Source organism: Microcebus murinus, chromosome 9 (genome assembly GCF_040939455.1).
Source record: "Microcebus murinus isolate Inina chromosome 9, M.murinus_Inina_mat1.0, whole genome shotgun sequence".
Lineage (NCBI taxonomy): Eukaryota > Metazoa > Chordata > Mammalia > Primates > Cheirogaleidae > Microcebus > Microcebus murinus.
The window spans coordinates 5,528,150-5,589,097 of record NC_134112.1 but is presented as its reverse complement, the minus strand read 5'-3'; the positions used below and the strand labels follow the sequence as shown (position 1 = coordinate 5,589,097).

The 60,948-nt window shown below is 39.5% G+C and overlaps 1 protein-coding gene and 1 pseudogene across 1 annotated transcript; both read left to right on the top strand.

Moving 5' to 3' along the window:
• The first annotated feature begins 1,365 nt into the window (after positions 1–1,365).
• On the top strand, positions 1,366–50,112 carry SPMIP7 (sperm microtubule inner protein 7). The gene is made up of 9 exons (XM_012735986.2): positions 1,366–2,115; positions 10,577–10,674; positions 21,177–21,253; positions 28,435–28,573; positions 30,321–30,388; positions 33,640–33,681; positions 34,739–34,846; positions 44,654–44,761; positions 49,949–50,112. The coding sequence occupies exons 1-9, from the start codon at positions 1,557–1,559 to the stop codon at positions 50,061–50,063; spliced, it is 1,314 nt and encodes a 437-aa protein (XP_012591440.1). The 5' UTR covers positions 1,366–1,556; the 3' UTR covers positions 50,064–50,112.
• Positions 50,113–54,073: 3,961 nt separating this feature from the next.
• Positions 54,074–54,831, top strand: LOC105855170 (small ribosomal subunit protein uS5 pseudogene; annotated as a pseudogene).
• The last annotated feature ends 6,117 nt before the right edge of the window (positions 54,832–60,948 follow it).

The window sequence follows — 60,948 nt, the reverse complement described above, 5'->3', positions numbered from 1 at the left end:
TGAGAACTACTCATTCTCTGGGTGTTTCCCATATGTAAGTGAAATATACATAATAAAATTTGTTTGTTTTTTTCTTGTTAATCTGTCTTTTGTAATGAGGGTCCATTCCAATTACGAACCTGTAGAGGTTATTATTTTTTCCCCTACACAGCCTAAGAGACTTTATAACCAGAACTTGTTTTATAGAAATTGAAAGAGAATCATGCCTCTACTTTTCTGCTGCTGGAAGGATTTAATCAATGGGAACAGGCCTGTAGTAGAAATAAATATTACACAGTTGGTGCAAATACATTGAACGAAGTGTGAGTAATGAAAGACACAATGCCCAAGAGTAAATGAATTGTCACCTTTAATATGAAGAAGTGAGTGATCCTGAGTGGACTAAAAAGTGTCACCTGATACACTATGTTCTGGATGAGGGATTTCAAACGGATACCCTAGCCACCTAATTCAGCTTTCCCACCTGTTTAAGAGTATATCTCAAAATTTTAATGACTTTAGTTGGAACATAGGTATTCTGGTTTTAACACAAATATCACCACCTCTTGCTGTTGTACAGTTGGTCTGACTTACATATTATGTGCCTGGCTCTTCAAAGATACAATCTTGCCTGTTTTGCATTTTTGCTGCGCTAAGATGTGATGTTTTATCCCCAAATTCTAATATTTGGAATTCTTACAGTAGCAGTTTTCTTCCATGAAAGAAGAAATTATTTAGTGGAAAAGAATGTTTAAGTGACCTGGTATATTAATGATTTAAATGACATTTTATATGTAGGCTAATAACTAATATTCTATTCACTGTAGTTTTCTAAAATGAGTTTACAAAATTGCTCTGGATATCATAGTAATATTAAAGGATGTAAAGATAATGTATGGCATGTAAAGGATGAACCTGTACTTTTGACTATAATTTGAAAATTTTTTTCCTTAAAAGTTAGATACACCAATTCAAATTTAGTGTAATAAATGTCTATATTTTGCAATGCATTTAAACATAATGTTTATTTAGATAGCAAGTGTTATATCTAGACCATTAATAAATAATTATAGTTACATATATACTTTTAAAAATATATTGTGTTATCACTGGATTAACTTCTTTATATTCTTTCAATATATTTTATACACATAAAGTATCAACTTATGGAAAAATTTAAAAATAAATAAGTGAGCACAGATTTCCTGAGTGTTGGGGAGAAGAGTGTCATAAAAATATCACTATCAAGGCTACTTTGTTTTTTTTAAGAATTAAATTATGAAGTACATAATAAATGGTTCAGTGTGTTAGAGTTCTAGCTGTTACCAAGCAACAAGGATTCCGCTTTTCTTCTTCTTCTGTTCTGTTCCTTTACTGCCCTATCCTTTTGGTGGAGAAAAATAATTTACCTTAAAAAAGAAAGAAAAAAAAACCCTACTCTACCAACATTTAGAAAGCAGAATCAATAACGTTATACTATATTAACCTAATTTTCAGTTATTGGAAATAAGAGTTTATACTGTTGAAAGAATCATCAGAAGTACTTATAGTTATCAAAAATTCTAAAGAGAAACGCTATGGATGTGGAGGTTCAATACACACCTGGAAAGATAAGTATCTCTAAAAGGTCCATCCTTTCTGGAACAAAGGCTGTTGAGAACATAGATTACCCACACTACTGTGGCCTCTTAAGAAAAATGAATATGCCTTTTGTGAAAGGATTTGAGGACAGACATCAGTGTGGCAGATTTGAAAAGAAATGCAACCCTTCTTTTCTTAAATTTCACCCTTACCCACCTTCCGTCCTGCCAGACTATCATGTACATTACCCTTATCCCCCACCATATGGGCCACATTACCCATTATCTCCACTTCGGGATGATGTGCCTTTAGGTGATGCCTGTTCAGGGCTTATGAGTCCTGGTGGTGATGCTGATTTAAAGCCTGGCATTGGCAGAACCATACCAAACTTAGTGAGTTACAGTGATGTGAAACCTCAATATCGAGTTCCCAGACCAGACACAGGTTTTGCAACAACAATAAAAAGGCAAACAATTCTATCAGAAGAACTGCAACAGGACAGAAGATGGAATTCCAGGAAAGTACCAGACATTTCCATCAGGGCAAAACTTGGAGGTAAATAAAGTGACATTTACTTTATATTTTTTAAATATTCAAACAAGGGAGGAGAGTATGGATATAAGATTCAGTATGTTTATGGTTAAATTAACATAAAATTATAAAGAACTGAATAAGATTTTCTTATCCTTACAGATTGTAAGAAAAAAGTAGTAAGAATGAAAAACCATTTATAAGCTTATATACAAAACAAAATTTTGTTTTTTAAGAAAAGACATTGATTAGTTTAAGTGACCAGCACAAAATGTGTAACATTATTTATTGCAGATATATGGATAAATTTATTTTACTAGCAGGGAATTTATCTATCACTTTGATAATTGTATAGTAAGTCTCTTTCTCTGTTTCTCTCCCTCAAGAAAATTAATTTGCTGATGGTTATGAAAGAGTTAGGTTACAGGGGCTGAAATAAAAGGGGTAAGTAGTGGAAAGTAAGTATTTTGTGTCCAGAAAGTACAGGAGCTGAAGAGAAGCAAACTCTGCATAAATAGCTCCACAGACCTGGAGGCAGGATTGATCACCTCTCACTGACATCAGTATCAGGTAGTTTCTCTGTAAGAACTCCCCTAGATGGTCACAGGCCTGGCCCAGAAGTGATGAGCAACACCTCCAAAGGATGAGCACAGGGACTATTTCCTGTGTGGAAGTTGTCTAGCAGGCAGGGCATGAAAAGAGATTAGCATCTTTGAGCTTGTGAAAAGGAGGAAAAGGACAAATGCTGTAGCAAGAGGTGTTAGGCTTGCTCTAGTATCAGAGATTGCACCACCCTTACACAGGTCCTCTTTAGCACCCAGCCATAGACCCGAGGACTAAGGAAAACATGTGTCGTGGAACAGTGAGGCCACCACATATGTTGGGCCAGTGGGGATTCATGGTTTCTGCCACTCTTCCATAGAGAAAAAAGTTAGGAAGAGGGTAAAAGTAAAGGAAAATGTAATACAAATGAAAAAACCAACAATATAACTCTCCCCTGCCCCACTCTCCACATAATCCATTTTTTGAACCAGAAGGAGGAATTTGGAAAGATGTAAGCAGAGGATGAGTTTCCCTTTTAATTTGCAGTTCAGTTGTGGCCTTACCAAGTTGGTATAGGGAAATTCTGAGTTTATAATGGAATTTTCATATAAAGGTGTAAATGAGATTCAATAACCTATCTTGACAATAAATTATTTTATAATCCATTGCAAATATGATCTAGGAAATATGGTATTACTGCCAATCGAATCCACTTGTATCTACAAGTGACAAATACTATCTTACATGCTAAAAATGTTGCCATTGAGGAAACAACTGTTGAGTCTAAATCCTTCCCACAGACACAGAACGTTTAACTGATTCTGAACTGGTGACTATTTTTCTAGTCTGTCCAAAAAGTAGCTTAAGCTCAACCTTCACTAATATGTCGATGTATATTAGCATTCGTTATCAAGAATGTTTTCTTAAAGGAACTGAAGTTATTCTTCCCATTTTAGGCAAGGATGCCACGTACCTTGTAAACAGAAAACCCTGGTCTAGTATAATCTTTAAGAGAATAATTGTTGGTTTATTCTTATAAGTTCTTTTAAGAGTGGACTCTTGAAACATTATTCCAAGAAATTATAGGTTAAAGAATGATTTATCTTAATAAAGCTAACAGGATTAAAATGATGTTAATGGACTTTGGACCAACAATTTATAAGCAAGTTTAGAGTCATCTTGTGTATTTCAATGCCTGAATCAATACAACAGAAGAATTCAGAGGATAGTCAGACTCCCTGGGCTTGAATCCTGGCAAAAGCTTACTTGCTATATGACCCAGGGCTAGTTACTATTCTCATCATGCCTGTATATCCTCATTTATAAAATTCACATAATATTAAAACTTTATAACATAATTTTAAGGGCCATTTGATGTAAAAAATACCTGACATACAGAAAGAAACTAAATAAATGTCAGATTGTGTACAATCCAGAATTTTCAGTTCCTTTACACATAAATTGGGAATAATACTACTTCTCTTATACAGTTGTAAGAATTAAATGAATTAAGACATGTAAAGTGCTTAGCAAATTCCCTTAAACCCAATAAAACATTCAGTTAATAGTGGCTGTTATTATTAGCCCATTAACAGTTTCAAAGAGTAATACCTGCAGTTTGGGGAGTGAATTCAATATAATTTATTCTGGGCTTTCAATATCTTTGTAGATCTTGGGAATAACCGTTAATTATAAATGATAAGTACTTTCAGGTTTTAGAAAACCTAAATATACGAATACATTATTTCTAACATATGTTTTGATAAAGAAGAGCATCTCAGAATTAATTACATCACAAACCAGCACTCTTTTCAGTGGACTTTCACAAATATCATAGAAATATTATAAAATATTATAATTCTGACATATTCTTGCCCCATTCCAACCTTGTCTACATCTTTAACTGGGTTTAGTACTTCCTTTGTTGTTCCAGTTGGCTCTCTCTATCATCTCCCAATCAGCTATTCTAAACCTATACTAATTATATTCAAACCTTTTACTGGATTCTGCCATTTATTGCAGCAGATGATCCAGTCTTCCTTATTACAGAGAAAATACAGTTTGTCTATGGACACCGCCTTGATCTTTCTCCCATTTGGCCTCCTGATATCAATATTTATAACTCTTTGTGTGTCTTCCTTTTTTAACCATTGTTTTAGCTCAAGCTACTATAACAAAAAACCAAACACAGGGTAGCTGAAGCAACAGCCATTCATTTCTCAAAGTTCTAGAGGCTGCAAAATCAAAGATCAAGGAATCAGCAGATTTGGTTCTTGGTGAGGGACTTCTTCCTGGTTTATAGAAGTCTGCCTTCTCCCTGTGTCCTCTATGGCAGAGAGAGAGAGAAAGAGAAAGAGAGAGAGTACACATTCTAGTCTCTCTTCTTCTTCTTCTTAAAAGGACACTAATCCTATCATGGGGATCTTACCCTCTTGAACTCATCTAAACCTAATTACCTCCCAAAGATCTCACCTCCAAGTAACATCACATTGGGGATTAGGGCTTCACCACATGAAGGGACACAAACATTCACCATCCTAATCATTTTTAAGCATATAGTTCATTGGTTCTAAGGGCATTCACATTGTGCAACCATAACCAGTATCCATCTCCAGGACTCACTTCATTTTGTAGCACTGATACTACTCATTAAACAACAATTCCCATTTCCCACTTTTCCATGGCCCCTGGATGCCACCATTATATTTTCTGTATCTATAAATTTGACTACTTTGGTTCATCATGTAAGTGAAAGGATACAGTGTTTGCCTTTTGTGACTGGCTTGTTTTACTTAGTATAATGTCCTTCAAGGTTCATCCATGTTGTAGTATATTTTAAAAATTCATTCTTTTTCAAAGCTGAATAATATTCCATTTTGTGTATACCACATTTTGTTTATCAATTCACCCATTGACAGACACTTGGGAAGCTTCACCTTTTGGTTATAATGAATAAAACTGCTGTGAACATGGGCTTAAAACTTTCTCCTTATGTTCAATTTGGGGGTATATATAACCCAATAGTAGAAATGCTTGATCACGTGGTTATTTTATTTTTAAATGTTTAGGAACTGCCATACTGTTTTCTATAGGGCTACATCATTTTATATTTATATTCCCACCAAGAGTACATAATTCCAATACCTTGCATTCATGGGGTAACTCTGACTTGATCATGATATATAATCATTTTAATGTGCTATTAAATTCTGTGTGGTAGTATTTTATTCAGGATTTTTTGCATCAATAATGAGGAATATTTTCCATCCTCATCAATTTTTTTTTACATGTGAGGAAAATTGGACTTGAAATTCTTTAAATGTTTGGTAGAATTCGCCAGCGAAGCCATCTGGTCCTAGGCTTTTCCTTGGTGGAAGGTTTTTTATTACAACTTCAATCTTCTTTTTTAGTTATAAGTCTGTTCATAGTTTCTATTTCTTCATGACTCAGTCTTGGTAGGTTGTGCATTTCTAGAAATTTGTCTTATTCATCTAGATTATTCAATTTGTTGGTGTAAAATTATTCATTGTACACTCCTATAATCCTTTTTATTTCTATAAAATTAGAAAACTTTCATTTCTTGTTTTATTTGGCCTTCTCCATTTTTTTCTTAGTCAATTTAAATGTTTATCAATTTTGTTGAATTTTTTAAAGAACCAACTCTTGGTTTTAACTCTTTTGGTTTTTAATTTTCAATTTTGTTTATATATGTTCTAATCTTTGTTACTTTCTTCTTTCTGCTGAATTTGGGATTAATTTTTCCTGTCTCTTGTTCCTTGAGGTGTATAATTAGGTTTTTATTTGAAATCTTTCTTCTTTTTTAATGTAGGTGCTTATTACTATGAACTTCCCTTTAAGGCTCTGCTTTTGCTGCATACAAATAAGTTTTGGCACTTTGTGTTTTCATTTTTGTTTGTCTCAAGGTATTTTCTGATTTCCTGTTTTATTTCTTCTTGGATCCAAAGAAGGCTTTTGTTTAATGGTATATTGTGTAATTTCCTCATACTTATGAGTTTTGCATTTTCCTTCTGCTATTGTTTTCTAGTTTTATTCCATTGTGGTCAGAAATGACACTTGGCATGATTTCTGTCATATTAATTGTTCTATGAGTTGTTTTGTGATCTATCCTCAAGAATGATCTGTATGTCCTTGATTAGAATGTTTATTCTGCTCCTGTTGAGTGGAATGTTCTGTGTTTGTTAGGTCCATTTGGTCTATGTTTTATTTAAGTCCTCTATTTCCTTATTGACCTTCTGTCTGGATGTTTTATCCATTATTGAAAATGAGGTATTGAAATTTCCTACTGTTGTTGTATTGCTGTCTATATTTCTCTTCAATTCTGAATCTCTTGATCTGGTTGAGTATCTTTATGACAGTTATTTTGAATTTTCTCTCAGGTAGATCATATGACTCTAAAGTAGATCAAATGATCTACTTTAGCTGTATTGATAAAGAAAATTCAGGGCAGACCACTAACACAGGGTATTTTAGGTGTTATGAAAACCTATCTATAACCAGTACAGAATAGAAAATAAATGAATAAGAACACAAAATACACAGACTATCCCTTGAATCTTTCTCCTATCACACTGTTTTGCATTTCTTAAAGGCAAAAATATTACAGTATTTTTATAGTAAATATATCAGGGGCCTTTGGAAAATAGGATTTATGTAAGGCCCTTTTAAATTCATACAATTTCATGGGTTACACATGAAACCCACTCACAATTAGACTGGTCACAGTTTTAAATGTGTTAAGTAAGAAAATACTATAGTGCTTTTCTTGACAAAGGATTTGCCATTTGCTTTGTGGCATGGAAGTGAAGTGGGACTGTGAGTTAAGAAGAAGAGGCATATGGTGGCTGGTCCTAAAAGTGGCCCTCAATGATTCCTCCTTTCCATGCATGTGTCTACAACTGTTACCAAGAAACTACATCTGTTGACCTCCCAGACTTATTTGGGGCCTGCACATATGAGTGGCTTTGGCCAAGGAGATGTTAGCAAGCATGATACAGGTGGAGGCTTGACAAGTACTTGCACATTGGTCTGGTCCTCTTGGGCTTCTTCTGCTCGGGTCTCAGTCACTATCCTATGAAAGACCCAACTTAGACCCATGGAAAAAACACAAGGCACTTGCCAGAAAACCCACCTGAGCACACAGCTAACAGTCAATACTAACTTGCCAGCCATGAGAGTGAGGCCATTTGGGACCTTTCTAGCCATCCAAACTGACACCACATGAAGTAGAACCACCCCCAAATATCTTCAGAATCCTGGGAGATAGTAAATTAGTATTTAAGCCACTAGAGTTTAGGGCTATTTGTTTTGTAACAGTAGATATTAAAATTGATTGGAAGAAAGGACATCATCATTCTTTGACTAAATTTGTTGACCCTGAGATAATAGCTAGAATTCATTGTCCTATTTCCTTTCTTCTACTATGGCTTTAAATTTATGTTTTCCTACTTTCCTCATTTTTAAAGCAGTTGCTGGAATGACTCCAAGTAAGATAGATACCACAAAGTGCCAACCTGTTGCCCTTGGCATGATAGACTTCTTTCTAGAGAACTTCCTTTGCCCAGCTGTGTCATAGACAGAATTATCCTCGTGGTTCTTAAAACTGAAATGATCATGGACTTTGGCATTCCCTTTCTCCTCAGTGTCTGTGTTAGTTTTTTCTTGCTGCTATAACAGATTACCACAAACTTGAGCAGCTTAAAACAAAACTCATTAATTAATTCACAACTTTGTGGGGACCTCATCTGGATCCTCTGTTTAGGATCTAATAATGTCAAAATCAAGGTATCATCTTGGGCCAGGCATGGTGACTCACCCCTATAATCCTATCACTTTGGGAGGCTGAGGCGGGAGGATCACTTGAGCTTAGAAGTTTGAGACCAGCATGAGCAAAAGCAAGACCCCATCTCTACTAAAAATAGAAAAAAATTAGCTGGGCATGGTGGCACACACCTGCAGTCTCTGCTATTCAGAAGACTGAGGCAGGAGAATGGCCTGAGCCCAGGAATTTGAGAATTTGAGGTTGCAGTGAGCTACAATGACACTACTATACTCTATCCTTGGAGGCAGAGCAAGACTCTATCTCAAAAAAAAAAAAAAAAAAAATACCGTCTTGGTTCTTATCTAAACGATATGGGGAAAAAATCTACTTACAAGCTTATTCTTACAGCTTATTCAGGCATCTGCGATGCCTGTTTCCTTATTCACTGTCATCCAGCAGAGTCTCTCTCCTCCTAGAGGCTATCCACATTCTTCTCATGTGGTCTCCTCTGTCTTTACAGTCAACAGTGGTGCAATGAGGCCTGCTGACACTCTAATCTCTGACTGTCCCTTCTAAAACCACAGACTATCCAGCATCTACTTGTTCCCCATCGCTCCCTTGCCAGTCCCTTTTGCAGATTCTGTCCTGATTTTTTTAGTCAAATATTGACTGAATTATCATCATTATCATCGTGATAAAATGTAGCATTATTATATTAATTCTACAATTACTAATAATATTACAACTACTAATTGGTAATTAATAAACCTGTAATAAATATGTTGAATATTGAAGCTATATGCCACAGTTTGCCTATTCCTTTATATTTATTAATTATAGTTTTCATAACTCTGAAAATAGTCATTAAAGGTGAGGAACATGAAGTTCAGATGTGTCAAATAACTCATGCAGGTCACTAGGCACAAAAGCAAGAAAGCATATACATTATTAAGTCCCGAGGTCTATTGGAGTCTGTAATAGAGCTCCACCTGAGCGAGGTCCACAGATGAGCATGGAATTCTTGTGCTGCGCTAAGCATTTTTCACAATTCATCTCTCCCTTGGGTCAACATCTCTATACTGTCTGGCTAGCTCTCACATTGTAACTTTTACATTCACATTTTGCCAAATTGGAATAATTCATGGAGCAAAGATATGAAGTAGGGGACCAAGTCAGAAGCCCTCATGGGGTAGGAGGAAGGATCTCTATGAAAACTACCAGAGGTACTACAATTATCTTCATCTATACTAGTCACCTATCCAAAGCAGAGTAATCAATATCTCTTATTAAAACTCCCCAAGGGCAATCCAACTGCAGGTTAAGTCAAAGACTTTCATGATCTGATCCTGTCCTACCTCTCTCATTCATCTTTTGCCATTTCCTGTCTACTCTTTTATGATCTAGCTATTCCTAACATTTTGCAATTTTTTGTACATGTTTTCATGCTCTCCCAGGTCAGGCCTACCACTGCACATACGGTTTCCATGCCTGGAACGACTACCCTTTCCCCTCTTCCCCTTTTTATCCAAGTCCTACTCAATTGTCAAGATTAGATCAGATGTCATCTTCAGGAAAACATCCCTAGGTTCCAACAATCTGGTTGGACTAGATATCCTTCCTACGCATCCCCACAGCCCTCTGAGCTCAACTATTATTGTAGTTGCCACATTACTTTCAAAGTATCTACTTTCATGTCTGTATTTGCCATTTGCTCATGGGCACCCCAAAACCACGAACCCTGTTTTTCCTTTTTATGTACTCATCAGCTTCCATTATGGTGGATTAAAATATTTTTGAAGCTTGCTTTTATATTTGCTAGATTTTAGGACTTCTAATCTATCATTAGATGAATTATCTACATAATAACCAGACTCGCTTTGTGTTACCACCATCCCCCACATTTCTATGCGCACATACACAGATTAATAGCACCAATTAATTTTCCTCCAATAATAAGTAATAAATAAAAAGTAATTTATTTGACACTATTTTAATTATGCTAACATGTAAATTTCAGAGCTATTATGTTCTCACTATTGAAGAAAAGTTATTAGATAATCCATTAAAGAATCAATTAACACCACATAATTTACCTTTCTAATAGGAAATATTTCTGGTAAAAGAAAAAAATTTTAACCTAAAACACATGGATTTTTTTTTCAGGTTGGACAAGCCCACTGAAAGTTACTCCTTTAAAACTTCACCATGAAGCAGGCTTAGTAAATCACGCATATACATTTGATGAGGAAGCAACGTATACAGTAAGATTTTCCTACTGGGTGATTTTACACAATAGTTATCATTAGTTCATTTCGCTGTCTGTGCATTTGATATGTCATGCCCTAGCAGAATAGCTATGTGCCAGGCACTGTGCAAACCTCCGTGGTCCCTGTACGTTATACATTATCCTGTGTCATTCCTACAACAATACTAAGGGGGAGGAGTGAGAAGTGCATGCTGCTGGTGCCCAGCCCAGACTTCCTTCCTAGCAAGCGTGCCTGCTCCCAGGAACAGTGAGTGGTGATCGCCCACAGGGTAACAGCCACCAGCCTGTAGGACTGCGCTCGTTCACACTGTCCCCTCAGATTGTGGCAAGTGACTGTCTGACTGACGTCCTTGAGGGAGCAGACCACAGCTGCTGTCCAGCTGAGACAGCATTCTTACCAGCTTCTTCCTCTGGTCCCAGCCACTCTCCTCACTCCACTGCAACTGAGGGTGCGCTCACCCTCTGTTGCTTGAACTACAATCCTGTCTCAATCTCTGCTTCCAAGCAAGAGTGTCTTGTTATTCCCATATTATTTTAGAAAACTGAAGCCCAATGCTATTAAGTAACTGACTTTTGGTCAGACAGAGAGTAAGTACAAAACCAAAATTTAAACCTAGATGTTTTCTGAATTTAAGGATCATGTTCTTAATCATTTTCCTGGGTGAGTTTTTATAGTCTATAAACCCTTGACATTTAAATTAGGATACTTACAGACTGCTAAGAGATACATAGACATGCAAAGATTTTTTAAAACAGCCTTATTGAGATATTTCGCATACCATAAAATTCACCCATTTAAAGTGTGTGATTCAATGTTTTTTTAGGATATTCATAGAGTTGTGCAACATCATCACAATTTAATTTTAGAATATTTTCATTGCCCCCAAAATAAACCCCATATTCATTAGCAATAAAGATATGAATACATGTTAAAGAATCAATTTCCAATTCTGTAATTCCTTAGTATATTCCTTCCAAAATTGATCTCCCTGATAATTCACCTGCAGTAATAGTGTCATGTTGATGTCTCGTTCTCCCACCTCCCACCTCTCCTTTCATGATACCCCTTTCTAATTTTGCCACAAAGGGGGATGGAGCATACCTCTCACATATCAAAAGCTGCACTATGGTACATGGTCATGAAACATAGAACATGGAACAAAAAGGTTATTTAAATTACACATCATCAATGCCTTCTTTGGTCAAGATGCCATACAACCATGGTAGGGCTTCATGGTTGTCCTTGTGTTATGCATTTTCCTTATATAAGGAAGTCATGGAATTAAAGGGGGTAATTGGGTCTGTTTGGGGCTATTCTAAATTCAGACAAAATGTAGAATGTGAAGGCAAGGATAATGAAAATATGTATTTATTAATTTTACTTACATCTTCAAACTCTTATTGAAGGATCCATTGCTCCAATAGGTAAGTTCTGTGAGAGTAAATCAAAGTGAACACTATTAGACACTGAAGGCATTGTTGCTTTTTTTCAGCTAAGCTACAAATTCATGGCAAAGCTCCATGCTTTGTCAAACTACTTTAGAATTAGAATTTTGAAGTAGGTGCTTGTCATGCAAGTGCTTATTAGTATACTTGTTTAATATAAAATAAATTTAGGCTTTTTGTGAGAGAAAACAAATCTTAATATTTTACTTCCAGTAGTGAAAGCCAATAATATGAGCTAATCCTTTGGCAAAACAATTGGATTAATATTTATTTTTCTTTAAATATCAAGGAGCTAATAAGGTACAATGATATTACTGGGCCAACAAGAAGATAGAAACTCTTAAAATTTAAGCCTAGCACTTAGGGCCACTTTGGCCCTGCAGGAATTTGCTGTTCTGGCAGAGGCAACCAAGAGTTTGATTTGGACTTCTATTGGTCTCATAGAGTTTAAACTCAATAGTTAGAGTTAATCCATGAAAAGCACCCACCACTTTGGACTGAATACCTGAAAGCCTGCACCCTATAAGAAGAAATAATATACATATGGTTGGATACACTGAAGAACAAAAACTAAACAGTGGAACAGAATGTGTTAAACCATGGTTTCCCAACCTTGGCATAATCAACATTTTGAGTTTCATAGTTCTTTGCTTAGGGGGACAATCCTAAGTAATGTAGGATGATTATCAATATCCCTGATATCTATCCACTAGATGCCAGTAGCATCCTTCTCAGGTGAATAAAATTTTTTTCTCAAAATGCTAGAAAATGAGTAGCAAAGTAAACCAAAAGAAAGCACAGAAAGATAAATGAAAAGATTAAAAGGTAATTAATAAAGTAGAGGAAATAGATTAATAGGCACTCATGTTACTTTTCCAGAAAACTGGAAAAATTAGAAATAATGGGAAAAGGAGGGGGCCAATATGGTGGGCTAGAAGTAGCTGGCATAACACTGCTCTCGAGAAGAGGATGGAAAGGGGGGAGAGAGAAAGAGAGAGAATGGGGAATCACTGTTTTGAGTTCTCTGAGATTATTTGAGCAATTCATAGACTGGACTGGGTCCAGGTCAGAGTGCATCCAATAATTAACTGGATTGGATCCAGTTAGAGGCCTTAGGTAGGTTTTGTTTTTTGGTTTCTGTTTGTTTGGTTTTGGTTTGGTTTGATTTTTTGATACGAGTTTTTCTCAATTCAAGGAGTCTGGAACTATACCTTCTGAGAATCATGCTAATTTTATAAGAATTAGGGCCCCAGAACATATGCATTTTCAGAAAATGGGTTAACCTTACTCAAGACAATTTAGAATTAAGATAGTTACATAGAGAAGCTTTAATTCAGATAAAATTATTTACTTGTGGTGCATGTTAATAAAAAAGGGATCAAAGACCCTGCAAAAGCAAAGGGATACGTTTTGTTAATTGGTATGTGAAAGCATCTGAAACATTGAATGGGTCAAAAATCACCTCCCTAAAAGGTCTCTTATAAAAGGCAAAGGAAAATCTTAATCAGCAAACTGAGGTCATTACTAAAAATGACTGTACCTTTACTGAATTAACCTCTGACTTCTCCTCACTATCAGTCTTTACCCAAATATGTTGAGTCTACTAACCTTTCTGCTCAATTGCCTTTTAACCCAGACTATAATGAAAAAGGAGGAGTTAAACAAATGATTTACAAAGTGATCAGCTAAGCCTGACTGTCATTACCACTTTTACTCTATGGTCTAAAATTTAACTCAGAGTCATCTTGAAAGACTTACCTAATCCAAGGAGAGATCCTCAAAAATGTACCAAGGGATTTAGAATCTTCATAGATGTTTACAATCCAGAACTCGCTGACGTTCACCATGTATTTGTATTATATTTGGACTTGGTGAGGCTGGAAAGCGGATTTCAGCAGCAGAAGGGAGAGAACCTAAACCTAAGGAAGATATTTCAAGACCCTCCAAAACCTCCTCACGAGGAGGGCCAAAAGGAGCTAGAAAAATTTCTGAAACCCTTTTAAATTCAATCTCTAAGGTTTTTCCACAAAAAAATGGATTGGTTAATCATACAATGTTACAGAATTAAAAAAAAAAAAAAAGAACCAGTTTTAGATTAGAGTTTATTTAGAAGCAGCATTTGTAAAACATTCTAGGCTAGAAATACAAGGAGCATTTCCCGCAGAGATTGAAATGGCATTAACGGCTCTATTTGTAGATGAACTTTCTCCTGAACTTTGTGGCCTAATTTAAAAACCTAAACTAGAATGGAAGTTACAGATATAGTTGAATTGGTGGCCTTAGCTCTTGAGAGAATCCCAGAGCAAGAAAAAACCCCAAAAGACTAACAAGCTCATGTCTCTCCAATTAAAATTACAGGGGCCAAGACCAAAGGGCCCCTCTTATCCTCATGTTAAACCACAGTTGTAGAAAGAGAAACTCTTTACCCCAAGGTGTCTGCCTTCATCACAAACAGCCAGGACCCTGAGCTGGCGTCTTCAGTGGGGACTGTTTCACCACTAGAGGGAGCCCATTGAAGGAGCTCCCAGGGATTCTGGTAGATTGTATCCTTGAATACCTTTAAATAAACATGGGGAAACAAAACGTAAGATAAATGGGAAACCCTGCACAATTATAGTGAATACCAAGGCCACCTTATCTACCATAAACCCCACTTTACTAAACCAACAAATCCCTTGAAGTAAAAATGTCATTTCTGTGGTGAAGGTTTTGAATCAAGTTCAAGAAGTTCTTCTATGTGACCTGTCCAAGTGACACTGGGGCCATTTTCAGGACAACATATCTTTTTACTATGTGCTACTCTGACAGCAAACTTGTCAGAGTGAGGCTTACTTTCCAAGCTAAACGGCTTATGAAATTCTCTTCAAAGGAAGAAATAATCTTAATTTGACTCCTTAATCTGACTCCTCTGAACCAGAACTGTTGTGCTCTCTGCAGGCAGAAATTGGTAAGATCAAAACTCAGGCCTCTAACGTCCCTGACCTTTCTGAAATACCTGAATATTTTTTAGCATCTTCCTCAACTAAAATAGGAAAGGTTGAAAGTGTAGAACCTTTAAAAATCCAATAGATAGTTCTAAACCTTTGCCTAAATTGTCCCAGTATTTAGTAATGCCTGAAGCAATGCAGAGATTTCCTCCAATTGTACAGGATTTAATTAAACAAGGACTTATAATTTCACCAGTTAAATTCTACCAATTAAAACTCAAAATGGATGAGGCAGGAGATTTGTTCAATATTTACAAGCAATTTATAAAATTGTGATACCAAGGTCTCCTGTATTTTCAAACCTTAATACTTTATTGTCCAATGCACCCACTGATTCAGAATGGTTCACAGTAATAGATGTGAAGGAAATTGTTGCCAACAGATGTAAACTGTAAGAAATTCTACATAATACAGAATTACTTTTTCCTTTTAATTTCTTTAAGGTACATATTACCGTTTAAAACAAAAAGTATAACATTGTCCTCTCAAGTGTTTTAGGAATGTATACCTACACATATGACAACTGTAGGGGAAGGGATCACAGAGTGTGGGAAATGGACTTAAGAGCTATAAAGTTTGCACATTTTATGTGAAGTAGTATATTACCTGTAAGTGGACTACAGAAAGTTAAGGATGCATATTGTTATTTCTATTGCAGGTGCTAAAATATAATGTAAAAAAGTATAAAGAACCAATTGATGGTTTAAATTGGAATTCTAAAGAATGGCAAATTTAAATAATCCAAAAGATGTAGAAGAAAGGGAATAGAGAAATATAAATATAAAAGACAAACAAAATGCCAATAATAAAATCTTATACCTAATCTAAATATATCATAGTTACATTAATGGTAATATATTAATATTAAACATTTCAAATGTAAGGCAGACATTGTCAGAATAGATAATAAAGCAAGACACAAATATATGATAGCTACAATAGACACATTTTAAATATAAAGATACAAATATGTTGAAAGTAAATCAATGGAAAATATATGCATGATAAATAAAACAAATAGACTGTAGTGGCTATTTTAAGGTCAGATTAAATAGACTTCAAGACAAAGGGTACTATTACAAGATATAAAAAGAGGTATGTCTTAGTTATAAAAGGGTCAATTTGCCAAGAAAATCTAATGATCATAAATGTATATGTATCTAGTAACAAAGGTTTAAGTTACATAAAGCAAAATTAACAGACTAAAAAATCTAATGATCATAAATACATATGTACCTAGTAACAAAGGTTTGAAATACATAAAACCAAAATTAACAGAGCCAAATAGACAATTCCATTGATCATATTAGGAGGTTTTAACATCTTTGTCTAATTAGTAAAGCAATTAGCAAATACATAAATCTGAACAATAAATCAATCACCTTCAGTTAATTGATATTTATAGAAGATGACAGCAAATGTTGAATACATATTAATTTCAAATGCACATGATATGTTCACTACTACAGATGATATGCAGGACCATAAAACACATCTTAATACATTTAAATGTACTGAAAGAATTCCACATGTGTTCTCAAAACACCACAGAGTTAAATCAAAGATCAATGATCATAATATATCTTGGAAAACATAAAATATTTTAACATAAAATGCACTTCTAAATAATACATGGATTAAAGAAGAAATCACAAGAGAAATTAGAAAATATTTCAACTGAATGATAATAAAAATACAACATATCAAATTTTGTATAGTGCAGTTAAAATTCTATTAAAAAAAAAAACTAGCCCTATGTGCTTACATTAGAAAACAAGAAAGGTTCTAAAATTAATGATGTAAGTTTTAATCTTAAGAAACTAAAAAAGAATTGAACCAAAATTAGTATGGCATAACATTTAAAAAGATAAGGGTACAAGTCAATAAAATAGAGAATAGGTACATTAGAGAGAAAATTTTAAAAGCCAAAAATTGTTTCCTACCCAAATGTCCAGTGACAGATGAATTTTTAAAAAGTAGTACATATACATATATTAGAATATTATTCAGTGATTAAAAGGGTGGAGATCCTTCCATCTGCAACAACGTGGATGAACCTGGATGACATTGTGCTAAGTGAAATAAGCCAGGCATAGAAACAGAAATACTATATGATTTCACTTATATGTACAATCTAAAAAAGTCAAACTTGTAGAAATAGAAAGCAGAACTATGGTTACCAGGAGACAGAGGTTGGAGTAAATGGAGAGATGTTGGCCAAAGGTTACAAACTTTCAGTTTTAAGATGAATTAATTCTGGGGATATAATATACAGCATTGTGACTATAGTTAATGATACTGTATTATTTACTTGAAATGTGATAAGAGAGCAGATTTTAAATATCCTTACCCCCCCACACACACATAACTAGGAATGATAATGGATGTGTTAATTAACTTGACTGTGATAATCATTACATAATGTATATGTATATCAAACCATTATGTTGTATGACTTGAATATATATAATTTTTACTTGTCAAATATTTTCAAAAAGCCAGAAGTTCTTTCTTTAAAAAGATCAACAAAAGTGATATACCTCTTTTTAGTCTGATCAAGAAAATAAGAGAGAATACATATTACCAATATAAGAAATTAAATAAGGATTATTACTACAGATCCTAAAAGAAAAATAAAGGAATATTACAAACTTCTGTATGCCAATTAATTTGGCATCTTAGATGAACAAAATCCTTTAGAAATACAACTTCGCCAAATTAACGCTAGATGAAATAGAATATATAAATGATTATATATATTAAAGAAATTTATTTTTTTAAATCAAAAGCCTTTTCACACGGAAAACTCCTTGTGAAAAGGCTCCTAGATGATTTCACTGATGAATTTTATCAAACATTCTAGGAAGACATCACGCTAATTTTATATGGGTCATTTCAGAAAATAAAAGAAGGAACATTTCTCAAATAATTTCAGGAGTTTAACATCACCTGATAAAACAAAACCAGACAAAGATATTACAAAAAAAGAGAGAAAATTACAGACTAACATTTCTCATGGACAGAGACACAAAAATCCTTACAAAGTATTAACAAATAAAACCCAGTAATTTATAAAAGATGATACCTCATAATCAAGTGAAGTTTATCTCAGGAATGCAAACATACACTTAATATTCAAATACCAATCAATGTAATTTAACATACTAACATAATAAAGAAGAAAACTTTAATTATTTTACTAGATGTAGCTTTGATGAAATTTTATAAAGGATAACTAACAAATTTAAATACAGATTAGAAATGAGTGAAAAAGGAAATAATAAATAGAAAAGTTGATTCTTCAGAAATAGAAAAAACAATCCTGAAATTTATATTAAATGATAAGAGATCCCAAATATCCAAAGAAATCCTGAGTAAAAAGAACAAAGCTAGAGGCATCATACTACCTGACTTCAAAATAAACTACAATCAACATGGTGGTAGGATACAAATAGATACATAGATCAATGGAACAGATTTGGGAACTCAAATATAAATCCACATATTTACAGGAAACTCATTTTTGACAAAGGCACAAAGAACATACAATGAGGAAATGACAATCTCTTTAATAAATGGTGCTGGGAAAACTGGATGACCATAGGCAGAAGAATGAAACTAGACCCCCTATTTCTTGCCATATTTAAAAAAATCAAATAAAAAAATTATTAAAGACTTAAATCTAAGACATGAAACTATTAAAGTACCAGCAGTAAACATTGGGAAAATGCTCTATATCTTTTGTCTGGACAAAGATTTTTTTGTGTGTAAAACCTCAAAAGAAAAAATAGGTAAATAGGGTTATATCAAGCTAAAAAGCTCTTGTCCAGCAAAGGGAGAAAAAAAAAATCAATAAAGCAAAGAGCCAACACACAGAATGAAAGAAAATATTTGCAAACTATCCATCTGACAAGGGATTAATAACCAGAATATGTAAGGAGTTTAAACAACTAAACAGCAAAATGCAGGTAATCTGATTAGCAAATGGGCAAAAGATTTGAAAAGACATTTCTCAAAAGAAGACATACAAAAGGCCAATAGTTATGTGAAAAAATGCTCAACATCGCTAGCCATCAGAAAATGCAAATCAAAACCACAATGAAATATCATCTCACCCCAGTTAAAATGGCTTTTATTAAAAAGATGGGGAAAAACGAATGCTGGAGGGATATAGAGAAAGGGGAACACTGTTGGTGGGAATGTAAATTAGTATAGACACTATGGAAAACAGTGTGGAGGTTCTTCAAAAATATGAAAATAGAACTACCATATGTTCCAGCAACTCCACTACTGGGTATATATTTAAAAGAAAGGAAACCAATATATGGGAGAGATATGTGCACTCCCATGTTTATTGTAGCAGTATTCACAATAACCAAGGTATGGAATCAACCTAAGTGCCCATCAATGGATGAATGACTAAAGAAAATGTGATATTTTCACATTTCACACAACAGAATATTATTCAGCTTAAAAGAGAATGAAATTCTGTCATTTGCAGAAACATGGATGGAACTGAAGATCATTTTGTGAGGTGAAATAAACCAAGCACAGAAAAACAAATATTGTGTGCTCTCACTCATATGTGGGAGCTAAAAAATGGATCTCATGAAGGTAGAGAATAGATTGCTGGCCAGGAAGGTTGGGGTGGGGGTGGGGGGTGATAAGAGGTTAATTAATGGGTACAAATATACAGTTAGGTAGACAAAAGAAGACCTAATATTCAATAGATCAGTAAAGTGGGTATAGTTAATTGTTAGCTATTGTACATTTCAAAATAGCTAGAAGAGAATAATTCAAATGTTCTTATCACAAATAAAAAGATAAATATTTAAGGTGATGAATATCCATTTACCCTGATTTTATCTTTACACATTATATGAACTTACTAAATTATCACATGTACCTCCAAAATATGTACATGTATTATGTATCAATAAAAATTTAAAAAATAGTAAAGTTGATAATGGTAGAATGGAAGATATATATGAATGTTAGAGATGAAGCAATGCATATATTAAGAGACATGCAGGATGGAATGAGAAAATCTGGTATTTATCTGATAGGAATTCAAAAAAAAACAAAAACAAAACAGAATAAAGAGAATTCATTGACAATTAAGAGATAAATATGGAGAACTATCCATTTGATGAAAGGCATGAATTCTCAGATTGAAGAAGCGTAAGAAGTCCTAAACCAGATGAACAAAAATATATCCTCTTCTTAAATTATATTGAAATTACAGAAAAACCAAGACAAACTTAATATCCTAAATACAACCCAGGGGGTGGGGGAGGGAACCAGAATACCTGCAAACAATTAAACTCATGCTTTTAAAAGCAACAATACAGTCTAGAAGTCAATGAGATATGTTTGTTACTAAAGAACTACAACTATTGAACTGGAATTCTACACCCAGTTAGAACTGTATTCAAAAGTGAGGGTGAGTTAAAAACTAGAACTAGAAAAATTCATAATCTTGAAAGAATTACTGAAAATTGAAATTCTCCAAAAAGAAAATGAAACCAAGAACCCAGGGGACAGAAAACAAGCACGATAAAAGAAACAAAAGTAGGAAAAGATTGGTAAAATATCATGGAACATCTAAATGAATTGTTACCATTAAAGATAGTAAAGATGATTATTATAATAACAACTAATTTTGATAAACTAAAATGGAAGATAGGGAGATGGAAGCATTTCAGAACTAATCTCCTTATGTCATTAGAAGGTAAGACAAACAAGATGTTTTAATTATATCATGCTAAAACTAATTATTTGTCAATGTTTAAAATTCAAGAGCTTCTCATAAAAATATTACTTTCCGTTAACTTTAACATATATTTTATACATTTTAGTTTAATGATTATGACAACATAAATAGAATGTAAACTTCTGAAACAAAAGAAGAAAAGTAGGGAAGCATTAAACCTGGTTAAAAAAAAAAAAAGAGGTGCTTGAAAGCAGAAAAATGAAGAGCAAAAAAGAAAACATGGTGAATAGAAAACAATAGCAATTCCCATTTATACTCGGTCTCTTTTAACTTATTTTTCATGCCTTCTAGGAGGATGGTGAGGCACATGTTCAGCCAAACAAGACGTATAATGCAAAGAAGTCATTTTACAAGTCCTCTACACAAAAGTAAGCATTTTCCCAGTAGAATCCTGACTTTAAAATATATCCTGGGTCCTTTGAGTAATTCAGAGGACATCAAACACATTTACTTAGTCATGTTTGATTGCCAAAATAAAAATGTCAAGGAAGAGTATTAAAGAACACCTATGCTTAATAGAATAAAACCAAAACAGAAAAGAAATGGTCAGAGAGTGACAGGACATAAGAGCACAGTGTTTTAGAAAGCAATGACAGAGAAGACTTAAGAGAAAAGAGTTCCTTGACTCGGTTAGCAAATGTATTGAGTACCTATTATGTATTGAGTACCTAATATGAGTCTATGTCCTCGGCTGTGAGATCCATTCAGCGAATAAGGGTGACAAAGATCTCTTCTCTCCGGATCTCTCATTCTAAAGGAAAACCAACAATAGGCAAGAAATATAAAAAGAAAGTATATAGAGACCATATCTTAAAAGGCCATAGAGAAGTCTGTGAAAAAAAGATAAAAATAAAAGGTAGAACAGGAGAAGATCAGGAGTGCCACGTGCATGGGGTAGTAGATTCAGTGATAAATGGGAGAGTGGGAGCCCTCCTTGAGTGATGAGATGTGAGCAGACACTGGGAGGAGGTGAGGGAGTAGCTGCGCAGATATTTAGAGTGACTATATTTTGGGCAGAAGGAATATAGAGCAAAGGCCCCATGTCAGAAAGTGTGCTTAAAGTGTTGAGGAAGAACAGGAGGCAGGGTTCCTGGGTAAGAGGAGGAAGGAGTAGCAGAAGAATTTAGAGAACTGCTAGGAAACAGATCTTGCAGGGCACTTTAAGCAGTTGTAGCTAGCAGGACTGTCACTCCAAGTGACATGAGGCTTTAGCAGAGAAGCAGCAAGATCAGACTCATGTATGGAAGTTACTATGGTGGCTGCTGTGTAGACTGTGTGTTGGGGAGAAGATGGAAGACCTGTTAGGAGTCTGTTGCTGTCATCTAGGACAGAGATTGATGGTAGCTTGGAGGAAGGCTGTAGGAGGGAAAGTAGTAAGCAATGGTTGACTTCTGGATACATGTTGGATGTAGAGCCAACACAATTTCCTGGTTTGAGGTAATGAATCTGAAAGAAAGAGGTGTCAGAAATGATTCTAAGGCTTTGGCCTGTGCAGCTAGATGGACTGAAGCTGCCATTACTTAACAAGATGAAGGCAAGGAGAAGTCAATTGTGGATATGTGGAAGATAAAGATGTTCATTAGACATTCAAGTGGATATGAATGTGTCAAACAGGCAATGGGATATATGGATTTGAAGTTTGGGACAGAGGTCTGGACTAGAGAAATAAATCTGTGTGTGGTGGCCCCTAGAAATGTACATAAAGCCACAACACTGGATGGGGACACTGAGGGAGGAGTGCAGTAAGAGTGCAGAAAGCACCGGGTCCTGACATCCATACATTCAAAAAGAACAGAGACTGAGAAGGAGCAACCACTAATGTAGGAGGAAAAGGAAGAGAGCCTAGTGCCTGCAAGGAAAATTAAGAAAATGTTTCAGGACAAGGGAATGATGAACTGTTTCACATCATGCCAATAGGTCAAGTAAGATGAGGCCTGAGCATGGGTGGCTGGGTTGACCAGTGGATTTAGTATTCAGCACAGAGACTGAGTGGAAACCAAAACACATGGCATGAAATGGAGAAATGGATAGACAGGAAGAGAGAAGCAGGAGAAAGAAACAGCAATACCTGTGGCCCATAAAGCACTCCATGTCTGCTCACACCCCTTCCTCTCATGCTCTGAATGCTGCCAACAGGCTTCCCTTGGCAACTTCATTTTTTTCAATCCAATTGAAGGTATACCCTTTACCAAATACAGTTTCACAAAATACACGTATGAATACCTACTATCCCAAAGGTTGATGAAAATACAAAAAAAAAATATGATATGAAGTTGGATTTCAGAGTCTTAGACAATATGAGAAAAAAGAAGGATCCAGTCATGTCCACTTGCTGAATAAGAGACTTTGGCATCTTCCAATCTTTTTGGTCTCATGGTTTTTTTCATCTTAAAAACGAAGGATTATAACTAAACAGCCCCTAAATACCTCTCTGGCTTTTGGGTTTGTTTCCTACTGTATTCTTTTTTTTTTATTTCAGCATATTATGGGGGTACAGATTTTAAGGTTTCAATAAATACCCATTTCTCCCCTCCCCCCACAAGTCTGAGTCTCCAGCATGACCATCCTCCAGATGGTGCACATCTCATTCATTATGTATGTATATACCCGCCCCCCTCCCCCTGCCCAATACCCTATTACTGCAGTACCTATGTGACCACTTAGGTGCTGTTCAGTTAATACCAATTTGCTGGTGAGTATATGTGGTGCTTGTTTTTCCATTCTTGGGAAACTTCACTTAATAGTACGGGTTTCAGCTCTAACCAGGAAAATATAAGATGTACTATATCACCATTGTTTCTTAGAGCTGAATAGTACTCCATGGTATACATATACCACATTTTATTAATCCATTCTTGGATTGATGGGCATTTGGGCTGTTTCCACAGCCTTGCAATTATGAATTGTGCTGCTATAAATATTCGAGAGCAGGTGTCTTTTTTATAGAGTGTCATTGGATCTTTTGGGTAGATGCCCAGCAATAGGATTGCTGGATCAAATGGTAGATTCACTTGTATCGCTTTAAGGTATCTCCATATTGCTTTCCACAGAGGTTGAACTAATTTGCAGTCCCACAAGCAGTGTAGGAGTATAGAATTTTTTTATTTCCATCTTGATTTCTTCATTTATGAAGTAATCATTTAGTAGGGGGTTGTTTAATTTCCATGTTTTTGTGTAGAAATGTGTTTCTGTTAGGGTTGATTTCTACTTTTATTCCACTGTGATCTGAGAAGGTACATGGTATGATTTCTATTTTTTAAAATTTCTTGAGATTTACTTTGTGTCCTAGGATATGGTCAATCTTAGAGAATGTCCTGTGAGCTGATGAGAAGAACGTATATTCAGTGGATTGTGGGTAGAATGTCCTGTAGATGTCAGTCAGACCCAGTTGTTCCAAGGTTTTGTTTAAGTCCATTATTTCTTTATTAATTTTCTGTTTGGAGGATCTGTCTTGTGCCGTCAGTGGGGTGTTGAAATCTCCGGTGATTATGGAGTTGCTATTAATCCATTTGCTTAGATCCAGTAAGGTTTGCTTTATGAAACTGGGTGCACCTAAGTTGGGTGCATATATATTTAAAATTGTTATCTCTTCTTGTTGAAGTGTGCCCTTCACCATTATATAATGACCCTCTTTGTCTTTCACTACTTTTGTTGCTTTAAAAACTAAATCGTCTGAAATTAGAACTGCCATGCCAGGCTTCTTTTGGCTTCCACTTGCCTGGAATACTGATCTCCACCCTTTTACTTTTAGTCTATATGCATCCTTGCAGGTTAGATGTGTTTCCTGAAGACAGCATATACTTGGCCTGTATTTTCTTATCCATTCAGCCAGCCTATGTCTCTTGAGTGGAGAGTTTAAGCCATTCACATTTATTGAGAGAATTGATAGGTAAGGTAGATTACTGTTCATTCTGTTGGGTTGGATGTTGTTGCTTTAATTTCTCTCTTGAGCCATTGTATTATCTGGCCTTTAATCTTTGGGTTTTGGTTGTTTTTATATTTGTGAGTTTTTATTATGGTGTTCTGTGCATAACACTGTTTTGAGTACTTCTTGTAGGGCTGGTCTTGTCTTGGTGAATTCTCTGAGACTTTGCTTGTCTGAGAATGTCTTTATTTCTCCTTCATATATGAAGCTTAGTTTTGCAGGGAATAAAATTCTAGGCTGGGCATTGTTTTGTTTCAGAAGATGAGAATGGGGCCCCAGTCTCTCCTTGCTTGTAAAGTCTCATTAGAGAAGTCTGGTGTTATTCGAATTGGCTTTCCCTTGTATGTCACTTGCTTCTTTTGTCTTACAGCTCTTAGAAGGGCCTCTTTAGTTGATATTTTGGTCAGTCTGATGACTGCATGTCGTGACGTCTTCCTGTTTGCATTGAATCTCCCAGGGGTCCTCTGAGCTTCTTGAACTTGTATATCGAGATTTTGAGCAAGGCCTGGGAAATTTTCCTCTATTATATCTTCAAATAGCTTGTCCAACCCTTGGGTGTTGTCCTCCTCTCCTTCTGGTAACCCTATGACCCTCACATTAGGTTTCTTCACATAATCCCACAGCTCTTGTAGGCTTTGGTCTTTTCTCTTGTTTCTCTGCTGTATTTCTGTGACTGATTTTTTAAATTGGAGGGTGTTATCTTCAAGCTCTGAGATTCTTTCTTCTGTTTGATCTACCCTGTTCTTGAGACTTTCCACTGTATTTTGTAGTTCCTTGAATTGATTCTTCATTTCCAGGAGTTCGGTTACACTTTTCTTCATTGTGTCTATTTCTTTTTCCATATCCTGGAGTCTTTTTGTGGTTTCTTTGTGTTGGTTATTGAGTTGTTGTTTCAGCTCAGTGAGTGTTCTTATGATCTACATACGAAATTCCTCTTCTGTCATGTTGGTTGCCTGATTTTGGTTGGTGTCCGTTTCTAGGGGGCTGGTGCTCCTCTTTGGGGGTGTGTTTTCCGTTTGGTTCTTCATATTTCCTGAGTTCTTTTGCTGATTTCTTCCCATGTCGATCAGTTGTTGTTTCTTTCCTTAAGTTATTGTTTGGGTATTCACACACCTTGTTTAGTTTCTGAGGTGTTAGTTGGTGTCTGTGGGTGAAATTGGACCACTCCGTGTATATTGAGTGAGTGGGTGCCCTGGAAAGGCTGTGCAAGATGCCGTCCCTGTCAGTAGGTGGCGTTTGCTTGGAGGAACAGGCTATGCTGTTGATTTTGTGTCCTGTTATCAGCTCTTGTTCTGGGCGGAGCTGGGTTGGGTAAGCCTGCCCTCAGGCACCACCAATGTCGTTAGCAGGGATCAAAGTTCTGTTCTCTGCTTCCAGGAAAAGCTGTCAGGGCGGGGCTGGAATGGTACCGCTCAGCCAGAAAGTCTGCTTGTGGGGGTGGGGCTGTCTGAGACCGGCAGTCTGGAGCAGGCCTTGCTTCTTTCCACCCTCCCCAACTCAGCAGCTACTCCTGGGCCTCTGCCAGCAGGCCAAACCACACGCCACCAGGCCTCCTCGGACTGTGATGCCGGTGGGGAGGTTCCCTGCGCAGGAACGCTACCTGGGCTGGGTGCACGGCCTCCCTTTGGGGGAAGGGTTGCCCTCTAGGACACTGATCTGCCCCTGGAGGCACACACACCTCAGTAGGCTGTTCACAAATATCCCTTCTGTGCTCCAGCAATGCTAGACCTCGGTGCACGGGATCTGGTCTGCAGGTCCAACCTCTGGGTCCCAGAGTTCAAACTGTATCTTCACCAGGGAGAGGAGTTCTGGTCCCAATTCACCCACAGGGAGCCCAAGCTGGGTCTCTGTCTTTCAGCCTCTGAGTCTGCCCCATTCTCCTGGGAACACCGTGCCAGCAGCACCTGGGAGAACTGGCGGGTAGGGAGCTCACAGTCTGAGTTCCCCTTAGTCAGCTGTAAGGTCCCAAAAGGGAAGGTCCCATTCCCTGGAGGTGCCTCTGGCTGGTGGCTGTATTGTCTCTCTGGGCAGCCGCAGGTAGGGTCGGCGGAGGGGAGGAGGAGGCAATATGGCGCCTGCCGTGCAGCGAATGTGCACACGGAGGTGCCCCGAGGGATTTGGGAGTCTGGTGCCGCGTCTGCTACAGGCTCACCACTAGCTGGCGGCGGCCGTCTCTGGGCTGGTGTCCACAGGTCTCTCCACCCACTGGGGAGCCCACCAGCAGTCCCAATTGCAGGGGAGGGGAAAGGTGATTTATCCACCTACCCTTCCCGTTGGTCTCTGGGCTGCTCTGGCGGTCTCAGCTTCCAGTTCTCCTCCGCAGCCTCCTCTCGTGGAGTCTCCCGGGATCTCAGGTATCCCTCCTTCCGGCCCTCGTCTGCTGTATGCTCGCCTTCTTGCTTCTTTTTTCTAATTTCTGCTAGAATCTGTCTTTTCTGCAGAGACACTCTTTCTGGCGGTGTTTCTCGTCCGCCATCTTGATCAATCTCTCCCTACTGTATTCTTATCTTGGTTTTTATTTAAAACCTTCCAGAAATAGTTTATTTAGTAAAGTAATAGTTAAGTATCATGATGAAATTCATGAAACTTTACTCAGAATATAAAAGTTTTTTGTAAAACAAAGTATCATACATAGTATTTAGTAGCTTCTCTTAAAAAATATAGAAGTTTTCTTAGGGAAAAACTTTTAAAATCTCCATGGAAAATTCCATAAAATGTTAATGAAATCTATCAGAGGCTCAAACAGTGAGTTATCTTTCAAGATTTGATTCAATTAACAGATTAACTTTTTAAGTACAATGCTAGTAAGACATTATGTCAGAAAATACAACACTTAAGTCTGCTACAATTAAAAATATTTTATTAGGTTTAGCATTTTTATGACATGTGGTTTTAAAATGAATGAATTCAACATGCATTCACACACTGTGAAAACACTATGGACCCATCACTGAGCTATTTAGCTTTTCCAATATTTAGCTTTTCCAATAGTATATCCTTTAATCTTCACAACATTCTTATGTGGTCACTACAATTTTTGTTTTAGTCCTTATTCACTCTTATCGTAAGCACTTAGCACAGGGCTGGAAATACAGTCATCTCTGAATAAATATTTGTTGACAGAATAAGGATCACTGGTAATTCTTTGCAAACTGACTTTAACTAACAGTGGGATTTTGGGGGAGGATATGCCTTTCCCACAGGATGGAAAGATCAGCTTTAGCAGCAACTTTGGATATAGCAGGAGCAGAGTTCAGGGATCCGTCTGTCTTGTCAGAATACAGTCTTTGGAACGAGAGTTGTTTGTTTTTCATTCAGGATCAAATGAGAATTGATTTTGCTGGGTCTATAATGTATGCTTCAACTTTCAAAATTCTAAATATGAAATGGTACCTTTAACTCCACATCTTTATATAGACAATAATGATTACATGTAACAGGATAGATAGCCAGAGCCCTTGTACCGTGCTCAAGATTTGCATAATTTGGCTGCATTAGTGTGGAATAGTAGGAATGTTGCCGACTCTTCAGAAACAGATAATATGGGTCAGCTTAAAAATCTGCTTTTCACAGTGGATATTGTTATGCACTATACCAGTTACTGTAACTGTAATAATTCCATAGAGCTTATGAAGGTGTCCCTTGGGATAAGATGCTACCACCAAAACTTGATCCAGAAGAAACAACCTTGGAAAAAGCTGCAGATCTCATCTCACAGTGTTTTACATTGAAAAGATATGAAAGAGTGCCAGCAATAACTCAGGTTAGCAAACAATCCCGAGCAACAATGTATTTCTTACTGTTATGAAATGAACTCCACAGCTTTAAGTCAAAATAACACTTTTTTTATTAAGGATTACATAAATAACTAAGTAAATATATACCTTTATGAAACTGAAAGTTCCATAATCATACAAGTCATTGATGACTGAAAATAGTTTGACATTATCAATATTTAAAACTTGTATTTACTATTTAAAAAGACTACCTCTTTCTTGAAAGCCATTTGCAATGATTGTGTTCATTTTTGAAATTGCAAAAGAATGAGTAAATAATGAAAAAGACAGGGAAAAATAATTTCACCAGACCACCAATGCTGAGGATAGTTCTTGAAATAGGATCTAGAACTTAGATCTGTACTTTCCACAGCAAAATGAAAATATCCTTGAGTCATAGACTGATATCTGATATTATCTCTTACTATGTGATAAAGCACACCAACTGATTATTAGTGATGTCCACTCTTTTCATTTCTAAATATCAGGAAGAACTCATCACATGAGTTATTGTATCCATACCACAGCCCGAATACTTTGCCTAAAGTGTGAGTCTGTTCATGGTACTTCACTCATTAAACCCATCCTTTTTTATAAAATCAAATTGATATTCCTTGAGATTGCATATATCCAACTCTCCATTATTTGCCCACAGCCCCCTCTTTAGCTTCATCCCCTCCCCATTCTCTTCCCTCTGCTTTCCATTCTACCACCAAAACATCGCCCCACATTGTGCTGTCCTGTCCCTGCTGAACTTCTCTCAGGTCCTCAGGCCTGCCATGCTCCTTCCCACAAAGGTTTGCAGGAGTGTTCCAGGGCCTTCATCACTCTTTCCATTTGTGCATTTGTGCCAGGTGAAATGCCATGCACGCTTCCAGTCTCATCGTAGCCCTCACTCTTGACCTCCTAACACTAGATTCGATGTCTCTGCTTTGTGCTTGCAAAACACCTTGTATTAATATAACACACCCATGCTTTTGTGCTGTATCCCACTGAATAGAAGCCTGGTTAAGCCCTTAGAGCTTCTCATAATGAAGTTTTTGAATACATAAAATGTGTTGAGCTAAAGAGGAAATCAATTAAATTAAAATACAGGTCTTAATAAAGATCCCAAGAGGTCCACTGACCCCAGATAAAGACCTTGCGAAATTTCTTCAGCTTTTACAGAGAAAAATGATAATAAGAGAGGAAAAACATAACTTTAATATAAATGCTCAAACCTGAGATTTTTATGTGGAAGTTAAAATCAATTAAAAGAAAAACAAATGTGTATGGTGTCATCTAACTATTTGTAAAGGAGCTCTAAACTATTTAAAAATATCCCTATGTCTTGTGAAAATCGGTCATTTTATTACATATTCCTTGGTGTTAAATTATATTATCATGTAATGTATGGGCTGGAAAGGAAAGCCTGGCCTGGGGCCGCAGAGATCCGAGTGGGAACAGCACGTAGGATGACAACCAAAGTCAGACCTTCCCCGAGTGCTTGGATACAAGGGAGGGGAATAACAAGGCAGACTCCAGCTATGAGGAAACAAATTGAAATTGGGAGTCGGGGGCCAGAAGTGACTTCAGAGAAAACCCAGGGAGGGGCTAAGGGACTGTGCTTTTTCCAGAGAGCCAGGGGCTTGGCTATGATGTGAAGAGAACTGTAAAGGGCACTGGAGTTTTATACCAGAAATTATAATAACATGTTCATTTAATATCTGTCGTTCACTTTGATGATGATTTTAGATGGTTGGCGGACTCTGGGACAGATATCAAACAAGATCTTTCCTGGCACCTGTCAAACCACTTAACTTGTAAGTTTTATCTCCTAAGGTTTTCATCACTAGATTTTTTGCTCTCATGTATTTATCATTAAGAGTCTGACACTCTTGCTCATGGGTTAGAGACAGGGGAGGGACATCCCCAGAGACTGGAACTGGGAATATGACTGACCCCCAGGCAGTTGCTTGATGCTGCCCGCTTTCTTTCATTTTCTCTTTACCTTCCTTAAAATTTAGGATGTTAGATGTGCCACAACCATTTTAAAACAGGGAAGGCTTTATAAACAATTTTATATAAACTATTACAATGTTGCAAAAGTCCATATAAAAAGTTGTAAATTATTTTCTATAACTTTTTGTATTGTATAGTCATTTTGTGTTACATTAATGTTAGAAACCATGGCTTTATTACTAATACTTTCCCTTATGTAATTTTGTGCATTTGGTCTAAAAAAACTTGATATTTCTGCCTTTGAAAATGTCACTATTTTGTCTCTTTACTTTTGTTCTTACCACAGCCCACAACCCAGGTTATCACCTCTGTTTGCACTTTTCAAATTTATTTTTGATTGTTTTATATACACAAAATGTATACATAAGAATATGACATAGTCTATGTATCTGCTCCCCAGCTTTAGAAACAAAATGTTACTGACATGATGGAAGCCCCCTTGATACTTCTCCCTAAACACATCTCCTGTCCTCAGGGATGGCCACTACTATGCTGCATTGGATGTCTCACATTTTCATGCATTCTTTTCAGCCTTTAAAACATATGTGGTATTGCATTCCTTGGTTAAATACTCAGTATAAGTGGTATCATACATATATTTCTGCAGCTTAACATTTTTGCTCAGTATCGTGATTGTAAGATTCACACCTCTTGATGTATGTGTCTCTAGATATTCGTGTTCTCTGCTGTGTAGTATTCCATTGAATGGATATATACCAAAATTTATTCGCTCACTCTCATAATTTAATTTTTTCTGATTTTTTTTTTGGCAATGGGTACAATGCCCACATACCTTCACATACCCAAATATAAAAATACTTCTAGGTTTTATATACATATACTATGTCTAGAATTGCAGGGTCAAGAGTTGTATACTTCTCTACTTTTTGATATTGCCACGTTCTTCTCCATATGAGTTTACCAATGGGCTCTTCCACCAGCAGTGCTTGAGTTCCTATTACTGCACATTGTGTCCAGTGTTGGGAATTTTTAGATTTAAAAAACACTCTAGTCTTATGAGTATAAAATTATATTTCATTGTAATTTTACTTTATACCTACTTGATTCCTAAAAATAATTTTTGGTAAGTTTATGACTTACTTGGATTTCCACATCTGTCAATTTCCTGCTCATACATGTTGTCCCTTTTGCTATTGGGTTGTCTTTTACTTATCGATTGTAGAAATTTTTATGTTTACTATTCTGGATAAAAACCCTTTACTGGTAATATGCATCAAAGTATCTCCTTCTAGTCAATGAAGTCTCTATTTTAAGGTGCACTTTGCTGAACTAAAGTTCTGAATTTTAATGTAATTGAATCCATTAGTATTTTCCTTCAAATCTTGTTATTTTTGTGGAGTTTTAATAAATTTTTTCCTACCTGGAAATAATAAAGATATTCTCCTTCTTTTCTTACATTTTTTTCTAAAATATTTAAAGCTCTGGTTTTCACATTTATCTTTTTGGCCCACTTGATATTTACTTTTACTTATGATAAGAGCTAGGGACCCATTTTCTCAACATGAATAAGTAGTTATGCTGGTTCAGCTGAATGTGAAGACTTTTCTACATAGTTTAATGAGGAATTTGTAGCCTGTTGGCTGCAACCTATCAGTGGTGACTCACAACCAGCATTTTGCAAAAATCAAATAGAACAGAAAATATAAGAGTGAATTTTAAAATAGAAATATAGTAGTGTTCAACAAATTCTGTGGCCAATTATGAACAATAGTGTGAGACAAACAAACATCACACAAGAATAATACATGCTGTCTGGGAAAAAATTATTCAATCTTTCACTCCCTGGACTTTCATCTCATTTACCTAATCACAATTGCAAAGCAAAATGCAGGAGATATTTGTCCATGGTCAGCAAAATTAATGAGTTTTTGCTAAATTTTAGTTATGAACAAACAATATCAAAGATAACATTTTTCAAATCTTTGACAATGGCACCACTTCAATGAAACCATTATAAAGCACCCTTTAAAAGGGATCTTTAATTATTAGAAGAAAATAATAATGAAGTGAAATATATAAAGCCATAATCAAGTTTGACTGCTGGATCTGGAAATGCAAATCATGACAATACTGAGAAGAATATTGAGTCTTGTGAAAAAACATTTTATTGAGCTATATCTAAAAATAATGTATAAGATTTTTTGATAAAGTTACTGAAATTGTGGTTTTGCCAAATGTGTAAAATGCCCTGATTTACACTCCAGGGTACACTGAATGGTAATAATTTAAATAAAAGATTGAAATAGTCAAAAAGCATAATATCCTAGTATAGACAGCATGCTGAAATTGTTGATAATCCCATTTAAATATCTTTTATAAAAGATGGAAACTTTTAGTACTAATTCTTAATACACAAATGTTAATTTTAAAAACTTTATTAGCATTTTTAACTTATATATGGTGGCAAAGTAGCAAATAGCTCACCTAGATGATAAACTTTTTATTCCAGTTTATATAAATCTAAGGAATTTTTTTTTTGGTGATAAACCAGCTGGCAAATGAAAAGCTACATATCATAGTCAGTACTGCCACCCCTCAGAATTCTTGAAGGTGCCATTCACCCCGGAACCTTCCTTTAGGTGGATGTTGCTTTCAGGAGCCACACAAAACCTCTGTGTGATGTTCCTAACAGAATTATTTATAATCTCCAAAACCTAGCAACAACAAAATGCCCTTCCACAGGTGAATGGATAAGCACACCAGAGTCCACCCATGCCATGGAATACTATTCAGCAATGAGAAAAGACAGATGCAACACACAGCAATAGGATGGGTCTCAAATACACGTTACTCAGTGGAAGCTGCCAGAACCCAAATGTTACACATTGTATGGTTCCATTTAAACGACATTACGGAAAAGGCAGAACTATATCTTTAGATAATTTCTGTTTAAAATTGCAAACTTTGAGAGTCCAATTCCTATGAGATAGCTCTGAAGATTTTTACTTTAATTAGAGAAATACTGTAATAATTTGATGTTTATTAACTTAATACTAATAATCCAATTGCCCATTTTTTCTCTTTTTCTAAGTGTGAGTCCAAGTTCTAGAAGTAAATACATTCCTTTCTATACGTAAGTAATGTTTCTCAATGCTTTAAAAAATACCAGATCTCCCCCCAAATTGTACTTGCTTTCAGCTCACTTAAGTTTGCGATTCACTTTTTAAGACCACTTATATCACTTATATAACAGATTTCTAATATTTTCCTGACATAGTGCTTGTTTAATGTCAGAATTTCCATCAAAAGTTTGATTTTGACTTAAAAAAAAGAAAATAGGAGGGGAATTTTTCAAATAGGTTATTTTCTGAAATAAACTACCTTGGACGCTGCTACTGTTCGGACGTGGTGGGTCAGGAAGGCTGTGATAACTGATGCGGACGGCCTGAGGCGCTCATTAGCACTCGCGTGCAGGAGATGCCCTCTTGCTTTTCTACATTTGAATCTGGCTTTCTATGGGCAGCAGAGAGCTACACTGTCTGCCATTCGGGGTCTTCTCTTTTTTAGATAGAAGAATAGCCTTGGAACAAAGCAGATCCCAAAGCATGGAGGGTCTGGACCTTTACTCCTTGTCCTCCCTCCCGCATTACTGTTGCCTGCTCTGCTCTACAGCAGAGTTGACTGATGTTCCTACTAGTGGCCCCTGAAGTCCTCAGGACACTCTGACTGCCATTGTCTCAGCCTCTTCCCCTTCTTTCGGGCCCTGGGAGGCATGCCGCTAGTTGCCCAAGCTTTGCGGGCGCCTGTGCAGGTTTCCACCCCGCAGAAGCCTGACTTGTCACCTCTGGCAGATATAAGCCTCCGCCTTGCCCAGGCCTCCACCACACCCAGTGAAGGAGTTATCCCGGGCTGCAGAAACAGCCTGCTTTTTGTGCAGAAACATAAAACAGCCGTTACTCTCACGTGGGCTCAAATTTAAGATCAAGGGGCAGGGCATCTCTTGCTCTGAAGAAGAGCACATCATCTTTATGTTTTTATAGAAAATGTTCCATCATCAATGCTTTAATGTTTTGCGTTTTGAGCTTTGGCTCTCTTTTGGCAAATGCACCTTCCTTTGAACGTTAGAACACCATTCAACACTTCTTCTATGTTTCTCATAAAGAAATATATGGCTCTTTCCACCCTCACAGTGGTCACGTGCAGTCTACAAACGCGGATGACATCGACAACCCCCTTGGAGACATCACATCTCTCACCGAGCCTCGGTGCTCTAAGCCTCTTTACACAAACACAATTCGGTGAGTCCCACTCATTATTATTTCACTTATTTTATTATTGAGGATGAAGCATGATGATGGGCTCTATCATATATGAAGGAATACAAAATGGCCTGTTATCGAGCAGAGCTTAAGAAGACCTGTTTCCTGAAAGAATTGTAGTTTGTCACAGAGGAGATTACAGGTTTGGAGACTGACTCACCTGGGGTCCATAAGCAAGTCACTTCATCTCTGTGACCTCAGTTTCTTCATCTGAAACCTGTGAGGGAAAATGCCACCACACAAGGTGATTATGGGATCAATAATGTTTGTAAAGTGTCTGAGACACAGCTGATCAGTAACAGGTCATTATTAAAGTTGGTAAAACTGGGCTGTTTTTCATAAATAAGATATGTGGTTTTCCAGAGCTAGGGTATCACTTTCCAGGATACTGGTCAAGGTAAATGGCAGGTACAGTCCAGTGACCCTAGTCAGAGGCAAGAAGATAACAGTGAGATGGATGTGTACAAGTAACCTTGGGTTGAGGAAGGACAGGATGCCATCAATAACATGCTTTGAAATTTGGGATTTGTCACCATAATCTTTATATATATAATAGATATATGTGTATATATGTGTAATAAAATATATATTTATTGTTTTATATCTACTGTAGATATTACACACACACACACACACACACACACACACACAATTTTACCAGTAGGAATACTGAGGATCAGAAAGATTAAATTACTTCTCTAGGATTCATGAGACGGGCTTGAAGCTGAAGTCCTGTTCTCTTTTCATTATGCCACAGAGCTGCCAAATTTCAGAGCCATTATACCATCAGTTTTTATATGATTGACAAACCCTGCAGAAGTTTTCATGCAAGGGCATGGCATGAATCACCACAGTATTTTTAAGGTTAATTAATTTTGTTCTTTTTAAAACAGCAGTTGTGCCCATGAGACAAACCAGTTCAATTTCACGTTAACTGTCCTTCAGACATATTCAGTTGCTTCTTAAATTCAATACTATTTTCAATAATAATTTTGATTTTTTTCTATGTTACCTATTCTCTCTATTTTTTCACTACTTGGACAAACTATAAAATATGTTTCAAACTTTGGTTTTAAAATACAGCTTTATAACCTATCTCATTGAAGAATTTAATGAATCTAACTAATTCAGTAAAAATATCAACCACACAAAGCCAGTTCCTGAAATGCTCCAGGCACTGTGCTAAGAACTATGGTGATATAAAGATAAAAAAGGCAAAGGCTTTGCCTTCAAGTAGATAAAAATATTGGAGGATAGATAACCTCTACACACAAATAATTATAATATAAAGAAAGATGAAATAAGTATCATGTAAAACTCAGCTCATGTTTTTGAAGCATAGTTGTCATGTTGTTCTGGGTCCAGAGGAAGGAGTCAGTGGTAAGATTCTTCCATAAATTGCATAAGGAAATCATTGCTATTAAAGAACATATAATTCTAAAAACTTTAAAGGAAGGATATGGGAATAAAACTAATTTTAAAATATTTTTCAGGCATAGAAATTTAATACTATTTCTTCTATGAAATGTATATTTGAATTTTGAAATTTTTATGAGAAACATTCTCACTAAAATTCAAAACATATTCTTTTGGGTCATTCTTCAAAGAGAGTGAAGAGCAGTCTGGCAGAATTTTAAAAATTTGATGTAAAAATGTGCCATTTAACTCAAATAAATTTTGGAGTGTAGCATTCTACCTCATCTTGCTGTTAATTTCTGTTTTTAAGGAAATGAAATTATGAGAGGATTGTGTAAAACAATTGAAGGCATTAACTACACTTGCCAGATTTGGGCACTAGAGGGCCTCCAAGGTTGCAAAGATTCTTTTTTTGGATACGTTTTCAATTTTTAACAGCATCTTAACCTTTTAACACAAAGAAATGTTTTCCATTTTTATTATGAAATACTTATAGATTCAAAAATATATAGTGTTATACGTAGTTTGAACAATACCACACTGAACTAAAAAGCAAAGTATAGAAGAATACATATACCATGTCGTTTACATATAGTCCCAAACCCAGAAACACATAATGTTACTTTGTGCCAAGTAGGGAATAGACACCATCTTATTCAAACACAAATGTGGCTCTTCCTAAATTTTCTAATCTTAATTTTCTTAAAACTAAATGCCTTTATGTTATTATCTTTAGGGTTTTCCTCATGATTGGTGGCACTTAATCATGGCTGGAAAACCATGCCAGCTCCCACCCATCCAATGGAAGCCATATTCCAGGCAAGGGTCAAGGCCACTGACTCTTGAGGTCAGGTAGTCCATTGTTGGCATCACCGATTTCCCTAGAGGGTGAACGATTTTCAAACTTTTCTCACTAGTTGATTTGTTTTCTGGTCATTGAGTCATCTGACATGTCCAGTGTTTTTTATACTGGTGGTGATTGTACTAACAGTTTAAAAAATAGTTTGTTATTTTTATTGTAGACATGAATGTGATCATTATAGAAAAAGTACAGGAAAATTAGTAATAATAAAAATGTAACCCAACTCTCACATAAAACCTTAACCATTATTAATATTCTGGCATAGTTCCATTTGTCATATGCATTTTTAAGTATTGCTTTTGTATATTTATGTAGCTATGATCATACTAAACATAACATCTTTGCTGCTTTAACATTACAACATAAAGGTGGGTACATGTTTTTATGAACTCATCATCATTTCTATTTGTGTAGATGTACTGTAATTGACTAGTTCATTTAGATTACATACGTAAATTGCTTCCATTTTTTTTTTGCCATGATAAATAATGCTCTCAAACACTTTTTACATGATTCTTTCATGATTTTGAGTTATTTATTTAAGGGATGCTCCTTGAAATGCATTATGTGTCAAAATATGTAAATATTCTTAAATGTATTGCTAAATCATGTTCTGGTAGTATTGTGTGAATGTACACAGGAACCAGTGTTGATGCTCAGTATGTATGCTCACCTTCAGTGTTAGCACTGAAGCTCATCAAGCATCATCTTTTTTCTTCCAAGTGTGTTCATGACAAAAATAATTCAAGTATTTTCAAAGTATAAAAAGGAAAATATTGCTTCCATTTCAGTCCCAATATTAAAGGTTTGATTTATTTTTACATTCCCCCACCATGTATCTGTGGATGTCTGCAGTGTATCTGCACATGTGTATTATGTGTACATGTACATGTGATACATGCATGTGTACGTAAGATTGAAATGTGCACTGATCATTTTTCCCACATTAAAATCTCTTTAATGGCTTCATAGTGTTCTACCCCAAAGTTATATCAAGGTTATATAGGCCACGTCCTGACCAAAGTATTTTTCTTATTGTAAACAATATAACAAAAACAACCTCTACATACAGTTTTTTCACATTTATGCATGCATTCCTGTAGAACACATTCCTAAAAAATGGAATTATTACATGAGTGTTCTTGTTAAAATTAAAATACTTTTTAATTTGGTAGGCATGCCTAGTTATTAAATGGTATTTAGAGTTAAGGATCTCAAAATATTAATGTGGTTTCTACTGCATTTCCTCACTTCTGACTTGAGACTAGGAGAATCCAGAATATCCACTGGGTTCAATGGGAATTATTGAAGTTCAGGAGAGCTAAGCAGCTTTTTTGTTTCTTCAACATACATGTACTGTTGACTAGATATGTTCAGAAAGTTTTTAAAAAATGATATAACTTCAACCCCACTTATAAAGTGTGTCAAGCAGAAAAAATAAGGTAAGACTGAGATAAGTATTCCCCTCTCCCCCTTTTTTTCCAATCTATTTTCTTGTCCTTTTCTTTAATACAAGATCCATACTTTTTAACAAGGCTCAAAGAAGGCTAAAGGGTTCAGTGCCTTTTAGTAATTATTCTATAGTCCCATGTAGTTTCAATGCTTTGCAGTCATGAGTCATCATACAAGGAACATAACTGAATGATGTGCAAGGGCAGAGCTGCGCAAAGTCATGATCCAAAGGCACTTCATCATTGTCCTTTCCTAAGCCAATAGACAGAGCTGCGGGAAGTGCTTTTTCTGTTTCAGTGGACTCTAAAAGTTGGAACTACACACTTGCATCTTATAAATATGGGAGAGGACTCTGGGATCTTATGTACATCCACCTCACCCTTATTTTTATTTATTTATTTCAAGAAAATATGAGAGTACAAACATTTTGGTTGCATTTTATATCTTTGCCTCTTCCTAGCAAGGGTCAGAGGTATGCCCTTTCCCTCCACAATGCTCCCCACATCCATCAGATGTGGGTCTACCCTCCCACCCCCAAATCCCTGGTGAACACCACCACCATTTGAGCACCATAGTGTTAGTACCAATTTGATGGCGAGTCATGTGGAGCCCATTTTCTGATCTTGTGTCACTTCACTTTGGATAATGGTTTTAAGGTCAATCCAGGATAATATAAGTGGTGCTAGCTCGCTGTCATTTCTTAGAATTGAGTAATAAATATTCCATTGTAAACATGCCCTTGTTTTCCCAAAGAAGAAACAGGCTTGGCGCAGGTGAGGAATAGGCCCAGGTAACAGAGCAGATGATGCGAGCTGGCATGAGAGCCCCGCTGTCTGATCCCAAACTCGTACTTACAGTCACCATTTGCTTGTTTTGCCAAACTAGTCAGCTGCCTTCACTGTGCTGTCCACCGAGGTGTAATCTTTTATCTCAGGACATCAAACTTTTTCATCTTTACTGTGTTTTTTTGACCTTGACGATTTCCATGAAGAAGGATTTGCAAATAAAGAGGAATTATCCAAAATGGACCCCCAGGCAGCCCCTGGCAAAGATCTGAGAGGGAAAAAGGGAGGCGGGTCACTGGGCTGTGTTGCAAAAAAAAAAAAGTCTTACCACAAACCAGGTTAAAGAATAACTATGAATAGTAGTTCCTTACATCAGCCCCACACTTCTGCCTTTTCAGAGAACTTTCATATCTACTCTCTCATTTGTCTTTCAAATAGTGCGATGAGACCAGAGGTGCAGGAACCAGTTCTGGCGCCATTTTATAGATGAGGAGGCTGAGGCCAAAGGAAATGACCCAAGGAGCCCAAAATCACTCATCTCATAGCCTCTTAATCCTCAGGGCAAACTCTTGCCCTTAATCCACATCAAACACGCCTTTGCCTCTGGTGGGTAACTGGCTCTTGGGGCTTCAGCCTCACCTATAAAATAAAAGGTTTGGGTTATATTATTTCTACATCCCCTTGTAAAGGGAAGAAGTGAAAGTTGTAAGAACAGAGGAGGAAAAAAATCATACATTCACTAAAGCCACAACATCTTATGATGTTCAGACAAATACAGTCCGATGACCAAAATTCATTGCAAAATGATTCCAGTTTTGTTTGCATTTCTCAATAAAATCAGACAAATCCCAACTCACAAGGACTTCCTGCCTTTTCCTCTCTAGCTGTGTCCCACTCAGACTTTTCTCCGTCCTCCACCTCTCTCTGTCCTCTGGGCGGACACTCCCTGAGTGCAAGGGGGACCTCTGCTCTTCCTCCCTCTCCCAATTGCCTCTGTCCTTCCCACCCTGCCTCCCCGACGCCTGTGGTCCCTCTCGCATGGAGTCTGCACCTGCTGCATGCTGGGCACTGCCAGCACTTCCCCTGCATCACTCGGCCCCGCACCCTTTCTAGGGAGGCACAGCTCCAGACTGTCGGCAGACTGTGGGTGAGGGTGGCTCAGAAAGCTCCAATGCAGGTGGAAAGTCACAGGGCTGGTCAGGGAAGCCCTGGAGTAAAATGTGTCTGTCTTACGCACCCCTCTTACTTAATATGTTTGGTCTTTGCCCACCTGGGTTCTTTGAACCTCTAGATGTACATTTTTTAAATTTACTTACTCACATGAAAACTGTCAGAAGCCAGGCTTGCTTGATTTGTGCCTAGAACTGTACCTGATAGAGAATAGCTCTAAATACAAGCTTGTCACATTGGTTTGAACTCGCACTTACACTCCACCCCTGAATCAATGCAGTCTACGTGATCTAAGGGGGCTCTCCTGGCCAGGCCGGGAGCAACGCCAATGGCGTTCCCCACGCAGCCTAATGGCATCGTGTCTAAGTCCCAGGCCTTCTGGGTTGGGGTCCAATTCTGCCACTTGGCAGCTTTGTTGGCTCTGGGCACATTACTTAGACTTTCTCTGGCCCGATCTGTTCATCTATAAAATGGGCATGATAATAGCACCTGTGACACAGGGTTATTGTGGGAATTAAATAGTCAATACATGTTAAGCATTTAAAAAGGTGCCTGGAATATAGTACACTCAGTGAGTGTTAGTTATGTCTGTAGTGTATAGAGAGATGTTGTATCCAGGCCTAAATTTTTATCCACATATACACTACATATATTCTTCATATAATGTGGTTTTCCCACTTTTTCCTTATCTTCTCTTTAGCTTTTAATTATATACCGTCTGTGCTCCCCTTTTCTAACTTCCTTATTTTCTGAAATTATTTAATTTCTATTTCATCATACTTTGTTGAAAACCAATTGGTTGGAAACTTAGGCAATAATATATTCAAATTTATCCATTAGTGAACAAAATCCAGTCTTATTTGGGAATACGAGGCACAAAAGAAGGTGTTCAAAGGACTAGAAACTACACAGCAAAGACAAAAATGAAGACTCCTCATTTTAAATCAGTTTCTGCTTTTCTCTGCTTTCCTCAAATGTGGGAGGGGGATTCTTTGAACATCCAACTAATCTGGAAATCCATTTCACAGCCTGTACATTTCAGTGTCTTTAATAGCTTTGTTTCCTCCAGCTGAAAAATAATATCTCCTACCAGCAGCAGTCTAAGTGTCCCCCAGAGAATATCCTCCTCTTGATACGAGGTCAGTGTGCTGCAGTTAAGATGGCAGAAATTCCCCTTGTGATGTCCCTCCGTACAAGGGTTAAATGGAATAGATTTAGAAGCAACGTGGGTGAGAACTTTCGTTTTCAAATATTTGGCAGTTTATCATGCAACTGAATTCATTCTTAAGCCTAAGCAGCTAATCAGTCTACTATTTCAGAGTACGTTACTGTTAGATATGATGTCATTTAATAGAATGTAACATATGATACCATTTAGCATCAATAACCTGCATGCCACGGAGGCACACATGGCCGTATAATGTTTTGTATCAAGCCTTTCATGGCACTGACAGATCGCTTGCTTCCATCCCTCTGACTTCTTAACTGCTCTGATAGAAGGCTATGACTTTAGCCACATTTTAATTCTGCAGGTGTTTCAGATGAAGTGGAAAAAACCTCTCACACAGACGGAGGGGATTTCCTTTATAGCATGCATGGAAGCTTTAATGAATGTTTGGGGGGGAGAGATGCACACATAAATAACTTTGCCTGAGTTTTGATCACTTCTCTAAGTTACAGCTATGCTTCTTCAAGAAAATTCCAAGAAGTCCTAAAGGCCACTGCCTAGAATTTGGCGGCTTTAGTCGGCTCACCTAGGTCCCCAGCACCCCTGACGACACTGCTGTATAATGGGCTCCTGAGTGCCGCGAAGCACAGGAGAAGCATCTGGGGAGCTGTTGGAAGCCCCCATGCCCCGGCCATGCCTTTTACTAATTAAATCAGAATGTTGAGCATGGGAACTAGGTACTGGTACCTTTTTAAGATGCCTGTGAGATTCCAGTGTGTAGCATCATTGGAAGCCTCTGTCTAAATACCTTCACAGCTGCCTGTACTGGGTAAGATTTGAATTCTCCGCCAAGAAGCCCCTTATTTTGTAAATGTTTTATTTCTTTAAAGTCCTGTATGTCATCAACTAAAATTAGTTGAGCATCTGTTAAGTGCTAACAATTTGTTAGCTGCTTTCACATTCATTTCATTCCTTTAATCCCCAGAGTGCCCCTAAGAAGTGAGTGATGTTATCTCTATTCTGCAGTTGACTGAGCTCAGGCCCAGAGAGCTTGCTTCACTGGAGTGAGATCTCACAGTTGGCTAAGGGCAGAGACAGACTCAGAACAGAAGTCTGCTTCTCAAGGCAGTGAGCTTCCCCACTTATTTTCCTAGTTTCATGAAATCCATTATTTTGTACTGCTTATTCTCGTGTTACCCTTGATGTAACTTCTGTCCCCTATTTCAGCTCCTGCAAGCCAATAAGCCATCACCAATAGAGTCACAGAATACACACTTGGAAATCATCACAAGATTTATTAGTGCAATTCCCTGTCTGATACATATTTTTTCCCCTAACATCAGATACTAACACATAATCAATGGGGGAAGTACACCAAAAAATTGCCATATGAATCATTATCGTTTTTTCCACTTCACTCTCACCAAAGTCCTTTCAGTCGGCGTCATCACTCACTGGCATGGCTGAGGCCAGAAGGCCTCCAGAGACTACGCCCAATCCAGGAGCTGACGAGGACAGCTGAAGGCCTGAGTCTTCACCCTAACCCTGGGGTGCACACCCATTCCACTAACTTCTCTCTTCTGTCTGCCTCGCCACCTGATGCTTTAAGGAGCAACCTCCTTTAAGCTCCCTATTTCAAATATTACTCCTAAGATAAATGGCTCCTGGAGCAGGTTTAGTTTGGAGCTGTGGAAAGACATCAATATAACCAATACCTCCACAGAGAAACCATTCCTCCACCTTTGTTTGGCAAAGGTTTAGTTGTTGCTACTGTGTTGCATTTTGTCTGCCAGTCAATTTTGAATAAGGAACCACACCACAGAGATGTCCTATTCTCAAAGAAAGGCCCCAGGGATGGGAAGCACACACCCGGAGCTGCCTGCAGACGCAGCTGCCTGCTGGCCATGCCCCCACCGGGGACACGCTCAGGGCGGAGACCTTGCCGTTTCCCCTCTGAAGCCAGCACAGCGCCAAGGCTATAGCACTGATAGGATTCCACCAATCTGACAGAGCCTCCTGATCTGCAGACAGTGTGTTCTTGCCCCTTGAAGAACAATTTAAACCGTACTTTCCTAACTCCTGGCAATGAAGGCAACACGTGTGAGCAGCACATGTGGCTGAGCCTCGGGCGGGGCTTTGCCCGCCTGTGGGAACCCGTAGGAAGTCATCTGTGTGTGCTGTAAGGGCACAAATACTGTTCTTCATATTCCTGCCTCAGTTACTTGTTTAAATCTTTATTTTGGATGCTTGTTTGCCTTTTCTAGAGAAGCCTTTAACATACACACTGAAGAACTTTCCCCTACATTCTTGAGTTTTCTCTTTTTCTCCCTCTTCCTAGTGGGGAAAAGAACAGGGAAGCAGAAGAGTTGGTGACATTAAACCAGAGGAGCTGATGTGGAATTAATGTGGTGGTTTACACTTGATTCCAAAGTGTAGTTTTAGGAAGTCATCTGAAATCTGTAATATAGTACATTAATGGTGCTAAGAAAGACATTTGATTTTAAAAAACTGCTGTAAAGAGCATATGTTCATTAATATTGGCATCTGCACTACAGAGTTACGTGTAGAATATGGGTCTACTGTTTTGTCAAAAACTGGTGTCTTCCTTCATTATGAAACAGAGCTCAGCAGTGAGTCATGTCTGTAAAAGACATGGAAATTTAAAATAAGAGAAAAACATGCACTTGAAATAAGTTTTGTCAATCCTAGAGTAGAGTTGTCATCTGAATACCTGTGCTTCCTGTACTTCCGTATGTCTTATGCCTGCGATCTGTCCTGTTTGGACAGCCCACGTTCCATACCTTATACAGGAAAAAAAAAATTAAGCTGCATCCTCCTTTATATTTTTTATATTTGGGTGCTAGTTACCATGACCATTTCATAAACCATTATTTTAATTTCCTCTCTTTTTCCCTTTTAACTCTTCATTCTAGTGCTGCAAATATTCCAGGATATACTGGCAAGGTTCATTTCACAGCCACTCACCCAGCAAATTCTAATATTCCGTCAACAACCCCATCACCAGATTCAGAACTGTACCGGTAAGTATGAATCTTATTACTCAACTTGCTCAGATACATTAGGAGGGGAAATCCTAATTATGGTTATTCCATTAAAGAACAATTAAGTATTAAGAGTAAATTTACATTGTTTTAAAAAAATAGAGCATTAAGTACAAAAAAGAGAGGAGTTAATTTTCCTACTGAGGGGAAATTTATTAGGTCTTATACAGGCTTCCTTTTTGAATCTTACCCCAAATTACACTGAAAAGCAGGTATAGATTAATGTTAATATTGATGCTGCTGAAAGGAGAGTATATTAAGATATTTAGGGCATATTAGGGGGACAGCATCTCTGCCTCTTAGATCATAGCTTTGCTTACACACCACCCTGCATTATCATCAGAAGATGCACAGGACATACATCAGATGCACATTTTCTTCTTGCAAATTCACCTTATTTTTTTATAAAAGACAAAGTTCTGTTGAAAGTCACATATATTTTTAAACCCCATTGTTTGCAAATTGAAAACAGGAGACATCAGGTGTGAGGTTATTGGAGACTCCTTTCTTGGAAGGTGTTGGTGAGAAGCAGCACATTATTGCTCATTATAACTCAAATGCGAAAGCATCTAATGGAAGTCCTGGCTTTGCAAAAGATGTGACACAGTTGTGAAAATGCAAATGCAGTCTGGGCCAGGTCCAGAGCCAGCCTGGTGCAAACGATACACTCTCACGGCAGCAAGGCAGGGGTGGAGGAGAGGGCAGGGCAGCTCTTCCCCAGAAGAGGGGAATGTGATTCTCTTGGATCACATTCTTTCAGTGGAGGATTCATTCACTGGCCAAACAGTGCCTGAGCATCCACTCTAGGTCAGGCACTGGTGAAGGCACTGAACATATGGGGATGAACAGAGAAGATCCCAGCCCTCAGCAACTTCCGCTCTGGTGTGAAAGATGGACAGTAAAGGAACAAGCAGTGACTGAAGAGATGAAATAACTGTGGATGTTGAAAGGTGCTGTGAAGAAGAAAGCCGGGCTAACCCAGGAGAGCTCGCCTAAGGGGGACAGGGGCTTTCTGAGGTGACCGTCAGGTGGTGCGCACTGCGTCAGGTGCTCCTGCCCTGACAGACTTCATGAACCCCCAGGAGGGCAGCAACGACAGGGAATGGGAGCGGCTGGCAGGGACTGGCTTCTTGGGCTGCAGGTTCCCAGTTCACCCAGCTGCTCATCCTTCCATTCACTCGTTTGTTTTTTGGTTGATTTGTGTGGCCTTTCACTGAATCAACAAAATGCTTATTGTAAATTGACCACATTTTATTCTCTATCTCTGTATATTTGACCTTTTTTTTATTTTGTAGATTGCACATATAAGTGAGATTATGCAATATTTTTTCTTTCTGTGCCTGGCTTATTTCACTTAGCAAAATGACCTCCAGCTCCATCCATGTTGTGGCAAATGGCAGGATCTGCTGTATTAAGGCTGAATAATACTCCACTGTATATACAGACTCCAGTTTCTTTATCCATTGCTCCATCAACAGACTCCTAGGTTACTTCCATATCTTGGCTACTATGAATAATGCTGTAGTGAGATAATAATTTCATTTCCTTTGAGTATGTGCCCAGAAGAGGAATTGCTGAATTATATGGTATTTCAAATTTTAATTTCTTTAGTAACCTCTATACTAGTTTCCACAATGGCTGTACCAATCTATATTCCCATCAACAGTGTACAAGTGTTCCAATTTCTCCACATCTTCACCAACCCTTATGATCTCCTGTCTTTTTGATAGTAGTCATTCTAACTGGTGTGAAGTGATATCTCATTGTGGTTTTGATTGGTATTTCCTTGATGGTTAGCAATGTTAAGCACCTTTTTATATATCTGCTCGCCATTTTTATGCCACCTTTAGAGAAATGCTATTCAGGTTCTTTGATCATTTTTTTAATTGGGTCATATATTTTCTTGCTATTGAGTTGTATGAGTTCTTTATAACTTTGGATATTCACCCATTATCAGATATATGGTTTTAAAATATTTTCTCCCAATCTGTAGACATCCGTTTCATTTTGTTGATTGCCTGTCTTTTGGTGCAGAAGCTTTTTAGTTTGATGTAATCCCAATTGCTTATTTTTACTTTTATAGCCTGAGCTTTTGGTGTGATAGCCAAGAAATCATTGTTAAGGCCAATGTCAAGACATATTTTGAAAGGTTACAAATCCATTTCCAAAGGCAGGATTCAGACAATTAACATGTTTCACTTCATGTGAGGAACATAAAGAAACAATGTCAAAACTACATGCATCCTTATACCTATCATTTAGACTTGCTATCCAAAAATAGCTAGGGTAAAATCCTGTGGTTGCTTGATTCACAATTTGGGAAGGATCTTACTCAAAGATTCTTTGTCAGTGCACATGCAAACATCTCCCTCACCTTTTTTTGTTCACAATCCATCTTCTCAGTCCAAATATCTCAACCCCACCCCAACATCCTGTTGCTCTGACACATTTCCACAGCCACATAATCAAGCTATCCAGTGTGTGGTAAAAGGCTCCTATTATCTCTCAGATAAATTTCTATTTCTAAGTGAAAAACTCTGCCCCACTGTTACTACTAGAGAAAAGAATTTGTGTCTTTCAGCCAGACACTCACATCCAGATTCAGGCCCACGGCTGACTCCTGGGGGGGCCCGCAGCTGTGTCTCCTACACATAATGCATACTACACACATGGCTGTCATCCTCTCCCAAAACGGGGACCCAAACCCTCTGAGGTGGCTTCTCTGGGGCTCTTATTCTCAAGGTGAAGGTAATACTCTGGAGACAGTGACACCAACCAAAGGGTCACCCACAACTAAGTGATGGCTTGTGTTGGGCCCAGATGTCCAGGGTCCAGGTCTGTACCTCTATTATTTGCCCCTACAGCAGCTCCTGGCAGGCGGCCGTGCTCTGATGTGAGATAGCACAGTGGAGAGGAGGAAGGGGAGTTAAAATTAAAAAGAAAAACTCCCTGTGCTGACATAAGTATGGGGCCCTCTAGAAGGAAGGCCGTCCACTTGCATTTAGCCTGGCCCTCCAAGTTGTGCCTTCAAGGATCTCCATCATGGATTACTACTTCTGACTTTTTGTGACACTATATTTAATATTTTTTTGCTAAAAATTTCCAGTGAAAGTGTGAGCCCAGTTCTCTCTCTGATGAGTATCATGAGAACTTAGTGATCTCACTTCCTCCTGATTGTGTCTCCTTGAGCTGATACATTTTTTCCTGTTATTTCTAAGAAGTCATCTGCACACGGGCACCCCCTGGGAACTCCTCCAGAGTATTAGTCTCTTCTGTCCTCCCACTGCTCCTCTGTGACCCGTTCCATTCCCACGTGGCCACCTTCAAAGCTTCCTGCACTGCATGAACTTCTGGTCACTCCCCAAGTCCCTCTGAGCAGCTGGGATCACCTCCTGCTCCTTGGGCCACCAAAGCAAGCCCTCCTTTCCCCTGTTACCATGCCCTCCTGCAATCCACGTCCACATCTTTACTTCCATTGCTGCTTTTCCCCGTTTCTCGCCAGAAGACATGCTCTCACTTTTCTAGAAAGTCTCCTCGCTCTCAATCCTGTGCACTCCTGCTTCCTCCCTGCCCACAGTGGTGTCTGGTGGCTGGCCTCTCCCAGCTGGTTTGGTGCTTATGAAGATACCCAGTGGAGTCTCCCCACTGTTGCCCTTTGACATTGCCACCCTGTTTGTCTCCTCTCCCCTCCCCCCTTTCACTTCTGAACTTCTTTAAAAAGCAAACAGTCTCCCTCACCCCCTGCCTCCACGTCCTCCCAGCCCACTCTCCTGAGCCTTTGCTGCTGGATTCTGCCACCACCAGTGGTGTGAAATAGTCTTGCCCACCAGATTGTAGGTTGACAAGGGGACAAGAGAGGGGACTGAAGAAACCTCTTTGTGCAGAGGGCACAAAGAGGCCAGGCTTCCACCCTGGATCTCTGTGGTTCATAAGGCTGCAGCGGGGTCTGACCTCTGATGTTGGTGCAAAGGGGTCGAAGGCCACATGGTCCCTACACCACATTTTGAGTGAGGGGGACAGCCCCGCGCAGAGCGTAGGATGAATCCGGGATGGGATGCAGGAGACAAAGGAAAGCGCAACTGGAGGAGATCTGAAGTGAGGGGAGCCGCGTGTCAGGGGTGGGTAAGAGGGGATGTTGGGAATCTCCAAATTTGTGAGCAAGGAAACGCAGGCACAAGTGCTGCTCCAGGTTGGCAGGCCCATCGCAGTCCAGCGCTTCTTTTACATTCCCTCACGCCAGATGTGACCTTCGCAGCAGCGTTTTCTTGCTTCAAACGCCATTTCCCACAACTTAATAATGATAAAAAAGCAAAACAACAAAATACTTTACTGCATGATGCTCAGAGCATAAAACAAAGCCATTCTAGGTTTAGTTGGATGTGGGGGTTAATTTCCTCATTAGCTTTGCCACTTGCTACTACATCCGAGCATCACATCGTGTGTGTGTGTGTGTGTGTGTGTGTGTGTGTGTGTGTGTGTGTGTGTGTGTGTGTGTGTGTGTGTGTGTGTGTGTGTGTGTTTCAAATAGCAGCAAATTCACAACAAAATTACCTCGGGCCATGGGCTTGTGGGGCTGCTGGTACTCCTTGGCACGCTCCTGTCGGCCGGGACCGACCGCCTCTGTGCGTAACAGGGACTGCGAACGTGCTGGTAACGCTAGGGGATAAACATCAGTGGCATAGCATTCCACATTTTCAAAGCTCTTTTCCTTCTTCTAATTCTCACAACAAATCGGGTAGGGCAAATATATTCCTCCTGGGTCTTAGAGGAGCCCATGCGGGAGCGCACAGCCGAGAGCACGGTGGAGGGAGGCAGGCGGCCCCTGGGCGGGGCCGTCCCGCCCGGGCAGGTGGGCCCCGCCTCGCAGACCCTCTGTCCGTGCTGCTGGGCTACCCGCTGCCTCTCCCTAACTCACGTCCTTTCTCTGCACCTCCCCGTGCAGAGCAGACTTCAGTCCGGGAGACCGAATGCGCCATCGTGCGAGTCATGCAGCCCCTGAATCTGGGCGCTCGCAGGCTGCGCGGGCCCCAGCCCTCCTGCCCGCTGCCGCTCTCCTCTCCCGCACACGTGTGTGTCCCGCTGGAGAACAGCTGAGGTTATGTGTTTTATGTTTATTTCATGTAGCATTTGTATCACTTTTTCTTTTCTTCCTCCATTCTGTCGTAGCACCTTACGGAAAGCAATGCAAGTTGACCACTTCCGTCACCAGGCTCCGCTGTCGCGAATGATCACCACCGTGAAGCCCTACAACCCCTTCAACAGCAAGGAGAAGCCTCAGTGAGCTCCTAGGCGGGCCCTGCCCCAGCCCGCGGCGCTGCGCGTGCGCGGCAATAAAGCGCGTTGTGGGCACGTGGTGCGTGTGCGAGTCCCGGCGCGCTCCCCGCAGGCCGTCCCGGGACGCCGCCTTTCCACCGCGGCGCGAGGTCTGGCAGCCGCCGCCGCGGGGCTGCTCCGTGCAGGATCCCGCTGGGGCGCGAGTGCGGCTGCGCCCACGGGGCTCTCCGCCCGGCCGGGCGCGGGGCTGCTCCGTGGAGGATCCCGCTGGGGCGCGAGTGCGGCTGCGCCCACGGGGCTCTCCGCCCGGCCGGGCGCGGGGCTGCTCCGTGGAGGATCCCGCTGGGGCGGGAGTGCGGCTGCGCCCACGGGGGTCTCCGCCCGGCCGGGCGCGGGGCTGGGCCGCGGAGCGCAGGCGTGGAGTTTAGGGTCACAAGGGCGATCTGGCCCCAAACCCGCATGTCGTCAACGGCGAAGCGGAGCGACTGAGAGAGAAAGGCGTTTGCTTTTCCTCAGGGGACAACATCAAGGATGCAGAAAGGCAAGCCCGCCTTCTCCCTGCTCCGGTATTTCTCTCGGAGACAGAGCGTTTCCTGGCTCCCTGAGGCCACGAGGCAGGGATGATCACTTGGGGGTCCTGGCCTTGAGCAAAGATACTCTCGGCTCAGCGGGGTCACTCACGTGTGCGCGGGGCTGTGCCTGATCCCTCCGGCCTTCCAGACGGCTCTAGTTGCATACCCGTAGCGCAGTGTATGTATCCAGTATTTGTGTGCACATATCTGCAGAGACTGCTAGGGTTTACAGAGTGCTTTCATAAACCGTAGCTCGTTTGCTCCTGCACTCCCACAATAAATTCTTGTAGCAGGTATTTTACAAATACCTTGCTATTTTATGAATAAAATAGACTGAGGCTGGGAGACGTGAAGTATCTAAGATCACACAACTAATAATTACTAGGGTTATAACTAGAAGCCAGGTTTTCTGAATTTAGGTATAGTACTCCCCCCCATAGATCAGAAAATCTTCACTGAGTTTTTAAAAGCAAAACAAATACAAACAGTACAAACCCCTCCCTGTGTGCCTAGACTTTTCTGAAGTGTTTCTCAGGGTTTCTACCTAACTCCTTCTCCCAAGAAACGCAGATCAAGATAATTATCCCTCAGAACTCCAAGTAAATATGTAAATGCTTTTGGGGGTAGTTTGGCTTCTTTTTCACTGCAGAATCAGGAAAATTGGCTATTTTTGTTATGAAATCATGTATTACCTCAGTGGACAACTACACAGACTTTTATGTTGACTCTTCTACCAGAACAATGTGAAGACCAACAGCCATCCCTCCTGAGGATGGACTTGCCTTCATGGAAAAGGAATGACTGCACCGGAACCCAATCTTGTGGTTTAATTATTTTCAGAAAGACCATGTCTGAAAAAAATTAGATCAAAACAAAAATCTTCAACTCTGGAAGGTTTTCGGCAAAACACAAATGGGGCAATAATATTAGCACTGTCCAGGAAGTAGATTGATGTAGGCCTCTGAGATTATGTTTTGCAGTAAACATCCCTGGCAGGCCATTTTGTCAGGAGGTGTTGCTGCTCAAAATCTGAGGCACCTGTTCATCATTCTGGGCCTTTCTAAGGCAGGGCACCAAGTAACACCTGATATTAACATCTTGCACACTAAAATAATTTTTCCATTCTCTACAGTGAAGATGACTGGACACCTGTCAGAGCACTTGAGTACTTCCACAGCTGCTTCTAGGGGCTATTGGTTTGCCTGTAGCGTCCCCTAGCCTCATCCAGGAAAAGAGATATGAGGACTCAATCCCTTTGCACCATAACTTGTTCAGACTTCTCACTTGTGCAGATAAAATGCAAATTCTGCTCACCACAGGCCTGGAATCTAAGGCCGGCCACAGCCACGGAGAAATATCACTGTTCCCGGGCCTGACCTGCAAGTGAAAGTCGTAGTCTCTGGGCTCCTGTGGTCAGCAGCCCAACTGCAGATCATCACAGGCAAGGAAGATAGTCTCGGGGATGTGTATCTGCTCTTCGAATTCTGAATTCTAGTCTCAGATTATTTTTATCCACCAGGGGCCCCCACAGTTGTGCCTCCTCCTTGAGTAGCAACCTTGAGGGTCAGCCTTATTCCTTGCCCCCAGGCACAGTCTCTCCTACAATGTTACCCTCTCAGATTTTATTTATCCCTAGGGATAACCCACACAGAGAACCTCTGCATTTTTATAGCTCTTAGGGAGAAGATGTAAGTAATTATAGAATTCACCTAAAGGAGAAAATGCATGCTAATAGCTTTATTCTAGCAATTAAGGATGTTACAGTGCAACATTGTAAAGATATTATGAAAGTACAATAATATGAAAAAATAAGATACTCATGACAGAATAGAATAGAAAATAGAAATGATCCAATGAAATTATTTTAAATCCCTGAGTGCAGGGTAGATTTTTGTCAATAGATGATATTGGGGCAACTATTTGGAAGCAAAAATAAATTAGACCCATTAAACAAATTGCTCCTGGAATACAGGCTTAAATAGATAATTTACAGATTACCTAGAAATTCGGGGGAATTTGTTTATAAGGTGAGGAGTGTGGAAAATTTTTCCAAAGATGACACTGAGCTAAAAATCATGAAGAAAAAAAAAAAACCCTGCTTTTAACACAAAAACATACCACCAAAATTTTAAGACAAACCTGTCGGGGAAATATGTCGAATGATTCATATTCTCATTATAAAAACAGCTCATGATTTAAAAAGTGATTATACCAATAAAAACAAGGCAAATAATGTTAACAAAAAAGTTCAAAAAATAAGAAATATGAATGGGTAAAATGTTTATACCTCTGAAAATTACTGTAGTATTTCACTTTTCACTCACAAATTGGTGCTGGTGAGAAGAGATAGGTATCTTTATATACCATCAGTAGGAATTGATCTTGGTAACACCTTTCTGGAGGACGTTTGGCCAAGTGTTTCGAGGGCCTTTATAAGTAGCATATTTTTCAATTTAACAATTTCACTTTCAGGGCATTGTTAAGCAAATAATTATAGTAGGGAGTAAATACGTGTGCATAAAGAATTAAAGCTTTAGCATTTACTTAACTGAGAGAAAATAGAAACAATGTAATGCCACTGGAGAGGAAATTTGATAAATTGTTATATATGAATATATTGGAATACAATATATGCATTAAAGCAATAGTAGAGTTCAATATTTGTTTTCATGGAAAGATATGCAGGCAGTATTGATAAGTGCAAAAGCAGATATTACAACAGTATATATTTTTAATTATCCTATTTAAATTTTCTTTTCTTTTTTTTTTTTTTTTTTTGAGACAGAGTCTCGCTTTCTTGCCTAGGCTAGAGTGAGTGCCGTGGCGTCAGCCTAGCTCACAGCAACCTCAAACTCCTGGGCTCAAGCGATCCTCCTGCCTCAGCCTCCCGAGTAGCTGGGACTACAGGCACAAGCCACCATGCCCGGCTGATTTTTATATATATATATTAGTTGGCCAATTAATTTCTTTCTATTTTTATGGTAGAGACGGGGTCTCGCTCAGGCTGGTTTTGAACTCTTGACCTTGAGCAATCCGCCCGCCTCGGCCTCCCAGAGTGCTAGGATTACAGGCGTGAGCCACCACGCCCGGCCTTATCCTATTTAAATTTTAAGTATAAGTATGCATAGAACAATGCTGGGAGGAGTAAAAAAGGGTCGTAGTTATTAGTTCTGGGATTATAGGTGATTACACTTTTATACCGTTAAACTACAGTAGGCATGAATTTCTTTAAAATTGGAAAATTTGAAGTTATAAAAAGGACACTATCGCTTTTTCTCCGGGAAAACACCAAATGGCGATGACGCCGGTGCAGCGGGAGGGCCCGGAGGCCCCGGGGCCCTGGAATGGGGGCGGCTTCCGTGGAGGCTTCAGCACCGCATTCGTGGCCGTGGTCGCTTGCGGCCGTGGTCGGGGCCGGGGTCGTGGAGCTCGAGGAGGCAAGGCCGAGGACAAGGAGTGGATGCCCGTGACCAAGCTGGGCCGCCTGGTCAAGGACATGAAGATCAAATCCCTGGAGGAGATCTATCTGTTCTCCTTGCCTATCAAGGAGTCTGAGATCATTGATTGATTTTTTCCTGGGAGTGTCTCTCAAAGATGAGGTTTTGAAGATCATGCCAGTGCAAAAGCAGACCCGCGCTGGCCAGCGGACCAGGTTCAAGGCGTTTGTTGCCATCGGGGACTACAATGGCCACGTTGGTCTAGGTGTCAAGTGCTCCAAGGAGGTAGCCACTACCATCCGAGGGGCCATCATCCTGGCCACGCTCTCCATAGTCCCCGTGCGGAGAGGCTACTGGGGGAACAAGATTGGCAAGCCCCACACTGTTCCTTGCAAGGTGACAGGCCGCTGTGGCTCTGTGCTGGTGCATCTCATCCCTGGCCCTAGAGGAACTGGCATTGTCTCAGCCCCTGTGCCCAAGAAGCTGCTGATGATGGCTGGTATCGATGACTGCTACACTTCTGCCAGGGGTTGCACTGCCAAGCTGGGCAACTTCGCAAAGGCCACCTTCGATGCCATCTCCAAGACCTATAGCTATCTGACTCCTGACCTCTGGAAAGAGACAGTATTCACCAAGTCTCCCTACCAGGAATTCACCGACCATCTTGTCAAGACCCACACCAGAGTCTCTGTGCAGAGGACCCAGGCTCCAGCTGTGGCTACCACATAGCATTTTTATATGAGAAAAATAAAGTGAAATTAAGTCTGTTAAAAAAAAAAAAGGACACTATCCTTAAAACTCTTCAAAATCCCTTATATATGAAGGTATGCAAAAAATTCCTTTTAATAATTTAGTACCATAAAAAAGTTTATCCCTCCTGAAGAACTGGTTTCTGAGTATGAGAACCATTTAAGTCACCCACCTCGATCGTTTCTAAAATTTGGTGGTTTATAATATATACAGGAGTGAAAGTGCATAGGGTAAAGTGGTTCCATTTCCCCTTGCCTGCCAAGAAGCTCCAAACTGAAGTAAATAATTATAATAACTTACAGACTTGAACAAAATTGAGCCAGGCTTCCGCATTTAAAACTGGCATTTTATTAAGTCTTTTAAGTCATTCTGATCTACGTTCAAGTGTGAGAACCATTGATTCTAATGGTGAGTGTGCTTGCTTTCCTCCTCTTTCCACATGGTTTTAGATTTCTCCGTGTCTACTTTACTATCCTTACAGTATTAGGAGATCCTTGAGGAAATTAATGAGATACGGATTACATTAAAAATATTTAATTTGCTTCCCATGAGTGTTTCATGCACAAAATAAAGCACTCTCTTGAGGATGGAAAAAAAATATCAGACCCCTCTCCTAATAATTATCCAAATTGTCTTCATGGTCAGAGAAGGCAATTATCCAGTAGTAGCAATGACCTAAAAACCCACAATTATTTTCTAGTAAGTGAGAATATCCTAAATTAAATCTGCTTGCTCCATTTAACCCAGTGTAGACCGGATTATTTTAATCTCTGGGAAGCACAGAGTTTTGCATTTTGATCCATAAACTGCTAAACAAAAGGCAAAGAAGGAAAATGCAAATAAAGGAGCTATAATTAAATAAGGAACAGATATGTTTCTCAGCAAAATAGATTTTGAGGATTGATATATTAAAAATCTACTTCAAAGTGGTGTTTTTTCGTCACCACTCTCCTGTAACCCTGGGAAGGCAAGGAGGCATTCAGGTTATGAACCTGGGTTTCAGAATCAGCCTTAAGAGGGTCCAAGTTCTGCCTCCTGCACTCTCCGAGCCAACTGACTCACTCCTGGGAGCCACAACTTGCTGACAGTGAATTAACAGGCACCTCATAAAAATATATAAATAATGCTATGACCATAATTACAAGAATCTCATTACCTGAGATAGCATGGATAGTGATCTACACTTGTCCAGTGCAACAGAAACTCTGGGACACAGGAGTCTGTGGGCTCCACACCAAGTATTCAAGTCAACAAGCAAATGGAGCAATCAATAAAGGGTCATTAAACAACGTGTGTGCTAAGGAGACTACAGAGAATATCAAGGTGCATAATCTCTCAACTCAGACAAGTACAAAATTAAATCTTTAGCATAGTAAGTTGGTGATTTTTCTTAAAAAATTTACATTGCATTTTTTTTTTTTTTTTTGAGACAGAGTCTCGCTTTCTTGCCTAGGCTAGAGTGAGTGCCATGGCGTCAGCCTAGCTCACAGCAACCTCAAACTCCTGGGCTCAAGCAATCCTCCTGCCTCAGCCTCCCGAGTAGCTGGGACTACAGGCACAAGCCACCATGCCCAGCTGATTTTTATATATATATATATATATATATATTAGTTGGCCAATTAATTTCTATTTTTATGGTAGAGACGGGGTCTCACTCAGGCTGGTTTTGAACTCCTGACCTTGAGCAATCCACCCGCCTCGGCCTCCCAGAGTGCTAGGATTACAGGCGTGAGCCACCACGCCCGGCTTACATTGCATTTTTTAAAAAAATATGTCTTATTGTAAGATGAGTGTACTTCATTGAAAGTAGTTATAAATCTTTACCCTAAAAGACCTTTGTTTACCCAAATTAATACACTTTGTGAAAATGAGAATTCTTGAATTGCATTCAGGGAAGCAACTGCTGATCCATAGGGTATGGGCATCCAGTAGATGCAAAATAAGTTTTTTTATAATCCTACAGGAAAATGTAAATATTCTGGGTTAGGTACTTTGGTTTTCAGTGCTTTTTTTTCTGACTTTGTGTCATAAATCCTTATGCATTTTATCCAAATGGTATTCAGAAACAATACTATGGTTTTATTTGGTGCACTTATATTTTTTTCAATTATTGTTGGTTTTGAATATACTCACAATTACTATTGTCAAAGCAATTCCCATTTTACCCTTCATGAATGTGGGTTCCTCACACACTGGTGAAAATTGACATTGAAGAGTTGCTTCAGCCCTGTCCACCTTACCTGCTGACTGCAGGCGGTACAGGAAGAAGGCTGGTTTCCCTGTGCCAGCCCAGACATTGCTGGCTACCCAGTGTGGGCTTCCAAGGCAAATCGCACTGGGTCGAGTTTGTAAACTGTACATGTAGACAGCTTTACTTCCTGACATTCACACTTTGGAAATAAAGCCCTAAACAGTGTATAGCATAGATCTATTTTCCAGTGCTGGCAGACTGCTTTTATTGTGCCTTCTGTGGGTAGAGTCACCAGATAGAAAATAAAATGAGACTCAGCAATGCACCTGGTGAGGAAAGGCAGGAAGAGGTGTCTGGGCCAAGGAGGGGTGGGGAAGGTGAGGGTGTGGTGCCGAGAGGTTGTCGGGTGCACTGTGGGGAGGGTCCAGGGAGATCTGCACTGGAAGGTAGGTCCAAGTTACAAGATCCAGCCTGCCTGCTCTGGGAGTACTTGTGGGCAGGGCGCAAGCACAGGCCCCCAGTGCTAAGCCTGGATCCCATGCAGGCTTGCTGAGCTTCAGGACATACGCTTCGGGCAAGCAGCATACTGGGCAAAGCAGGAATCAAGGAGGAACACAGTCAGATAGGTGGAGGGGGTGGTCTCCTAACACTGCTGTGTGGTCCAGTTCCTGCTAGAAAGAATGACTGCAGACCAGCAATCCCAAACGTAAGTCAGTATGCCAGGTCCCCAACAGTTAATGGTTTATCACACACTGTGTATACTCAGTTCAGTTACCTAAGAGGACAAATGCAACCAGTCTTGCTGGAGAGGTTCACTAAAAAGTCATAGTGTTTCAAGGTAAATGTCTCATAGGTCCTTTGCTGTGATGTTCCAAGACCAAGGTGAGCAATTGCAGACTCCTAGCCCCCAAACCACAGCTGGCTGAAATAGACTACAATGATACCAACCATTTTAGATGCCGTGGGGGCACCTAGACTAGTTTCTAAAAGATACCTCGGCCCTCCAGTTGCTTCCCGGCTCAGCAGGCCTCAGGGCGGCATGGCCTCCGTTCAAGCCAGGCCCTGGTAAGAAGCTCGGCTTCCAGGGCGCGATGTGCCCCCAGTGCTGCCTGTGCCTGGCGTGGTGGACAGTGGTGGGAGAGTCTGCCACGCCCTGTGCCCTTGCTCACCTGGAGCCCCTGGGGTGTAGGCTCATGGCTGCAAAATTGGACCCAGGTCTGTCGGCAAGTTTGGCTCTACGAAGTTTGGAACAATGTTAACAAAAACACAGAAACATTCAGCGTGAAGACAGAGAAGGTGCCGAGTGCGTGCTGTGCTCTGCGGAGATGCAGCCGCTGTGCTCACTGAACAGAGAGCTCTCTTTTCTTGCCTTCGATTTTATCATTCAGATGCTGACTAAATATGTGATCCCTTAAAAATGCAAGAAAATTATATTAGCCATAATATGGAGTTTGCAGGTGCATAAAGTGCTGTATATAGCATATCAAAGGGTGTATCTGAATCCACGTCTACAGAATATTGGAATATATACATAGTCCTCATTTTACTTGAACTTTACATGTCCTTTTGACTTTATTTTTTCTTTAGGAAAAGACTTATCTCCCTTGATTTGTTTACCAAACTAGGATCAGGAATGCGCATTTTAGGTTATTGGTTTTCTTGATTTTGCTATTTAAAAGAATATGTCTCAACTGCCATCCGGTAAAGGTCACAGAAATATTAATATACTTCTAAAACAAGAGGACCAAAGGCTCAGCTTTCAACATAAGTTGAAGTGTGATGATGCAAATAGAAGAAAATCAGTGGCCTGTATCTCTCCAAGAATTATTTAGTAATGACTTTACCAGTAGAAGAATAAAAGGATCTCTCTTGAGTAAGCCTTACATACAAACAACTGAAATACACACAGGGCAGTAAGATCCTGGGTTTTCAAAGAGACTCCGAGAATGCCACAGGGACAGCCATGCAGTGTTCACACACCCGAAGGGCCCTAATGCCACAGGGACAGCCATGCAGTGTTCACACACCCGAAGGGCCCTGAGATGATGTGGACACGTCCGAAATTCAGGGGACCTCAGCCAAGTTGCTGACGGAGCACGTGCGGAAGGAAGGAGAGCAGAGAAGCCGGTTCGCAGCGGGCGGGGCGCGGCTACCAGGCCCAGGAGGCCAGCGCCCTCCTCTCCACTGAGTAAGCCTTACATACAAGAAGTCTCCTCGAAGTCCCTAGGAGAGTAAAATAACCGCATAAGCACATGCTGACGGCTTTCATCCACCCACGGGGCTTCAGGACGACCCAGGAGGTCTGGGCGCCGCTCCTCTGGGCACTCTGACTGTTAGTGCAGTGAAGTCAGCCCTTGGCTAAAGAGCAATGGACGGGAGCAAAGGCGAGCCCCAGACTGGAGTCCGGACCTGTGAGAGCTGGCAGCGTCCTCCCCCGCAGCGGGACAGCCGGGCCCTCGCGCCCTGGAGCGAGAGCATGCGGCGTGTCTCCAAACCAGCAGGACCTTTGCAGAGCCTTTACCCCTCTGCTTAGAGGGAGGTTAGCTAATGTGGGGAGTGATGTTGTTATGTTGGCTGTGGTTTGATGATAGTTCCCTTGAGTTCTTTATGGTTTGTCCTTCAAGGCGCTTGGGGTCTCGGGCTCCTGACAAAAGGGTGCTGTTCTTCAGAAAGTGTCAGCCCTCTTCGGTCATGGTGACAACGCCGTTTCCTTTGTCGCAGGCCCTGCGGAGAAGTAACCCTTTCCACCAGAAACACCTCTCATGAGTGAATTGCTCATGTTCGCCTCCTGCCGGAGGGGAAGACAGCCGCTCTGAAGTGGAGGGAGGGCAGGGGAGGCAGCAGGGGCTTGGCTGGGGTAAAGGGGAGAAGCCATTCTGTGCCTGGAGGGGCCCTGCATCTCTGCCTCGGCCGAGACGGCGCCCCTGCGGCTCCGCCTCTGAATGCCGGACAAGAGCACTGGCTCACCCTTTGGTTGAAATTTGCTTTCAATACTTGATTTTTATTTTTCTAAATTTCTAATTTTCCAAAACTTTCAAAGTTCACATGGAAATGCCATCAAAGCTACGATCTATTTTCCCCTGGAAAGTGGCTGCGTGCCCCACTAGGCCCTGCCCTAGAAGCCAACGCAGCCGGCCCTGTCAGAGCCGCCTTTGCCTGCGAGCGAGCCCGCGGCTGGGACACAGGCTCCAGCGTGAGCCTGGCTGTGGCAGGGCATTTGTGTCCTCGGAGCCTCACACTCACCACTGGGAGGATTAGGGTTATTGTGGGTGTGTGTTAAAGAAAACACATATAAGTACCTGTCTCGTTAGAAGCATTCAGTAAGTATTACTTATTATTATTAACAATAATGTTCTTCTGAAACACATCTTGGCCCCCGTCTTGGTCTGTATGGACCATGCATCTAACAAACTGCCCTCCCCACCCTGCCCCGGCCTGGTACCATCCCCACTAAACGTCTGCTCCTGGCCTCCAGCCACCAAGAAGCTGGAGACACCAGAACTCACATATGTGCCCAGGCAGGTGCCAAGAGCCATCCTAGGCCCCACAGCTCTCAAATAAATCCTTCTGTGTCTGTTACTTCTTGTACTGCCTTACTTAGATGTTGTATGTGATATAGCAATGATCTCATTGTAATGAAAGGATCAGTTTATGTATTTTCCTTTCCTGTCCCTTGAAGTCTGGTTTTATTCATTTTGTTTACGGCCATGTTTATTCATCTTGCTAACAACCAGGGTGTTGTTCCTAGCCAGGCACATATTAGGTTCTTACAAATACCTGCAATCAGGATGGGCGGATGGGTGATGGCTCACCTAGGACTCCAAGAACTTCCCTTAGTGAAGACATTTAAACCTCAAACTCTCAAGACTGAAAATCAGGAATTTCCAATACTTTCCCTTCCATATTTGCATTCCCACTTCCTCCCTCTCTTTGCTCCCTGTG

Coding starts and splice junctions, on each gene's coding strand:
- SPMIP7 (XM_012735986.2), top strand. CDS start 1,557: ATGGATGTGGAGGTTCAATACACACCTGGAAAGATAAGTATCTCTAAA. Junction 10,675..21,176: donor ATGAGGAAGCAACGTATACA/GTAAGATTTTCC, acceptor CATGCCTTCTAG/GAGGATGGTGAGGCACATGT. Junction 21,254..28,434: donor TACAAGTCCTCTACACAAAA/GTAAGCATTTTC, acceptor ATAATTCCATAG/AGCTTATGAAGGTGTCCCTT.